We start from the raw sequence: 71766 nt of genomic DNA, 5'->3' as shown, positions 1-71766 counted from the left end.
GTCATCACTGAAGGCTGGTTTACAAGATTTATCCTTGAGGGTTAGCCATTTGGGGATGAGGTTGGGAACAGACTCCACCTTGACAGCCAATGCATTCATGCTTCCATTTGGGTGGCAGACTGAGGACAAGGAGATGATTTAAGTGCTTGATAACTTATTACAATTGTTAGTTCTTACCAGTGGTCATTAAGGGGAAGTTGCAGGCCAGGTAAAGATCAGCAAGCAGCCAATTGTTGTTTGGCTCCCAAAGCATCATGTCAAGTCTTGCTCTGATTGAGTCAGATGATATGTGCTGTAACAAAATAAAAACTGGTTATAAAATTGTTCCAAGTAGGTTAGTGTTTGGTTCGGGAGGTATACAATACCTCAAAGACTGTTTGTTTGACAGCAAAGGGAATAACAAGAGTTAGGTGGGTAGCATTTTCTTGAATTTTGAATGCTTGTGCAAGCTCAGGAGTAAGTGGCTGATAACCAATCAGAGTCTGGAAGTGTTTGCCCTGGCTTCCAAATTGAATTTGGATGTAAAATTGAGTCTGATCGCAAGTGCCTTGGATGGTGGGAAGAACTGGGGAGTGACAAGAAGTGTTAAATTCATGTTGCAAGTGTGATTTTCACCATCTTACTTACCAACATCTTGGAGAGATGTCATCAACTCAACTGGGTGAGCAAAAGGAGATGCTTCAGGATGGACCAAGAAACCAAAGACCAGTGTGAGGGTGTAGGAGGTAACCAGGGGCTCAGGATTCTGCCAAATAATATGAAGGTTATCACAATGATGGGGAAAGCAGCAGTTGATGTACTTACATTTTTGAAAACTTCCACAGCAGAAAAGGGAACAGTCAGAGAGAAGGTCTTTGTGTCACCAGGATGTCTGTGCTCCTGTACCATGAAGCCCCTGGCTTCACATTCTTCCAAAATAATTGTGCCAGTGGAGAATGTGATGTTCTTCAGCTCAACATCATTAAGAAAGGTGCCCACATGGATGTTGAATATCCTCTCCTCAGCATTTGTATCTGGATAAGAGGTAACAATTAACATGGCTATGATCCCTAATATTTTTTTACACATTCTAGGTATTTAAGGTTTGGGGCAGAAACTGAGACTTACAGTCAACAGTTTGGGGTTGTCTGGGCATAAGAGGTGTGGTGATGGGAAACAGAATTTTGTATCTGGTATCTTCTTGGGTTCTTTCACATCGCCATAGGACTTCAAGCATAGGTTCTACAGTGTAGGTCATGTGGTACTGGTAATCTGGGGCATGGCTCTGTAATTATATATAGTCATTTTTAAATTAATCATGTAGCTGGACATGAATGATACAAGAGGTGGGGTACACCGAACCTTGTTGTAGCCATCAGTGGAACCAACAGGGATCTCTAAAACGATGTGAAAGTCTGTTGCTGACAGAGTGTAACCACGTGTGGCCATTTGCCGGCGATCCAAGCGCTGACCATTGATGCCCATGTACATTTCTAGAATTTTGACTGTTCCATCCAGAAGCGGAGTGACACGACGAGGAACATGCCAAGAGATCATTTCTTCGGTGAAAAGGACACCACCTATATGAGGACAATATATATAATAAGCCAAATGACGGAATTCATGTGATTAAATTAACTCACCTGTAGGGCAAGCAGCCATCATGTTCATTACAGTCAAACCTTCAGGTGCCTTATGGTAGATGGCAACTTTGAGAACCTCCATTGGGACCCCAGCCACCTAAATCAGCATTGACAGTTATACTCTAGTTGAAGGCATGGGGAGGGGGTGAATAAATCATTTTTGACATTGCTTACATCCTCAGAATAGGTTTTTGCTGTATTGTAAGGGCTTCTCAAAACCATACGGTTAACAGTGGTCATTGCTTCACATCCTGCACGTTCAGCCTCACTCTTCATCAAAACGACTGCTTCTGGTGTGTAAAAGGTCATCTTCCAGATGCCAAACTCAGCACTGGGGACCTGGAAAGAAAGTTATTTTTAGTTTTAAAATTAAAAAAAGTAAGTCATTCCATTTGTTTCATATCCACTTACACTGGGGACAACATTCTTGGAGTACTCTTCAGCATTTTCTGGACGTGGTGGGGGCATAAAGTTTGATACCTAAAATTTCAAAGTCATTAATTTGCAGTTCTTGTATAACACTTGCTGACCCATAAAAGCCACGTACTTCCATGTAGTTTCTGTCACAAAGAATCTCTCTGAAAGCCCAGCGGTTGTAGCTGCATGTCTTAATTACATTATGGGTGACCAGATCAGATGGCTTGGTGCTGTACATTCGCAGTCTCAGGCCAACAGTGAAGGTTGAGTCATCCTGGACCCCCCCCCCCCAAATAAGAGTTAGTAGACCTTTTTTTTTTTCAAAGTAGGAATATTAACTAGAAAGAGGCATTCATACACAAGTGCTGCAGAGTTAAGACCAAGCCAATTTTAGTTAAAATAAATGATTGGCTCATAATTTAAAGAAATTACCCTAGCCCACTCCCACCAAAACTACACCAGGATTAGGGAAAACGGCCTACTTTAAAACTAAAGAATTTAGTCAAGGTAATTATATCTACCAAGAGGCACCATCAGTGCATTTTCTGCCACATTCTAGGAAAAGAAAAGCCTTAAAAACATACTTTGTTGTCCACATGGCAGCCCATCAGGGAGGTGTAGATTCTGGTGTTACCCCAGGGATCAGATTCCATGCTGTAGCCACACTGAGCAGCCAAGGCAGGTGTTAACACAATGTGTTGGGTGCCATCTACGGGGCAGAGGGAAATGCCATTTTTTCCCTCATTGCAAAATGCCAAGGCATTGAAGCAGCCAATTTGAGATTTAACACTACTTACTGATGGCCTCCACTTCTAGTTGGTTCCCTATAGCCAGGGCTTTATCCAGCGAAAGTCTCATTAGGTTACCGACACAGTCAGTCTTCAAGCCATCTGCAATTGAGAACACAGGGATTATTAAAACAAGAAACAAAACAAAAAAAAGAGAACTGATATGCATAAGGCAATAACATACTTGGCTGTGAACTCATCTTAGTATTTGGCTTTGCTTGACTGAGGGCTATCGCCACAGCCAGCAGGCTCCATATCAGTCTTCGAGGAAAAAAAATAAAATGTAGACAAGAAACCACTATATTGGTGCCAGCAATTAGGAAAAAGTTATACTTACAAATTCCCAGCATTCACCATATTGCAGTCAGTGTGAGTACAGCCACACTAAACACAACCGTCACAGGAACTGGGGCAGGAATTGGCACTAGAAGACCAGGATGCCCCAACCAACTCTGAACTGAAGAAGGGGCTGGCTGACTGCTTTCCAGAAGGCTCACCACATGTTTTATACCGTTCAGGTGTATGATGCACAGGTGCTCTGCATCAATAATTGGGTCATTAACACACACACACAAACACACACACATACATACACACACACACACACACACACACACGTGTGAAAACGCGCACTCGTTCACACTTCAGGAATCAAATGAATTTATTTCAAAAAATGATACCAATACTTAATCAAATTCAAATGCTACTGCTCTTGCATTATACACATTTGAGATACAAGTTGAAATAACTATCGTGTTTATAATTGATATCTTCTGCAATAATTTGATGCAGTAAGCAAAACAATCCAAAAATGCAGAGAACTCAACATTTAAAGTGGGTATTTAACAATGAATGTGTTTTTTAAAGCCCTGTTGTACATCAGAAAGGGTGCATTTTTGTTGTGCATCAATGGGTAACTCATAACAATAAAAAAACTGAATAAAACTAAATTAAAAAATGTAAAAAAAACATATATACACTGGTGATAGCCTCCATTAACACCTGATTTTGGTGTGTGAATTTCATAGTATTTAACTTATTGCCTGCCATTGGCAACGATAGAAGTCCAATTCATTTAAACTGGGAGGACTGGCTTTGAATTGTTATTTTTTATTGTCACTGATGAAGTGGTTCCTCCGCCCCAGCCAGTCAAAATGGATTGGACGTTTTGCCCCGTCAATGGCAGCCTATGATTGACCCAAATGATGAGTATTCTTTCCTGCACCATCAGGTGGCTTGGAAAATGCATTTACTTTTTAAAAATTCTTTGGTTCCTATTCCACCCGACTGCCTTTGACCCAGTTATCTAATTAATTTACTATTATAAATAAGAATAACTTGTAAATAATTCAATGCATATGCTTTCCTTAAATTGAAAGGGAAGCACATGCAGATATCCAAATTGATTGAGAATTGTTTGGGGAATACAATTTTATTTTATTTTCACATTCACTTACAAATCACAATACATTATAACACAAACACATCAAAAACATCTGGATTAAGCGATGCATTATGTGTAGTTCTACAATTTGTTGATATAATCTAATACAAATGAAGACTGTGTAACCTTCATTGAGGTTGAATGAGGTAATTGTACATTTATATACATAAAGCGTAAAGGATGGAAGCAAATGTTGGCAGAAGTCAATATGCTCTGTTTGTTTTGTCCCGTTGGTCCAGCAGTGTCCGGCGAAGGCCAACTTTGGCATCCTCAAAGGCTTGGTTGAGCTTTAAAGCTTGTTGGAAGTCCTTAACAGCATCTTCAAAAAACCCTGTAAGACATTCACAACAGTAGATGTAGTGGTTTTCAAACAAGGCGATACATTTATTGATTTAGAAAGCATTTAGAAAGAAAATAAACATTCCCAAACCCATAAGGCTTATAGGTTTAAACTATTTAAACAGCACCATCTAGTGTCCTCAAGAAGACACCACGGAACACGGAAGTAATCGCCATCTATACTAGTAGGCGACTGTTCTTACCCAATCTGTAATGTATTAGTCCTCTGTTGTAGAAAGCTACTTCAAATTTTTCGTCAATTTTAATCGCCATGGTGTAATCCTCAATCGCTTCGTCAAAATCCACCCGAAAATATTTAATTTGTCCACGGTTGTTGTAAGCAGTTGCCAAATGATTGGCTTGGTGTTCCCTGTGAAAACAAGATGACACCGTTTTAATCTAATTTTCTCAATTAACTTTGTAATCCAGACTATTTAGACAACAAGAAACAACCTGGAATTGGAACAGGACGAAATGAAGTGGGTATAATGTTCTTCTGCCTTTTGAAAATTCAGTTTTTTAAACTCAATGTTGGCATTTTGAAATATTTGAATACACTCGTCCGCCATTGTGGCGGAAGTGACGGCTTTGTTTACTCTTTTTTTAAACTAACTTTATTGACACCAGACAGAAAAGTCAGTTACTATTAATAATACCACTTGAAGCACAAACATTAATTAAACAGATCAAGTTGAACACGAGATAAATGCTTTATTACAGAAGCATCTTCATGGTTGTATTATATGATACAGTATTTACAAGGATCAAGATGTTATTTGTTTATTGGCAAATTGTAATGTCAAAACACAAATTATGAGCTGTGTTTATAACTCTATGGATGATGGATACCATTTTGTCTTCATTTCCAGCATCAATTTTCGAATTTTATTTTTTTAAATTTTGTTTATAATGACCCATTACGTTCAAACTGACCATATGTTGGACTGAAGCACATACTATAGTATATGTACTTGGAAAACATGAAAATATCCTTGTGAATTTCAATGCAACTCAGGAATTGACACTTCCAGGCAATGCCTTAAATGTCTCTTTATGATGTGGTATGCAGTTTACAAACAGAGAGACTTGACACAAAACGTTCAAGTTCATGGGCACCCATGGCAACCATCCATCACATAAAAGTCAATCTGTCTGTCATTTAGCCTTTTAATGACATTCCTGTACTTTCTCCTTCTTTTTATGTCGATGCTTCAGAATTTAATTAAATATTAACATTGTTTTCTAAAAGAAAGAAAACATTTACTTCACATGTTTTAGTCAAAATCCGCTTTTTGCACATAGAAACACTTTTTAGAAACTCCCACCCCCAAAGAGAGCAAAGGGAATTTTCTCAAAGGTACATAAGAGAGAAGTGAGTGTCAGGAAGGCAAACAAACGATTCCTAGAAATCGATTTACTGGAAACCAGTTCCCAAGAATTTTTTTTGTGTGTGAACGAGACAAATTTATGCTACTCACAGTTTTAGCCTATAACAAATGAATAATACAATTTCTTCCCAATATGAACATCTATAGTCCAACAAGTTTCAAGTCAACTAGTGTCATTGAACAACTGTATGTTATTTCAATGCAGCTTTTATACTGAAAATCGTTTTACTTTTAGAAACAAATCAAAGATGATGGTTGAATGAAGAAGATGCGAGTAGAAAAAAGTAACCACATTGCCATTGATAGAAACTTAAAGGTTGAAAAGACATTTTTTAAAATCTTTTTTTAAGGATTCAAGTATTCCGGAATTTGTCGCAGGGAATCTTTACGTATCTTTTCTACTTCACAGCGATGTGGCAGTCACATTCGTCTTCTTCCACCCACTGACACACCACCGCAGGCTTACCTTCCATGTGTGTGGTAACCATGAAAGCTGGAGAGAGATGGCAAACAAATATGAAGCAGCTGTCTAGTAAAAGTGGAGACATGCGTAGACTAGAGGTAAATGTTGACTTGCAAGGGTGCACACAGAAGACGCTCTGTGTCCCACTCACTACTCGGCAAAATAGCCAACTCGTCCCAGGGGTAACTTTTGGCCCTTGAGGGTGGAGACATGGTGGTAAAATCATATGGTGATGACAACATTCCTTCTTATCAAAATGAGTGTATCATCACTTATTGGGATTGATGATGGCGTGCTACAGAAAATAAAAACATTCCAGAATCTATGGCACATTGCATTGGAAAAACAATAGTAAATGTGGTATTTCAAATTTGAGACTTCATTAACCTTATACATTAAGATTAGGTCCACTTGTTTTGGATTGGATTGGATTGGATTGGATTGGATTGGATTGGATTGGATAACTTTGCTTAAACTTTGACTTTGTGCAACCTGTGATTATTTTAATAACATAGTATCTGAATTATAGTATCTGTCTCCAGCTTATTATTATTGGCACTAACTTTTGAGTCTTCGCTGTCATTTGTGAACTGATCGTTTTGAAACATGATAGCAACTGGATGTAACATGGACAAGTATCTATTGATCCCCCAATTTTCTATTTTTCTGTATTGGGGTGGATTAATTAATTGCAGATTTATCGGTGACTATTTTCACTGCAGGTTATGCAGTAGAAGGCGTTTCACTATCCATGACAAGTTTCCCAAAACAAGATAATTCAGGGGAAGGCTTGCTACTTTAAGTACTGATGATAGTTTTGTGAAACTTGTTCAACAAAAGAAAGAGAATGCCTAAAGATGCACTGCAACCGTATGCCAACATAATTCAATTTAGAAGAAGCTTCAGACAGTACAGACAGTTTTTAAAAAATATGTGCTTAGACTTGTAGCCTTTGAAAAACAGAATACAACAAAATAAAAGAGACTGCTAAGAAATCAATTGCTTTTATTGAGTATAAATCAACTGGAAGTTCCACCATCACTATTGTACATTTTTGTGCTGATGTGGCTTTAAGTTAGTTGGCACCTAGTGTATGATCAACACTGTTGTTGTGAGAGAAGGACAACACCGAATTATACAAACACAGAATTTTATTTTCCTTGTGTCATAGTGGCGAAAAACATCTGAAATGGGGACAAACATTTCTATCAGTGCCAGAATAATTTTAGCCAATTACAAGAATCCCAGATTGCTCATCCTTCCTAGTGAACTCATTAATGCCCATTATCACACGCACCAGTGCTCAAGTCTAACAGTGTTTATTTACATTGCAATGTAATAACAATGTGCAATATCTTAGAATGTGCAATATTTTAGAATTTACCCTGCCTGGACGTGACTTTTTATATTTTTATATTACTTATTTATGTTTTTACTTGGAAAACGCACTTTGTGGAGTAGCACCACCAATTTCGTTATTCGCAGCTGTGTATAATGACAATACAGGCTTTTGATTGATTGATTACGCGGGAATAACTAATTTTAAGAAATGGCTGTGCTCACAAGCTGTTTCATTATTTTGTTATTATACGTCACTCATACCAGGTGTTGTCTGTTCCTTCAAATTGCAATTTTGCCTTGAAATATCAGCTTAGTGTCATTTGCATTGCATTGTTTAAAAGAGAAATATATACATTTTTTTATTAAGAAAAAAGAAACTGTGAATAACAACTTGTCATTTGATCATCTTTAATATCTTAAAAAAATACAGTTTAAGCATAAAAGTTAATACAGTTAGAATGCAAAAATTTAACCACAGTGAACTATATTGTTCATGAACGTTTACTCAAAAATAGAACCCATAATATATACACAGTAAGCACAGGTGTGCAATTGAGGTCACAAAATGTATCGCTGATCTTTCTGTATTTCTGTAGAGATGCATGGAGGACACAGTTGTTTAAATGAGCAGACATCACTGTGGATGTGATTAGTGGCTCCCCTGTCCATGACTTCTCGTATACTGCATGCATGACATCGATCCAGCAGCTATGCATTGCAGCAGTCCATGTCTCCGACACCCACTGGCAGCCTGTGCAAATAAAGCAAATAAATGGAAAGCGTCACGCTGTGTGGTCCCAGACATGGTGTTTTACAGCCCGCCTACGTCATCCCAGTGTCAAACACTCACCCCTTTGTCAAGTGTCACACGTGCCGAAGTGCCTCCTCCAAGCGCTTAATTCTCCCTGAAATATCAGCTAGTGGCCTCAGAGTCAAGGAAAGTATGTTAACTGGAATAAAAAACTGTTCTATTACTTTGAGGTTAACATTTCACTGTAAGTGTGATTCAGATCCAAAAACAATCCCCTAATTTAGTCACTAATTTTCCTTTTTTTTTCTTCAAAAAGAGAATCTATTCATCAATGCCCCTCTTTTTTTGATTAATTCTAGATACATTTTAAAAACAAATAGAAAAATCCTAATCTAAGTGTAAAAAAATGCACCAATGCAATATTAATGGCTCAATTAAGTGAATATTTCTCTGGATGCCAATGATAAGGAGTACAGTTTTCTAGTACAGTATACTACGTCCTTTTTACGGTACTCAGATGTTTGGTCGCCGGACGTTTGGTCGCCGGACGTTTGACAACATGACAGAGTTTACTGTTGAAACCTGCTCTCAAAATTATATTCATGAGAGAGAGAGAGTTTAATATCTAAATATCTACTGTTGAAACCAGCTCTCAAAATTATATTCACCCGGGCGACCAAACGTCCGGCAACCACACGTACGCTTTTTACATCAGAAAGGATATGTTTGGCAGTCATCTTCTGCATGGCGGCCTGCGTCTGCTTCTGAAAAGCCAGTCTGACTTCACACTTGCAAGGATCCTCTGCCACCACTGGCTTCACTACTACATCACAGTGAAACACCATGTCACGACAACAGTTTAAAGTTAATTGCAGTTATTTCACTCTATGAATAAAAAAAAACATACATGTCCGGGAACATGTTTTCTCGTCCGCATTCAAGATATAACCAGTGCGGCACTTGCAATAAAAGGAACCATTGCTGTTGATGCAAATGTGCTCGCAGTCATTTCCAAGAGCGCAGGGGTCCAAACCTGAAGGTAATAAGCATTCAATTGCGAGCATACAAAGAAGACAGCATGTATTAGTATGTACTTAAAATACTGAGTAAACTACATCACCAACATTTAAGAAAAAGTTATGAAAGTTCATTGCGTAGTACAACAGTTTTTTCAATGGGAAAATAGAATTAAACAGAAGTGCTTACAACAGTACCTCTCGTTCAAACAATTGCACCACAATTGCAGAAAATGATTGGAAATATCTGACTCAGTGAAGATAAATGATTTAGAAAATGGGTGGGCCAGAAAGTTAATGAATAGGATTTGTCTGTGAAGCCTTTTTTTGATGATTTGATGGTATAATTTAATTTAACTTGGTTTATAAGGAACTATACCAACCTTGTAAGTTTAGCACAGACTCCCTTTTGAATACTATTTTTTTCTTTTTTTATTAAAGGCATTGTGAGATCAAGTGTTTTGAAAAAAAGAGGTGCTGCCTTCACAATATTAAAAAAAATACCTTAAATATAATGTCAGTTGTCAATCTTTAGCCAAAACACAAAGTTTAAGGCTGATTTGACCCTTAAACTTCTTTTTGTATTGATTGTGCGGTTGTAGTAATCAGGTTCTAGTGCCAACATCTGCAGTCCATATAGGGGTTGTGAATTTCTTTTTAAATTTCTTATGCTTTTGAAAAGATCCGAAGCGTGCAACTCCCCTATTAGACTGTAGGTGCCTCCTGCCATGCAACCAGAAACCAGGGTTAATGATGCAAGAAAATCTTGCAGGGTCATCTTTGTCCTACCGCACAAGTTTTCCCGAAACTTGGAGGTGAGCTTCTCAATAACACCATAGGTCTCCACGTAATAGACGTGGTCCTCCAGAGGCAAGCTGGCCATCAGCTTCAGAGACGCCATGTCTGCGCGGTCCACCCCGACGGCGTAGATCTCGATGCCCCGAGAGCGAGCTGTGGCGGAGACTTCCTCCACGTGGTCCTGAGGCCTGCCATCCGTCACGATGATGGCCACTTTAGCAATGTTCCGAGACTGAGGCCGTGCTCCGGATTCCTCGGTGAAGGCTTCCTCCACCGCCGTCTTGATGGCCAGGCCCGTCATGGTGCCGGAAGCCAGGGGCTCGATGCGAGAGATGGCCTTCTTCATGTCCAGCTTGTTGAAGTGTTCTTTAAGCAGGAACTCGATCTTGACTGTGCTGGCGTAGTTGACCACGGCTACTCTGGTGGCATCCGGGCCCACCGCCAACGTGTCCACCATGAGTGCCAGGAAAACCTTGGCCTTCTCAAAATCGCTGGGGCGAATGCTACGTGAGCTGTCGATAATGAAGACCAGGTCCAAGAGGCGGCTCCTGCACTGAGATTCTGGTAGCTCTGGTGATCAACATGACAGCAATAAGGCTCTCTTGGCATTAGACAGCCATTTTTAGCTCAGACAGTAGAATTGTTGGTGGAACAATGGAAACAGAATTAATTTTTTTAGCTTTGTGGCACATTTTCAAAAGGCAAGAGAAACATGCATTTGTTGGTTTAACATTGGTTGTATCCTTTTATCCTAAATGAAAAAGGATATCAGATAAGAAACAAAAAAAAACCAATGATACCGTAGCAAAATATGGATTTGGAGTCCTCCAACTTACTTATACATACAATATTTGGACATCTAATACAATTCAGTTATTAAAGACCATGTGTGTAAACTTGTAACAACATTTTACTGAATATTCAACAAAATTATAAAAGCTTCTCAGCATCTTTGCTTCCATTTTCCATGTATTGATATGACAAGGGATGCATAACTTTCTCAACAAAAGTCATTTGTTGTCTATTTTTATTACTTTTTTTGTGACCAGGCTTTAAATTATATGAAGGAAAATGTGAGCAAAAAAGTCATTTATAGTTTTGTTGCAAGTCCATGCAAGTTTAAAATATCAATTTATTCAATGGGGTCAGATGGTGATGTTTTTTCTTGGTATACTTGTATATTTTCCAAAGAAATAACATGTCATCATGCATATACTTTACCTGTACATGTCTTGTTTAAGGAGTAACGTTCCTCTGACTTCCGGTTTCTACCTTTTATGGCGACCAGTTACGATTGAGTCGAGCAACACGTGATGAAAAATGTGTCTGTTGAATTTGCCATTATTATTTTCCACTTATCTCCAGCGAAGTGCCGACTAGATTCCTCCAATTAGTAGTTATAATTTGTATTAAAGAGCCTAACTTAATATAATGCAGTTAAGAGTGCCTATGGAATAAAAAATCAAATTAACAGATGAACCACTTTATCTTTTTCAAGTTGTCACGTTTCAAAAAAAGAAGTAAAAACATGACTTCACTGGCCCACACTGACATAATTACAGTATGTACATATTACTGATTCAATATAATTACTAAACTGAAACGATTAAAAGGAATACGCTTTCATAATTAACCAAACCTGACTGGTAATAGTCTACCTGTCTTCACCGGATTGATGGTGGTGGTGGAGCCGCTTTGGGTACTGACCGACACTGGAGTGGTGGTCTCCACTGATGCCAAAGTGGTGGTCACTGGTGGCGTGGTGGTTGTTGTTGTTGTTGGTGGTGGCAGAGTCGGTGCCATAGTTGGCATCGTGGTTAGTCGCGGGGTGGGGGGGACTGTCGGAAGGTACGCCACAGGTGGAGTCGCCACTGTGGGGGCGGATTTTGTCGGACACGGGCCTTTTGAGTGGTAAGCGGCTTTGGGTTTATGGGGGTGGAGCACCACAGGTGGGGGAATGCCTTTGTAAATATGGGGCACCTGTGGTACCCGTTGCCCTTTAAATGTATGCTGATAAGGCCACATAGGGACCGAGGGTCTGTGGTAAGTCACTGGAGGAGATAGAGGAAAAGGTCGGTGCACTACCGGTGGAGGAATCCTTGGTGGCTGGTAGTGGTAGTGATACCCTCCTCTATATGTGTAGTCACTTCTGTGAACTACAGGGCCACCAAAGAGGAGATCATTAGTAGGTCAAAAGAGGGATTGTGTAAGGGCACGTGGTCTACACCAGGGGTCTATAAAACGGTCCTCAATGGCCACTGTGTGACTGATTCAGCTCAGAGAGTTTAACCAATGAGGTTTCTGCTGAAATAAGCAGCTGATGACACTTTTAAGACAACAGATTGGTGAGAAAGTGTCGCCATGTGTGCTTGGAATGGAATCTGGCACCCACTGTGGCCCTGTTTGGAAGTGTTTGGAGACCCCTGGTCTACACAAAAGCCACATTTCTACTGAATGGTACAGTTCAGGTCAGTTTGTCAAAGTTCAATTTGTATTCATAAAGTATCTTTATTTTAATTAGGGGTAGAAAACAGTGAGAAATGCATATTGTTCCCCATTTAACCAAAGTGGGTTGTTTAAAATTTGCATGAATTAAAAAAAATCCATTGAATTTTGTGACTTTTAAGGGGAGTCCAGTAAAAAATTGTAGCAAATTGAACTGAACTGTACATTGTGGTGTAAATGGAGCTTTGCTCACTTTCAGTTACATTTACAGTACAGTGCAAAAATATTACTCCACCATAAGCTTTGTATTTTTAATGAGAATTTCACAAATATACAGAGCTTACTTTGCTAATGGTGATGTAAGATTTTTGCTGACAAACGGAAAAAAAGTCAAGGATGATTCATAGTTTTGTTTTAATGTGTTTGTGTGCTAGCAGAGTTACTTGATCGTAATCAAACTTTGCTTTGAGGACCCTTAAATTATAGACCAATAAAAAGGAAAACACAATTTGGTAGAGTGCTATCACACAAAGAACCAAAAATATGAGGTAACAACTATTTTCTTTTAAGGACAAATATGTTGAATTAGTGAAAGTAGAACTGTACGTAGTTAGGTTGTTTGCAACAAGTCAATACGTTACATTGCTTGTCAAACACCAAACTGTCACATAAAAATACTTAAGCAATGTTGTCCAAATTTTCAAAATGAATGACACTTTTCATTGGACTGTGACAAAAAAATGGATTTTCATGCTGTATATATTTTCCATACACTGATATGATAATATTATAGTGATAAACATTATTTTTAAATGTGTCAGATTAATTTCTCAATTATCATTAACCTAAAAATCTTGGCATAAATCAGTCATATTCTTCAAAATGGCAAAATATAACCACCTTTTGCCCATGAATAATTATTATTATCAATTTATTAAAATGAAGACTGTATTATTTCCTCTATTTAGACAATGATAACAGAATCTGGGTCAATTTACTTTAAAGGAGGCTTTAACATACTTGCTGGGTTGAGGGTCCTTGCGGATGTTCGTCCATTGATTCTGCTCTGTCCGTAGCTCTGCGGGTTGAGCTGGTAGGTGGCCAACACGTTGCCTAGCATTAAGGGGGTTCCGCACACCAGACACCACAGCCAGTACTTGGTCCTCACCATCATTCTCCTCCTGTTTCACGACAGATGATCTCCTCTCCTCTCTGCGTCCCGAAGCTCCTCATATGAGGATACTCAAGGCCAACACGTCACAAATGTTGTGGTTGGGGGGCTGGGTCCCATAACCTCGTGGCCTTTGTGGGGGTGGGCACGTACGGTAGTCGAGCCAAGTTCCTAAAAGAGCTGATAATTCTGGGAAAGAGGGTCATGCAAACTTTTTACAATTGTCAAATACTTGCATGTACACTTACACACTTGTGCAAAAACCTTAGTAGTACCCCACTATCACGAATAGAGAAAACCCCATAGAGGTCACAGTAGTTCTATTAGCAGAGGGAAACTTTTATGATTATTTAAAATTAAACGAAATGTATTTAAAATATAATCACTGTGGTAGTTGTATGGGGTTAGACTTCAAAGCTGGGTAAAAAAAAGAGGCAAGTGAAGAATCATAGATGGTCGCAACTCTTTATTGAAGTCAAATATATTAAAGTTTGTAGTACAGTAATGAAATGGAAAAAAATAGGTCTGGTTAAGTCATAGGAGGGCATGCAACAACAAATCTTTCACGGCAGACGAGCTGATGTCAGGCTGGTGTAAAAGCAACTTTCTTCCTCCTCTCCCTCCTTGTACACAGCTGGAAAACTAGCTGGCAGCAGAGTGTGATGTAAACATCTGAGCTGGTGGTGGTGGAAGTGGCAGTGAACCACAGCAAAGCTAAATAAGGGACACAAAACAATGCTATTGCTGTGTTTCCAAAAAATGAAATGCAACCGTCTAAGTCTTAAAAGAGCATTAATTAAAGATATACAATAAGTGGATTGTCAGTCTACTTGAGAATGACGGCATTTGATTAAAACAATGAATGAATGAAAAAGGCTGGTGTCGCTCATTTGGATTTCTTCCATCATCTATGCACAAAATATATACAGTAGATAAGAGGCGCTGGGAGAAGGCTAGTGAGGGAATGTCGAAATGCATTTTGCAGTATGTGTTGTCCACAGTGGGGTTGGCTGATCCTTAAGATGGCATGTAAGGAGGTGGAGGGTCCTTGTCGGGCATGTTTACAGCCATCTCGTATGTAGGCAGGGCCGACTGCATAAGAGAGGGAAGAAGAAAGGCAATTAAAGGCACAGAGTAGAACAAGCCATAATTAGTTATTCCATTTCATATAGAAATTATTTTTTTCTTTCCCTAAATCATGGAAAAATAAGTATGACACCCAAGCCTCAAATCCAAAACGAATTATTGTGCACTGCCCCCTAATTAAGTGCAATTGTACTCATATGTTAGGAATGACCCCTGCTGGTGTTCCCAGCACATTACAAAGCACTTATAAGAAAAATAGATTTCTGAGGCATAATATCACATATTAAAACAAATATTGCCAATAAACTCAAAATATCAGTTTGAAGCAATTGTTGGACTGATCAACAAACCTGGGGCTGATTCTCAAATGAGAGGAAGACAGCGACATCTGGTTTGTTCCTATTGTTGATGTACTTGTAGCAGTTCCACACGCAGTTCATCAAGTATGCCTGGAGAAAATAAATAATACTACTCATAAACAAGTCGATATTTCAACAGTGGTCCTCATATTTTTTACTCAAAGTAACAGGTACCACCACAAACACATAAATATTTTTATAAACCACTACCAAATAATTAATTTTGACTTTTAAATGGAGGAAAATGGCATAAAATATTCACAGTATAACCTAAATGTAATTAACATACAAGTACTTAATTACCATACATACAAAAAAAAGGTACTCAAAATGTGATCTGACTTCCTTTCAAATGGCAAAAAAAAGAGTAAGGGTGTATTCACTCCTGCCTGGTAGGACTAAACCAATTTGCACACTTTTATATGTGATTGTGTATTTGTACAAACAGGTGATTTTACCTTAAGGACAATGAGGAAGGTGAAGAGGATTAGCACGAAGAAAAACAGAAATCGGGGGTCCAGAGACAACAGGTTATCCTTGTACGGGAAATCTGGCTGAGGAAACAGTGATAGAAATCTTATTAGTGTCTTATATGCTGAGCCACATCTGTCTTGTTATGGACTAACCAGTTGGTCCAGGTACTCCTGTATTCTGGGCAGATAGGTGAGAGAGCTGCAGGCCACTAAGCAGCTCAGAGCAAAGTCAAACATCTGGTAGCAGAAAAACGGGATGAGCAGTCCACTCCGGTGCTGGAGACAAAAAAAGGAAGAGCTGTTAGCAGAGACCCACATGAACTGCGGATTATTAGTTGCCATTGCTTTCTTTGCTTCACTGACTTTTGTGGATCAGGTCAATAAGGATTGTGAAGGTGGACTTTAATCATGGAGGTCAACCATGACATGACTATTTACCTCATATTCTTTCATCGAGAAAATGTATTTTCACAAGGACATAATTTGTCTTGGTTATTATTTCAGGGAAAATAGGAGGAGTCTACTGAGGGAGCTGAAGCAAAATACTCGCGCACACTATCGATATGCACACCAAGCCCTGCTAAAAGTACTTCCACAGAGTTCTATGTCCAAATGCAATTAAACCTGTGAGTCATATTGCCATCAGGCAGGCCTGTGAGATAAAGATGAATATCAATGAATCATTGTGGCTTGGAATTTCTCATGGAAATCCAGGTAATACACAAAACCACCTACTGTAATGGCTCCATACAGCATCACTGCACTAATAGTGACCATCAGCAGAGAAATGGCCAATCCGGCACCGGCATTACCTGTTTGAAAAATAAATAAATAAATCAAACAATATTTTGATACATGGGAAGGAGTGATACTCCCCCTTGAACCATTGTACCTAAATTGTATGTTACACTAGATAAAAATGTATGGACAATCAAACAAAAAGTGGAATAATGAATATGTACACAAGTTTTCATCATTTTTTTTCCTGCCTGTCTAAGAACATTGATGGTAAAGATAAATCAGGGAATCAAATTGGTTAACTCATATTTTATGTATATTATGTGTATAAAACTGCATTCATTATGTTGATGGTAGAGATTAATACAATAATAATGTAATAAAACTGTGGTTAAAATAAAGACCCAATGAAGAAGACACACAATTCTGAATAACAAGAAAAGAAAGAAAGAAAACTCCTTGTGTGAATCTTGAAAATAAGTCCTGAACTGGATGGAAAGACCAATTACTGTATTTGTTGATTTGTGGTGGAGGGGAAAAAAAGGCCACCGGGCAGCATTAAAGTCCACGAATGAAGGCTGTGAGAACTTAAAAGGACCACAAACATTACAACAGACCATTTTAGTAAAACAATGAAGCAGTGTTTTGTAAATGTCATGAGCTGTTTCACCAATCACAAGTCCAAATTCATCAAAACCACATACCTTGGTTTCATCTAAATTAATTCTTGGCGCTCCATTGGGAATGTTATTTTCAAAATATCAACAGATGACTCCATCTGTTGTAAACCTACCTGACATCCTGTCAGATGTTAAGTAATGGTCAATAACAGCATATTGTAAATTGACGGAGGGAACACTATCCGGATGGGTGGCAGCAACCGTTAGCAGGATTCCCATCAACAGGTTAATTACCTGTGGAGACAGAATACAATTCACCATAAATGTACATTTTATATTTTTGTTTCTCTGACACACAGCCCAACTAGCACAAGATGATGAGTCTGCTGCAGAAAATAAACTGCTTTCATATGCTCAGATGAATCACCGCAGTATTCCATCATTGCAAAATGAACAAAAGTATCTTATAAGGTATTAAGAAGGAAAGATCAGTTATGCAAGAACAGCATATAGATCATTTTGAAGCAGTAATAGTCTCTCATAGAATAAAGACCCGAGTCCCATTGGGAAAATTTAACTTTTAGCCTTTTGTGCTTATCAAAATAAAATTTTAGTGACATGACTACGTACACGCACCGTGATCGATTGGTTGGTAGAGTTTTTCCCGTTTGTCATTTTTGAAATTTTAAACCACTGCTTACTGGAGACTTCAGATCTCCACTGAAATAGTTGAGTTGATTGTATTCTTGTGTGATTGTTTTTATTTTATGTCAACATCACGTGGTCTGTATATGGAGGCAGCCAATGTAAACATATTTTTTTTAGTCATCATCTATTAAATAATCCCAAAGTCTGTCTAATGTGTTTTTCACGTTACATTTCACACCAACATTTTTGACTGCGTTGTTGGAAAGAGTAAAAATATTTGTTAAGAGATAACCTATTTTGCTAACGTTAGCATTCGTGGCTAACATGACATTCACCCAGCGTTTGAAATTCAAGGCCATTTTCGGAGCGATTCCAAAACATCAAGCGTGATCGAGACGACAAATAGACAGTTGATGAATATGACATTAATATAATATTCAAGCGATCACTTTCAACATGCGCTGTCAATCGATCGATCCATATCGATTTTGTTTGATTACCTACCATGTACCATGTTCCGAGGATAATAGTTCCCGTCCGGACATGGCAACATACACAACATCTGGTGCTGTACAGTTGATCTCGACTGAGTTTAAAGTGCTGCATTCCCCAACCACTCACGGCAGAGTCTCCTAATTTATATAAAAATAATCTCCTGAAAATGCAGCGTTTGAAACGTCTTGCTCGATCAGCAGCACTGGCGATGTTCTCTGGATGACAACAACCACCCGGAAGTGGAAGAAAAATACAGCAAGCCAGAAAGGTCTAATAGCATTGTAATAAATACATTTAAAAAGAATAAAAATGATTATCTATTTTTTTGTGGTTCTTGGTTTTATTTTTTTTAAAAGCATTTACTATACTAATAGCCCTCCTCATGTTGTTGGAAAACTAATGCATATCCCATGTTCCTTAAAAAATAAACAAACAAACAAAAACATTAATTCATGTTTCATTTTGGTTTTAGTTTACACTAGGCCTATCCTATAAAACCATAAAATTTTTGAATGATTAATGTGATTTTAAAAATGCTAATTAATGTATTTATTTAGGGTTTTTGAAAAATGAGTTAGAGGAACAAAATAGTGCTATATAAAACCACAACCACAATATGCTCAAATACAAATTAAATAACTACTAATAGTAAGATCAAAGGCAATAGAGACTATAACTTGAATACACCCAAACGACGAAATACCGTATTTGTATTATCACAGACAGTAAAAACGTCAAAGAGAGGGGAATCCAACATTTCCGAGTGACACCGGAATGCAACACTTGCACTCAGATGGAGCATGAATGAGAAGCTCAGCTTGTTTATTTAGCCTGACCATGCTACCATGCTTACATTCGGATAGACGCTATGTTTGCTGATCGGATACCAATGAAGGCGCAAGGTTTGGTGAATAAAAATAAATGTATATAAATGTCCGGTGATCGCATTTTTCAACGATATACCTAAATCAGCTAAATTGGCGGCTAATGGGCCTTGAATCAGCGGTGTTTGGGTGAGCCACGACCCGCGGATTAAGGTGACACGACAGTGCATACGCCTTCGATCATCGTGCAGCTTTTAGACGCGTCTTCCGAAATACGTTGGACTGGGGGCTAACTATGTCACACACGGGACCACCACCCCGTTGGCGAAATTGCCCCAGAAGAGGACAACCAGTGGCAGGTGAGATAGCCGAGCTCCAATTACATTTAGTAGTTTCATTTACAGTGCATATTTCTTGTTACTTGCAGCCATGCATGAACACTTTATTTTTTATTGGCTTTAGGTTGCATCAATATGCAGGGAGAATACTGTAGATTTAGTTCCCAAAGTACTTGAACAACCTGCATGTGTCATTGCATGTTAGCATCACAACATGCTAGCGTTAGCGTGTGTTGCGTTTAATAAACATTGGAGATTTGGAGAGTACATGAAGAACTGCAAAATCAAAAAGGTTTGGACCAACGGGTGCTAATTCATAGTGTTTTTGGTTTTGTTGTGTTCTGCTATGACCGCTTTTCAAAAATAAGAACAGTTGCCATGAGTACGTCGCAGTGTCGTCCATCTGTCACGTGTCAAAACAAACCAAGTCTGCGCGTGCGCATTTTATGGATGAGTTTTCTAAATAGGCGAATAACACAATTTATTTTTAAGATCAAATGTTTTACACTAAGCTCCATCTATGAGGTGTAACAGTTTTGAAAGGTTGACACAATGTTTTAATAATAAACGAATAATTCCTCTCCTGAAAGTCAGGTGAGAGTCTGGATGCACTCTGAATTCTCTCATCTCTTTTTTTGAACCATTCTATCCTCATTAGGGTCATGGGGGGTGCTGGAGCCAATCCCAGCTGTCTCCGGGCCAGAGGTGGAGGACACCCTGAATCGGTGACTAGCCGATTGCAGGGCACAAGTAGAAGGACAACATGCACATTCAGGGGTAATTTAGTGTCCAATCAGCCTACCGTGCATGTTTTTGGAATGTGGGAGGAAACCGGAGTACCCGGAGGAAACCCACGCAGGCCCGGGGATAACATGCAAACTCCACACAGATGGACCGACCTGGCCTTGAACCCAAGTCCCCACAGCTGTGAGGCCGAAATAGTTGCAGGGCACGCGTTAGGCAAACAACCTTTTCATATTCAGAATTATGGACAATTGGTCATTAATTTAATCTAAAAGGTTTTTTTGAACTTGTATGCCTGCCAAAAACTTGCAAACTTAACATTTTGTGAACATTTTCCTACCATTTTGTTTCCACTTTCTCTAGGTAAATTCTTGCCAATGAAAACCATGCTGGGTCCCAGATACGATGACCAAGTTGCAGAGGAAAACCGATTTTATCCAAACATGCTCTCCAACTACTTGAAGAGTTTAAATGTAAACTTTGCTTTAAATCACTACTTGTCTGCTTCATTCAAAACTAATCATCAATCTTTTTTTAACCCTCTTTAGGTAAAAATGGGTTTGCTTGTGGATTTGACGAACACGACACGCTTTTACGACCGCAACGACATTGAAAAGGAAGGAATCAAATATGTTAAGCTACAGTGTAAAGGGTATGTAACAGTCATTCATTCACGTAACGCTTTGAATTGGTTGTCAATCAATCGTAGGGCACCCAAAACGTGCTTGCTTCATTTCTCAAATTCTCTAAATTGTTCATTACAGTAATTTCACACAATTCTTACTATCCTCCCATTTCCTTAGCCATGGAGAATGCCCTTCCAAGGAGACAACTGCTATGTTCATCCGACTGTGTGAACACTTCATAGAGAAGAATTCTACAGACCTAATAGGTGAGATTCCAATATCTTTAGTTCTTTAGTTTGACTTAAGGGAACAGTTTAATTTGATATATTATTCACCATTTTAGATACATATATATTTAATCAGTAGGGCCACTTAAAAGTGGCTATAGGGGATTCAAAATTATTTTAAATAACGGTAGCCTTTTCCAAATGTTTAATCACCACCATATTTTTTAATAACAATATGCTTGGTAGTAGGAAATATTATCTCCCACGTGGTGATACTGGGTTGCTACCATTAAATGCATGACACCTGCAACATATTATGACCGAGGTGTTGCGTAGAGGTTTTGTTTTTATAAGTGAAAGAAAGAGATTGCCAGTAAGAGTGGGTGCAGGGGTAAACAAGACATTGTTGGGAGTGGCAACGCAGTGCCGAAACACCTTCATGGATCTTAAAGGGAGGAGGTGTATTGAGATAACGGAATCAAAAAGCTGTGAAACTTGCGCTTTTAGTCTTCTAACAGATGGGGGCTCTCTTTCTCCGGTTTAAAGTCCCATTCAGTGATTTTGTTTATAGGGTGCATTGGTGGGCTGAATTCAATACTCTACTGCACTCACATTGTAGGATCACTGTGCTAGTTGTAGTCTTATTTTTAATTGGTAATTATTTATTTCTAATTCATCATTATTCATTGTAAATGATGGGACCTCTTTTTAGTTGACTGCTGTTTTTCTGGTGTCTTAAAGGTGTCCACTGTACGCATGGGTTCAATCGAACAGGCTTTTTGATATGTGCTTACCTGGTGGAGAAGATGGATTGGAGGTAAGGCTCTTTGTAGCTTATCAAATTTATAGTGATGATATAGGTTTCCCCTACTAGATTTATTGTCTTTAAAAGTACCTCACAAATCTGAAATGCTTCAGTTCGTGCTGCAACATTCAAGTATCAAATTAACGGAAATGGCACAGCAGCATACATATTTTTGCACAACAAATGATCTATTAGTACATTTAAGTGGTTGAGAGAGGAATGAAAGAGAGGAGAGAAAATATTTGAACTGAAACTGATGCTGTTCTCAGTATGCATGTATGCCTTTTATAAAAAGTTATTAATAATGACTTTTTTTATTGCTTTTGTCGATGTCTTATTCTTTCCCACTGTTGTACTAGCCCAGGGTGTGTTCACCTATCTCGTAATTTATTCAATTTAAAAACTCAACCCCATACAGTTGTTATAAAGCATTTATGTTACCATACAGTAAAAATTTAAAGTTTGAACCAGGCTTTAAACAGGTTCATTTTGATGGCGAAATCAGGCGATTTAGAATGGAGGTGAGATGATACTAGTACCTTCATACATTTTCTTGCGTTAGAAATTGAACCAAATATTGTTTTGCAATTCAATTCCTCTAGCAGATCTTAATCAGTTCTTGTCCCAATTGTTACGAAATGTCGGATGGGATCAACACATCATTTCAACCACCGATCGACAAAGGCACAGAAAGCTTAACAGTTAACAGAGCTTATCACTCTCATGCCAGAGATGTTTAATGCGTCACAGTGACTGATCTTGGTGGGTGGGTTTGGGGATTGGGGCTTTACATAGAGGTGGGGCAGATTGTCTGAGAAGACAAGAATGCCTGGAAGGTCCTGTAGACATGGAGGCTGATTACACCCTCCCACCACCCACTACTTCCTGTGTAATGAATATTCCCAAAGCATTAAGCTCATCCTGTGTGTTGCAAGATAATATGACAAAACGATGAACTCCTTGCATGCTGATAGCTCCCCTACTCTTTTGTATTCTCCAAATTTATCGCAATTAGTAGTAATTGCATAGTCATTCTTCAAATTGACTGATACTAAATGTCTCATCTCATCTCATTTTCTGAACCGCTTTATTCTCATTAGGGTCGCGGGGGGTGCTGGAGCCAATCCTAGCTGCGTCCTTCGGACAACCATGCACACTCACACCCATACCTAGGGGTAATTTAGAGTGTCCAATCAGCCTACCATGCATGTTTTTGAAATGTGGGAGGAAATCGGAGTACCCGGAGAAAACCCACGCTGGCACGGGGAGAACATACAAACTCCACACTAGTGGGCTCAGTTAATAAAGACCAGGATCAGGACCCCAAGGCCTTTGAGGTCCAGTTTGGAAACCTGTCGTTATTTTTCTGGGTTGTTACATTTATACATCTCGTCTAGTTGTGTCAATCATGACAACATTTTTATTTAATTTCAAAATCTAAAATAGCAAATTGTGCAGAATATGGTCAGCGTGCAAGTTTGAAATGAAAATCTCACCTGGATTTACCCTTATCAGTGTTGAAGCAGCCGTTGCAGCTTTAATAATAATTATAGTCATAAAACAAAAAAAAGAAACAAAGAGAGCTGGTTGTTCGGAAATGGACTATACGAGGCTACATGGGCCGTAAGTTAGCTGTTGTTTGTCTTATACCCACGCCGATTTGAATCGTAGAGCATCGGAAATGAGGATCGCGTCTCGATCGTGTTGCTTGTAAAAAAAGAGAGAAAAAAACTAAAAGGCGATCAGGGTGGCCTTTTCCTTTGCCAAATTTCAAGGACGGCGGATCGGACAAATATTTAGATTAGGTCCAGTTTGGAAACCCCTCGTTATTTTTCTGGGTTGTTACATTTATACATCTCTTCTAGTTGTGTCAATCATGACAACATTTTTATTTAATTTCAAAATCTAAAATAGCAAATTGTGCAGAATATGGTCAGCGTGCAAGTTTGAAATGATAATCCCACCTGGATTTACCCTTATCAGTGTCGAAGCAGCCGTTGCAGCTTTTGCCCAGGCCCGGGCCCCTGGAATCTATAAGGGTGACTACCTCAAAGAGCTTTTCCGTCGCTATGGGGACGAGGAGGACGCACCGGCACCCCCAACGCTGCCCGAGTGGTGTTTTGATGACGACGACAGGGAAGTGGATGATGATGGAAATGCAGTTGGTCAGGAGTCCGGGCCTAGCTCGTCCGGGTCAGCACCTGGCAAACGAAAGAAGGAGAAGTTCAAACTGGTAGGACGTGTGTGTGTGTGTATAAATCAATGGACACTGCATTACAGTAGATGCTTTTTTCGTTTTATTGGTTCAACACAATAACCCACGCTTTTCATTCTAAAAAAACCAAAACAAGCACTGATTCGTCTTGGGTTGCTTACGATCACATTTCTTTATCAACATTAACAACATTCTCTCTTGCACTCCACTGTAAGTAGTAATAAGATAAAAACACTTACACACAATATTTTGAAAGGAAATGGTCAATCCTTAAGTGCTTTGACAACCAGTGCTAAGACAAATCCAATTGCTTCAAGTACACACTTGTGCAACAGCATCCGATTTTGGAGGGAGCAAACTGGCGGGCGGAGGTGCAGTTTGCACTCTGGCTTACTCCGGCGTCATTAAGGAGTGGAGTTTCTTGGACATAGTTGAATTGCCTTCTTAATGTTAGTGGAATTGTTTGGTGGCCAAGTAACTCTGAGAAGTAAAATCTCCACATCTGCTTTGATAACTTGTGTTGTGTTTAGTAATGTGGAAAATCCAGCCCCATTGGAAACATTAGATTTTTTTTTAAATACTTTTGCTAAGAGTCTAATTTACAAAACATCCAAAATATGCTTGCATGCAAAAACAACAACAATCTGATATCCTGATATTATTTACTGTATTGGACAAAAAACAATTATATCTGTTAAATTAACCATTTAACAGATACAATCTTAGGTTTTTCAGTTAGCAGAAAAGTCTCATCTGCTTTTGCACCTGCGAAACTGTAGTAGATCAGGCCCTTAGTACTTAAACGAACAGTTATTGGACATTTCATGATAATTTGACAAACCTGACTCTTGAATTCAATTAAAAATTGCTTTGCTAGATCACCATTTCTTGATGTGTAAACCATTTTAGAAAACTGGAATTTATTAATTGACCTTCTTATACAATTTACATATTTATATGCCCTCATTAACATTCAACGGCCCGCAATTATGGGACAGTTTTTTAGTACATTAAAATTTGAATATGCCGATCTTAACATGCACATCTTAGAAATCTGATCATTCACTCACAGTATGCAATATCTTTGTGAGAAATTACACAGACGTGATTTATAAATGGATTTAATCTGAAAAGGGCATCAAACACTTCCCCTGCAGCTATGGTATTACACATTGAAAGTATAAAGCATGCACTTAAATCTACCTCATGAATTGCATGGAAAAGTGGAACCATTTCACAGTTATAAAAAAATGATCACATGGTATAGAGAGACAGTGACTCACATGATGGTGATAACATGTTTCTTGTTAGGAAAAAAATGCCCAAACTGTCTTAACTGAGATTTAACCTCCATTCCAACCACAAGATATGTACACTTGAATGATATTTTGAAGCTAGCATTTTTTTTGCCAATGCAGCGAGAGGTGGCATCTCAAAGCAGAGAAGCAGGTTTATTAGGTTGAATTAATACATAATTCATGTGGGGATGTGATGTGGAGAGGTAGGATTAAAAAATATATCTTTTCCAGACGCTTGTCAACACAGCTAAGAACAACTGTTCAGAAAACACTTTTAGCGGTGTGAAAAGTACCTCACATATTTTTGTGTAGGAGGGAGTGTTTTTTTTCTTATTCCAACACCGATGTTTTTTTTCTTCCAATTCTTCCTCCCAGGGGGCTGTATTCCTCGAAGGTGTCACGGTTAAAGGCATCACACAGGTCACCACACAGCCCAAACTGGGGGAGATTCAAAGAATGTGTCAAGAGATGGCCGAGTGGAACAAGTAAGTACAGTACGTTCTTTTGTTCTCCTCCTGCCCCACTGGGAAAAGGTGTGTGCATTCATTTGCATATGTGGGTGTATTGTGAGAGGCAGATTTCTCTGAAGTCACCCTTTTTTTTCTTGTTCCCCCGATCCTGACACTTTGAAACAGGCGAGATAGTCAGGAATAGATTTTCGTATGAAAAATAAACTGCAGCTGCAGCTTTTTAATGAAATAGCTTCGAGTCAGCTCTGTCTGAACAGCAGGAACAGTCAACACAAGCTCCATTTTCTAATCTCTCCTATTTTTACCTGGATGTGTTGCCGCATGATATCAAACTACTGTTCAAATGTACCGTATTTTCACGACTATAAGGCGCACCGCATTATAAGGCGCACCCTCAATGAATTACACTTATTTTTTTTTCCATATAAAAAGTACACTGGATTATAAGGCGCCCTGTCAATTTTGGAGAAAATTTAAGACTTTTAAGTGCGCCTTATAGTTGTGAAAATACGGTAGTTACAAATCTACCGTATCAGTATATTTTCCTTTCCCTGTTCATCATTATTAATCTGATCATCTTTACTGCATGCTGAAGAGGTATGTAATTAACAAGTTAAATTCCCTTGAATAATTTTTGGCATACATTGTACCTGTCAATTGCAACATTTCACTTGTACTTGAGTCGTTTTGTAAATTCGGGATGGTAATTTTACTGTATTACATTGAGCTACATTCTGTTAGTTATGGTTTTATATAAATTGGTTATTGCTTGTTATGTTTGTCTTTAGGTTTGTCTCTTGGTGACCAATCAAACTGAGCAAAGCAGTTACACGACTGTTGTTACAAATACGTACAAGCAAATTCATTGCCTCACATGAAGCATGGGCCAAATCAGCACATATTATATATTTAGGTTGTAGCTACAACATGATATAATAATTGCAGTCAACAAAGTATTTGCTTTTTGGCCACAGATCTGGTTTTCCTGGGGCTCAGCCTGTATCAATGGATCGACAAAACCTTAGCTTCCTGGAGAAGCATCCCTACAAAGTCAGTTGGAAAGCTGATGGAACACGGTGAGTCTTGATAACGCTGAATTTGAAACTACTTCACTTGAAAATATCACAGTTTCTTTTTGCGCAAATCCTTCTTGACAATGCGAAAGCAATATTTCCTTTCCTTGAGAATAGGTAATTTGACACGCAGCAGCCCGAGAGTAGTTCGGCAACATTGATCATTTCAAGAAGCACTTTTTAAAGTATTTACCACGGAGATGATGTTGCAAAATATCTTTTCGGCATCAGAAACTTCCACACTATAGGCTTATCTCCCTTTCTAAAACCTCTTATAGTTTTGGTTTATACTCAAAGAAAACAAATCAACAAAAAACACTGTTGTCTTTTGTTTACTGAAATATTCTTTAGATATGGTAATTTAGCTGTGTTGAGTGAAGATGGTGTTGATGTGATTTCTGCTTAATTACGGTCCTTTAGAAAGCTAACTACCCTGGGATGGTTGTTGTAGCACCTTAGAGAAAATGGTGATTTGGATCTTGCCGCAGGTCCAAACAATTGCCTGGTAATCTACCAGGAAGATGTACAGCCAATAATTAGTTGTTTTCTGTCTCATAAATTAGTGGAATGGCTTTTGCCCCAATGTTATGTAACTCTTGCTATTCCAGAAGAACTTATTGTTTTGTTTTGTTTTGGTTTTCACAATTAGAATTGTCTGTTTCACACACCCTGTCCACAGTGCAGTCTGCTTGTGAATTTTTAATGACCTCACTCAATCTCACTATTGGCTTTAACTTTCAACTAGAGAAACAGAAAACTGACACATTTGAGCTTCGGATGTCAGTAAAAGAAATCGTCTGAAGATTTTCAGCTGTCTCCTCAAAATATGCTCTGCTCTTTGCCTGTGACCTGATTTCCCTCCGGCACTTTCAAAGACTTTAGAAAAACACAAGAATAACTCCATTAATGCGAAAGCCACTTTAAAGCCTGAATGGAATACAAGTCATTACTCAGCAGTCACATAAATAGTGATGTAAAAGGTCTGCACATATAGTATCTTGGGCATAAAGCATCTCTACACAAAAAGTCGAGGGGCACTGGTTACATAAATATACACACATATAATACTAGTGTATTTGTATATAAGTGTATAAGTGTGGCACTTCTTGAAATGACAATATTCACCCAGTTTTTCCAACTTTTTTTAAATTTTGGAAGCATCTCCTTTTCCATCAACCCAAAGATGTTTTCTCTGTTATAGTTCCTTGAGTGGAGCCATTTCCTGAGAATTTATATGCTGTATATAACACTGCTATGAGGTGACATTGTTTACGCGGCATCCCAACTTCCCATCCCTAAGTGGACAAGTTAGCCCCATCTATTGAAAAACCATTCGAACCACTTTGTGGAAAACAAACATAAAAGAGTAGCTATGCACATTGATTCACTGGTAATGATGAGCAAAGCTTTTAGATCTTAGGTCTCCCTCGGTGCTCATCTGTCAGTTGTGGCACTGGACTTTACCAGAGGGGATGACACAATGGTAGTCTGTGCCTCATTATATAAGTGGACAACGTGCTGTTGAATTGGGGCTCAAGCTAACGGGTAAGAATGGAAAAGGGAGGAACAGAAGTGATTAAACAGAGTTTAATTGCAGCCGTTTGAACATTTCCATGGTTGGACGCGTAGTTCGCTGTCATCTGTTGTCATATCTTTGTAGGTTGACTGATGGGAATAAGGTGAATGTGTAATAAAGCGGACCACCGGGAGTTAGAAGACATTAATGGTTTCTCGTCGCTGTCTTCTGAATATGGCAGGGTTAACTGAGGCTAACTAGCCCAATTAGCCAACAGAGGAAGACCTTCTTCTCACTGCTGCATACCTGTTTGTGGTTTTATTTGATACTGCACATTCCTTCTTTAAAACTTTCAGATAGAGTAGATAGGTCCATTATGGCAAGTGTGCATCCAAAGACGTACCTGCTGTTGTGAGTAATGATTTATCAGAAGGTTTCCAATATTTGGTTCTCAACCCTCTTGCTGAACACAGTCTGCAGCGTTTTATAGTCTTTTAGATGTTTTGATCATGTTTCTACTCCCACCTCAAGCACCTCTTTAAAAGAGCAGCTATATCTGGCCAGTGCTTCCAAGACACTATTTTTTCCTTTACCCTCCTACATTTTTTTCTTCATCTCTGCTGTTTCCAGCAGAGTTGGACAGTCGGTGAGTCTTACCTCGCTATGTGAGCCTTTTTAACTGAACATGTTGTTTGTATAGCCTTTCCTACAACCCTTATTTGATCAGTTTTTCTGCAAATATTTGACTAAGAAGCCCCTCTAGCTTCTAACATGCTATTTATTTGTGGGATTTTTGCAATTAGAATTAGGAGTTGAATTTCTAATTAAAATGAGCTTTTTAATTGCGTTTAAGGACAAATTTAGATCCCTTTAGGGCCTGTCTACCCCTATTTCAGTGTGTATCCAAACAACTAAATTAATATTTGATTATTTGTCCATTTATGAAATTTCCGGTAAGTATGTGTGGCTGAAGAAAGACTTTACAGAAATCATCCATTTGTATTTTAAACCAGTGGACATGCAACAACTTTAAATACGTTTTCTTTTTTTTTTTTTTTACAATAATAACAGTAAATGAAGGGTTACTCGAGTCTCTTTTGTGCTGAAAAGGGGTAAACTAGGAAACTTATATGCAGTGATTCATCCATCTTAAATTAATAAAAAGTTTTTAATTTAGAGTTGATCATTTCCTTCATAAGAAAAAGAATAATCCCTATCGCTATGCTAGTACTATAAATTGCATTGCAAAAACATTATGTGTCGAGCTTTTAATTAAAAAAATGTCTCTTCAGCCGGAAAATAAGACGTATTCAACTAAAGAGAATTATTTCAGTCGGATATAAAAGTTTATTTTGAGACCATTTTTACCCTTGTTCCATTGGATAACTAATGTTCATCAATAAAGATGTCTTCTACATAAGTTAAACATGATTAAATAATATTTTATTGTAGCATTTGATCCCTTGGAGTTTGTCAAATTCAGACAGTGGTATCTGCCATCTTTATCATTGGGGTAGATGCCATTTAAAATCAATTTTTGTAGGTCACTGTTTTCCAAAATTAAGTATATTGTAACATTCTCTATTCTCTTGAGAAATAAATACCTTGAATGTTTCCTTCTAATTTCCACGCCACAAATCCCCTTAAATGTTGAAGGAGCAAAGTAATTAGACTCTATTTTGGAGGGCATTGGTAGTCGAAAAATATTCCTTCATTGTTACTTTTTAGTTAATCCTCGTATATTTACCACGTAGGATTTCCTTTTGTTAAAGAGCAGCAGACAGATTTGGAATGCGAATGGGGTTTGTAAGAGGTGTGAAATGGAACCACCTTACTGTTTAACAATAATGAAACAGGTTTAGTCTAATCAGTTCTACTGTGACAGTTCATTCTCACAACAGCTTAGTTGCACTTCTTAATTCTTAATTCCATTTTGAGTGAATTACTGGAGGTAACAACTGGAATAGGAAGTAATTTTAAGTAATTAGTCCTGGTTACACTATAGGAATTACTATGTTTAGGTATTGGAAGATTCATTTTGTTACTAATAAATTGGCAGATACTCTGCAATATAATTTAAAGATGTGAAACTCTAGTGATTTTCCAGAAAATAACTGCATAATTATCAGATGGGTGGTATTGTATTTGATGATTGGTACATCCATCTACAGTATGTATTCGCCATCATGGCAGGGTACAGGTCGGTAGGCGACTTTTGTAATAAAAAAAATAAATTCAAATTATGATGCCTTATCCTCTGCAAATGCAAGTGTCACTGGTGTTACTCAAAAGATCAAATTTCCCTGAAAAATGTGCTTCTTGTGCCGCATCCTCATCTGCAAACAGCATGTTTCTAATACATATCATACAAAAGATTTGTGACTCTTCAATACAATACAGCCAAGTACTATTATTCCACTCTCCTCCCAACAGGTACATGATGGTGATCAATGGAAAAAATGAAGTATTCATGATTGACAGAGACAATACAATCTTCCATGTAGCTAATTTAGAGTTTCCTTTACGGAAGGATCCACGCAACCACCTATCAAACACTCTTTTGGATGGGGTAAGTTTTCTTTCTCATTATATTTTCAGACCTCGTCATTTTTAATCCACGTAGTTTTATTTCCCCTTCAGAAAATCCTAAAAGTTTCCTGTGTGGACTGGCACACAGAATCACTACCCTTCATAAGCGTCCTATCCTATCCTTTTGCTCAGTCTTGCAGATAATTGATGTGGGTTTCCAAAACCCCAGGCCAAAGTTGTTACAGTCTGACAGTTGAGCCTCTCACATACACTACTGACATGAAAATCATCTTGACATAAAAATCAACCTCCCATGTCCTAGAGAAATAGCTAATGGAAGATTTGACAGTTTTTCTTCCATTGATTCCTTTTTCCGTTGCGCTTCGTGTTGCGTTGTAATGCTTGGAAATGAGTTCTCTGAGGCTGAAACTGTATCAATGCCAAGTTTTCTTGGAAACTGTTTAGTACTGATTGCGGCAAATGACAGCATGACAAATCAAGCAATTAGTTTTTGTTATATAATTATTAAGAATTCTGCTGAGCCTGCGTAAATCTTTAATAGAGTATGACTCTACAAAGTTATGTTGGAAACATACTAGGGTGTCAGACTCGGGTTGGTTCGCGGGCCGCATTAACGTCAACTCGATTTTATGTGGGCCAGACCATTTTAGATATAATATTTAGTTTTTTTTATAAATGGATTAAAAGAACTGGATTAAAAGCCCTAAATATTCAATTTTTTATCGATCTAAAACAATGTTTATTTGAGCTTTTTTTTCCTTAGTAAGGGAAAATCATTTATTTAATCATTTGTTTTTCATTTCAAAAGGAAACCAATTTTTTCTTTAATTATGTTCCATATTAAAGTGGAAAACAAAATATTTTTATATATTTTTAGATTTTACAAAATGATTTTTGAACTAAAAACACAAGGAAAAAATGGATTAAAAATTGCAATTATTGATTTAAAAGGGGGAAAATCAGGAAATATAAAATACATCTATAATCTTCATTTTAATTTGATCCTAAAACAGAAAGTCGGCACTCATGATTTACTTTTTCGGGCCACACAAAATGATGCGGCGGGCCAGATTTGGCCCCTGGGCCGCCACTTTGACACGTGTGCTCTAGATAAATGACATCTTTTGCAATATATAAACTGACATATTATCAATGGCAATTTTCAACATAATGATTGTCTTCACCGGGGAGCTTTTTTTCAGAGGGAAAAACAAGGGGAAACTGATTACAGCCATCTCATCTGGCTCTTGATGCCAGTTTTTTGTCTGACATTAATTCAAGTCACTTAGACAAAAACATTGCTGCTGGGTGTCCATTGAAAATGCTGAAATTTGGTTGTGCTTCTTTCTTTAATGCAACTAATAAGCTTAAAAACATGGTTTTTAGTCTATAGCCTTTTGGTCATTGTCTAATGCTGCAAAGTCAAACCAATTCCAAATGATTGATGAAACAGTTTGCTTTAACACGGAGGAAGGGAAAAATGTTTTTGTGTTTGTTTTTTTGGCCTTTCTGGAAACTTGCATGCTTGGAAGTCTTTGAAACACTTTTAAACCCAACTTTGAATAAGCAACCACTACCAAATTATCAACAACCAAATTGTAGTCTCATTTAAAATAAATATGCACAATTGTGTACACTGTGTAGACATACACAAATAATGATTTTCTTGTTCAAATTCCTTCATTTCTGTTGTGTCCCTGATGCCTAAGTGTGGTTATGAGTTGGCCTTTCTATCTGAACTTTTTTACTCTTGTGTATTTCCATCTGTTTATGCTTCTGGCTCTTTATTTCCAGACATTTTTCCTTTATTTTTGTGAAGTTTAAGCCTGCAGTGTTGACTGATAGGTTTCATCTTCAGCCTACAGACAATGGTCTTTGTTTACTCTGGTTATTTTATATTTTCTTTTAGTTTCACCTACCTCACACCAATTTCATAACTAAATGTCAACTCAATGGCAGCTTCTCTTGGTCACACTGATGTACTCACCGAATGCTGTCTGCCGGGTGATGGTTCACTGCACCAGATGCTTAGTGATGGCTCCATCTTGCATTTGCATGATTTCTCACTTTGCAGCCTCACCCACAAATCATGACTGCCATTCTTTCACCTCTCTGCTGCCAATCAGTTACCGGATGAGGCATACAGTCCCCTTACCCAGAACAGATGGATATTAGAATTATTTTTTTTATATTTGAATGGTGTGATTATAGAAGCAGACTTCAAAACACGGACAACAATTTTCCTTTGCCTAGAGTAAAGAGAAATATACACTGTTGTGAACATGAGCTGATTGCAAAGACATCACAAATGTATCAAGGTATTTTTGCAAAATGCAGACTGCCAGTGTATGAAAGCTTGGTCCCAATTGCAGGTAAAAAAAGGCTTAAAATAAGACATTTGATTAGTCTGCAGAGTAATCATGAGAAAAAAAACAATGAGGCAGTATCATATTTTTTGGTTCAGGATGTTTGCTTTTTTAATTATATTTTCTTTTATAAAGATAATTGTGTCAGACCACACACATAAGAGAATGGTGGAATTGTAATACCGATAGATCATTTTATCATTACTAAGGTATTGGGATTTTATCTTTCATTTGGCAACAATTTTATCAACATTTTTATTCTGAGAACCTGAATTTAAAATATACATATTTTAAGTCTAACGTCTACACACATAATTCAATCTAAACATCATTATATAATTTGTCTATAAAAAGGGGGGGGCGAGAAAATGTTTTTAAAAAGACTTAATTTTTCCTTTTTTAGACTGCTGTGTCTTGTAATTTTTTTACGCACAGAAATATATGTCTGAGTTAAAACCGCAAACAAAAACAAATTGTCAGGCGTGCTAGCCAGAATTTGGTGTTCGTTTAACTTTAAACTTAGGAACTTAAGCAACAAAGTTTGAACAGTTAATATTTTATGAGCACAGAACAAGTCCTATATAGGGCTGCAAATCCAGCAGGTTCATCTTTGGCCATATGACACTGTACAGTTGCGTAACCGTTTTAAACAACAGTTTTTCCTCAGTGTTGTCCGGCATTGCTTCACCTCAATCTCAACTTGGGTGCCCTGCATAATTGATACTTTGTGCATTTCCGCCTCACATCCCTCTTTCAACTGAACCACACGAACACAATTCCTTGTTCCATATTTCGCTTATTGCCACAGGCCTCTCTTAACACACATGCTCACGAGAGAACATCCACCTCACGGTGCCCCATGAGGTCTCTGGTACACAGATGGTGTTTTAAATGTGTATATCAAGTGTGTGCATGTAATATGTTTTCAGCAATGAGCTTTTCTATACAGTTCTATTCATCGCTGGATTCCTTTTGTCTTTGTCTCCACAGGAGATGATCATTGACAAGGTGAATGGTCAGCCTGTCCCCCGTTACCTTATATACGATATCATCAAATTCAATGTGAGTAGTTTTATGAGAAATTGCCATCTTTCAAATCAATCAATGCAAGCTTTTAGCACCATGGAAGATATGTTTATTGGTTTATGAACAAAGATCTGGTGTAACCAACCAAATTGTAATTCTCGGTATGTCATTTCATTGGGAATATAGAATTTCTTGTCATTTTTTGTAAATAACACGGATATTGGGGGACCTGTGGGCCGTAATGCCCCGAATGTGCATTGACAACAAAGATTTAAGGTCATTTTCAAACAAAAAAATGAGGTGATCATCTTGATTTCTTAGCAGTTTGCAGCAAAAGTGATTATTTGAATAAGCACTGCATTATTCAACAAAGCCTCACTCTGCCTGCTGGATCACAACTCCTCACCCTCCCATTACCACACGATAAAACCTGTTGAACTATTGCCAACTTTAAATCAACGTTCTGGCTTAATCACTTAAATGTTTTTAATTCATTTATTGTATACTTCCACAGTCCACCATTAATTGAAACCTACAACCATGCATCCATCTGTTCCCTGGCACCATACTTGGTTAATAATATTCACTCTTGAACTATAGTGGAGGATATTACAAGGCTATTAACACGCCTCCGTAACTCTAAATGAATTCATCCACCAGACTGATCTGTATTCTGCAAACTCCAATCAGGCAGGTGCACAAACAAACAAGTTGTGCTCCCTTCATTGTAGAAACCTGTTATACTTTAAAGTAACAGAAACTGGAGAAGATAGCTTTAATGGTTATTCTCGCTCGCTGCCTCCATCTCTTCATCGATCACGTCAGCAAGTGGCTCAAGGAAAGCAGAGCGCTGATGGGCATGTCTTTTGTAAGATGTTTGGCAGTGGTTAGTCACTCCACATGACTCCCCCAAGCTGGCGCTAGAGCGCTGTTATATTGATCAGAGTTGGCCATTATTAGCCTTCTTCATTATATGTGGTGGGTTGCCCCTTGGCGTTGGGGCCCCATCCACTGAGTGTAGCAGAAGGAACATGATACCACCTGCTAGGTTCAAGGCCTATTGTAAAACCCAAGTCCTTTGCAAAGTCAGGGCAACCAGAGCCCTGGGATTCTTTTGATTACAACATAATGGTGAGTGCGTGTCGTTGCACTACCAAAGAGTCATTTTTTTTATTTCAGCAGATTTAAATGGAAAGAAATGTTGTTTAGTCTTGCCAGAATGTATCCATGATGTTGCATACCCTATTGTAATTGGGATATTTCAGTTGTCATGTATAGAACAATTTCTATGCAATTCTTCAAATTTACATGGTAGGATATTGCCTATTTCCATTGCATTGTACACAGAAGAAAAACTATGACCCAATCAAAAATAGTAGTGCTGCTACTAAAATTTTCTCTCTCTACACCTTACAATTCCAAAAATATATAAGCATATTCATCATTTGTATGTTAGCATTAAATAGTCTCCTGTGAAGAATGTCCATTCAACATACAATATTCATGAATTGGAAATGAACTCTATTTAAAGTACACGTGCTGAAAATAATGGCCCTTTTTTGTATTCACTGCTACAATCATTGCAGAGTAGAAGCTTAAAGAAAATTGGCATTGAAACTATTGCTTTGTGTTGCTGAACCATTTTAGTCAACTCTATGACAATTGTCATATTAAAATTCTTGACAAGTTTGAGCACACATTTCATCACCATTGCTAAAGGCCATTCAGCTCAAAATATAACTAAAAATTAAAGGAACTTTGAACTGTTTTTCACCAAACCACTGAATGAATTGTTCTCAGCTTATTCTCAGGTTCTTATTTGTTGCAACAGCCTCTCTCAGAAAAGGGATTGTATTCCAGAAGCACTCATTGTTTCAGATTTAATGTGAGTTACATATCCATTTTACACACACACACATAAATAATTTGAAAATTTAGAATCAAATCACTTGTCTTATTAAAGATACACACCCTCAAACTAATACTTGCAGCTCCGTTGGCTTTTACTGCAGCTCTCAGCACAGCAGTCTATTTGGGTAGGCGTCTCGTGTGCTACATCTTGATGTGTCAATGTTTGCCCACTATTGTTGACCAAACCTGTCAATATGCATGAGCATCTACTATGCATATCCCTCTTCGGATCAGTTTATAAATATTTGGAACCAGGTCTAGAGTTTGACTGAGTGACTTAAAGTTCTTAATTTCTCGCTGGCAAACCGACACTATCTCATAAACTTGATACATGAAGAAAATGTGAGACTCGGCACATGTATCAAACCTGCCGAAGATAAATTCCTGAAGTTCCTTGAACTTGAATATCAGCCTATTGTTAGCCTTTCTGGACAATTTTCATATTGTTTTATCAACAATTTTAGATTGATGTTGTGTTCGCCATAACATGACTTGTCCACTTGAGGATGATTTTCCCTGCAATATCTTATGTCATTGATTGATTGATTTATTTCATTTTTCTGACTGATAATCTTGAATAAGGAGATCAGTCTTATACTGTTGTAGCTCACTGCAAAACATATTTGATAGTGTGAGCCAGATTTTTATTGGTCTTTAAAAAGAAAGAAAAAAAAAGGAAACTTTGTCCATTGGCTTTAGGGCTTTGTCCTTTTTTTGTGAGATTGCAAATATCAATAATTCAAAGCAATCTTTATTCTTTTCATTCTTTGAAGAACAGTCGTCTGCGTTTTTGTGTTGCTAAGGCGTGGAGAGCAAACGCCTTGAATCATCCACACTTACATCCTGCCCTGTTTCTATGACACCGTTGAAAGATGGTGCTGAATGTGTGACATGATACCAGCGCTTTCGTTTTTCTTGACATTTAACGGAGAAGAAAAATGTCCTTAATTTCATGAATTAAGTGTTGGTGTTGAAATAGGTATTAGTCAAAAGCATCAAGGCAGTGATCTTTCAAATCATGTCTGGTTCAAGCCTTCTGTTATTATTTAACATGTTGCTTTCACAACATTTTTCACATTAAACACGAGAAAAGCTTCCCAGACAACCCATCAAGTTCTGACATCTAATTCCAAATAAATTTTGGGCTGCCCACCTCAGCTTGCACAGTCAACGGTGTGGCATTCCTCCTCCTCTTTACAATGATTACTTCAAAACCTCTTGAGTACTGACCTTTTCTGCAGGTACTAAGCAGAATACTAATGCTACCAAAGACTCTACAGTCTTGTTTGCTGTGTCCTTACAGAGGTGGGCTGCTACTAAGCCCTTGTAAACAGTCCAGTGCAGCTTTATTTCAATAGAGACTTCTAAATTGCAACCCATTTACAATTGAGTACAATTTGAAATGTGACCCCTTGATCAATAGACATGTGACATGATGTGGGGGGGGGGGGGGGGGGGGGCTGAGAGAGACAATGAGGAGGATCCAACTTCTGAGGCAAAATGTAAATAAAGGAGGGGTTTAAATTCAACATTTGAGGGAAAGACTGCAAAGCATGACATCACTGAAGTGTAGGATGTCTTCACTGAGATGTGGCAGCATTTATATATTTGAATTTTGCATGAAGCGTATGAAAGAAGGAACAGCCGATGTAATACAGTGGACGTGGCTATTCCTAGATTGGCAGCTGCATATTAAAACAACTCTAAATTATTTACAGTGGCAGGGCAGATGCACATATAAATGGAATCATAATGATATGGTCGAAAGAACAGTACATACACATGCAACAAAGCATATTATAGGAAGCAGCAGACACAAGTTTTAAGGCCTTATTTTCTCAATCAATATAGATGCGTTCTGAAACAGCAATAATTTATTTGTTTTTTGACCTAATTCCCTTTGATTTAAAAATAATCTTGTTTCTAAAAAGGAATACATATATATTTATTATGCTACTGTTTTCTCCAACAGAATAGTGCTTCCTGCTTTTATTGAACAGAATAGAACTGCCAGTTAAGAGTAATTGTCTTTTTATTCTTTTTCATCTTCGAGATATTAACAGTTGCTCCACTTGCCAAGTCGTGCCTTGTCCATAATCCCCTCAGAATCCATATAAAAAAAGATCAATACATCATGCAATATTAAACCATCTGTAATCCCATCTATACAGGTTCTATATTGTATATAGGGAAATTGAACTCCTGATCTCAAATCCATTCTTCTAACATATTTGCACTACAGTGCAAGATGTTTCGGATAGTAGTCTATAATCTTTGTTAGACTTTTAGAGTACGTTTCTCAATTTCTCACTTCGCTTTTCTTTAACAAGTGTTGGAATAATGATTCAAACCTTTTAAATCATTATTAGTAATATTTAATTAAAAAAGGAAAAACATCTTTCAACAAACTCTGCGGCGAACTTGCAAGGAGATACAATGTGGCGTCGTCTTAGCCCCCAGTGCATTCTGAATTGCAGTAACTGAATCATTGTATTTAATCGCGACACTCGAAAAACATGGTTATGTAATCAGTACAATAACACCCTCGCTGGTTAGAAAAACAAGTGTGAGGAATGCTTTCAAGGTAAACAAAGCAAAGCCGTATTTTCGATTATCGCCATCTTCTGCTGGAGTCCCGTCAAAACAGTCCCGTTGTGTTCTGCCGAAAAGCGTGTGTGAAAACAATGTGTCCTCGAGCTGTGGGGCCTTGAGGAGACGATGTGGAGGAAAAGTGTCCATGGTTCATGACTTGATTTATAGCTTTACTACTTATTGAAAAATGCTTACAACACATATAGAATATTCCATAATAATTCTAACATTCCCTCCTTTTACTATATGTTTGTTATTCATTTTATGACAATTTCAAAATAACAGGGATATCACCGTTGGCTGTTTTAATTTTACCCGCTTAGGCTCTACTCGTTCGGCAGGTCTGAAAAACAGAAAATAAGATCATTTTCGTCCAATCCATCCTCGTAATTACCATGCTCCTGAAATTCACTGTTAGTGTCAGCACGTCTCAGTAGGGGATATAATTCATGCAATTTGGAATTTGTAGGGGCAATCGCAGTGGTTATAAGTCGGCTTATCAAAGATCTTAAGCAGGGAATAATACAACACCCACACAATGTCAAAATCGTAGCAAAAAGGGCTACGGAAACTGCAACGGATTGAGCCAAATTCCGATATTCTCCAAACATATCCCGCCACCAGCGCTGCCAGACGGATTCACTGACTCCAGAATGCTTCTTCATATTGCGGTTGAGGGTCTGCAGGCCATCAATGGCGTCGGTGAGGGACCCCTCGGGTGACGTGTTGTTCGGTATGTAAGTGCAACACTCATCTCCGAACATTGCACACACGCCCCCTTTCTCCGCGAGCAGCATATCCACTGCTATGCTATTCTGGAACGTCATTAGGCTGGTGGCTGCTAGTTGTTCCTTTATCGCCACAAATCCCTGTTCAGTATAATTTCCAAGTTTTTGGACATTGTAATGCAGGTAATTTATCCAATCAACATTTTTGTTTGGAGTAATTAAAAGAAAAATATACTCCCAACCTGCTGCGATCTGATTAGCCAACTTATACTCATCCTCGTGGATGCCAATCGCATCAATGTATCACCCTCTCTCCATGCGACGCCGTCGCGAGGGGCCCGCCATCATACCGGATTTCTGTGCAGCCAATTGTATCTCCTCTACTGTAGATGGAAAAACAGACACTGGTAATAGCAGTGAGACCAAGGCACAAAGTCCTGCTGTCATTTTGGCAGGAGTCGTATAATTTGTTTTGACCCCACCACCACCATAGGTCAGAACGTGGAATCAGGGGTGTAGTCTGTTTTAGGACGTGGGCACACCACGTCACATTTATCGCTCCCAGTGCCGGTCCGTGCCCTGTGAGGACTAAGCAGGTAAAATGATTAAACGCGACATGTGTTGAAAAGTTAGGCTTGTCCTTTGCTGCCGTTGTAACTGGGTAGACATTATTCCATTTCATACATTTTGGGCTTACATCTTTTGTCAATATCAATTCTTTGAAAAACGATACAGTATGTACAGATATTACAGTCTGGCAAAATTCGATTCAATCCAAGATCAATATATGAGTACAGTTCAATGAGCCTTTATGCCACAATAATTGGTATAAATTATTGTAATAAATATTGGTATAATTCTAATTATAAATTATTTCCTCTTTTGTGTAACACTTCTAAACAGAACTTGTAGTATGAGACCTTTATATAACACTAAAAATTTTGCATTATCTCCTTTACACAATCAGGGGTAATTTGCGCGGGTACTACTCTTAAGAGAGGTCGGCCCCCCCATACATGTTATACAGGTTTGATACAGGTTTGATTTATAATAGCTGCATTTTCCATCAATAATAACCAATTATTTCTTACCGCCTCCCGTTTGGGAACTCCCCGTTGCAGAAATGAATTCTCTGGTCATCTCAGATTTTAATTTTACTATGGCGGATCCGGGTGTTTCCATCTCCGACGACCTTCTTACCCATGGACTTAGGAAAAACGTCAGACAAAGATTCACAAGTTAATTTGTCAGTCTGAATTATGATTTGTAATGCCCCACCGTATGGGTTAATTTTATCGAAGGCCTGATGTTTTTTTTCCGCACACGTGTGTCATCCAAGCTTGCCAATCTAGACCAGTTTCTGCAACAAGGTTTCCCCAATCTGTTTTAGGACTGTTATGTACCACACATATTCCATGTGTATCCTTTGAAATGGATACGTAGCTTTTGTAGCTTGACATAAGGGGGAATCGCCCGTGTTTTTGCCATATATCTGCATATATATAACCTCCCCCTTTTTTGAGGCATGAAATTTACCATGACTCAAAATGGCAGCCCCCCCAGATAAGTCTTTTGTTTTTGTTTAGTCCCCCAGGTTCCCAAAATTTCCCATTACAGAAATTAAAAATTTCATTTGGCGAAATTCTTTTCTTTTTTGTTTCTGTCCTACTCTGCCACCGCCGTCCTCGAAAGGCTTATCAGCGATTTCAGAAATATTCCACCTTGATATTAGAATATTGATATATCTTGGTGGCTAGCCAATTGAAACACAAAAGACAGACACTCATCCACGCTGGCACTCATAATCAAGGAATTTGCTTTGAGTGCTCCCCCAATCATCCACAATTTTGGTTTGTTGGAGTAAAACTGGAGTACCCAGAGAAAACCTACGAATTCTTGAGGACACCAGGAATACTCCACACTCCGGAAGGTCTGGATCCACTCCGCATTAGTAGATCCTCGAACCGCAAGATTGCTGCCTGAAGAAACTAGATAATTAATGTATTAGTTTCACATGCCACATATCTAAAAATAGAAATTTGTTCAATTGCCACCGCCCCTTATCCCAGTCAGTTAGCATGTGGACTGCCCTGCGAGTGGCTGTGATTAACCATCTATTCGCCAATAATGTAATAACGGAAAAGTTGTGACACATTGAAACACACACACACCCCCTTTTTGTATTTTAACCGTTTGTAAAAACTTTATCTCACCCCCTTTCAATGTTATCGAATTTTGCCCATTCTAGTCAACCCATCTACTCAAAGCATTTCTCCAAGGTTGATATTTTATAATTTGGAGATGTTATTTTTAAAACATAGACATTATTTCATCACTCGTTTCACACTATGAAAGGCCCCACCTGAATTTGTTGTAGATAATCCCCTTTATCTAAGCTTGTTATTGCCAATCGTTATCACCGTAACATTCAGGTGTATTAACCCCATAATTGCAATGCTTAATTTGTATGCCCCTAAAGCAATAGACAGTAATAACGTCCCAATAGTCATCAATATGACCTACAGCAAAGCATACGCCCCCTTCAGGTCAAACAAGGAAAGTCTTTTGTGCACCTAAAGACGCTCCATGTTTCTTCTAGGGAAACTATGCCTATCCTTAACCAATTATCTTATCTACCCCAGCCAGGTTCAATTTACCTAACAATTTGGACGAATGCCATGAAATTTCTCATTTCCGCATTGTTAATTTCATGTCTGATTTCTTTAACAACCAAATAACCCTTAATACCTAAGACATAAATTGCACCCCATATTATGTTTACTTAAGATAAGAGCCATTTCTTATAGCTCCCTGTTACCACAAGAAAAATCTACAATAATTAAACTAGAGAAATCCACCTTTTACTAGGCATTTCCTAATTACAATTTTCTTAATAAAGGACCCACAAATTGTAACCAATATGCCATAATATTGTAAAAAAATCCATTCATTTTTCTTTAACCCAGCCAATCACCTATATTAAAGTAAAAAGAAAATAATAATAACAGTATTATTCCTAATTCCAAAGCTTTTCCCAAATCAATCTTTGCCAAACAGAATTTCTATCACCTCGAAAGACATTTCTGATTAAATCCCAAAAATAAATGCGAAGATAATCGCGGAACTCTGCATCCCTTGCAGACCATGTTTTGTTCTTATTCTGAAATGTTTAAATGGAAGCGCGCCCTTACCCGCTGACTGTGACCTTCACGCTGCAGAAGCAGCAGCCTTATCTTTTGTTTACAAATTCCAAAGTGCTCTCTTTTCTTTGTGTCCCCCTTCTGTGCCTCCTGTGAGCAATTATTTTTTAGAGAAGACTAAATTACAATATGCTGCAAGCACAACTATATCATAGCAAAACCCATTTCTGCCCTCAAGTTTGCTTCAGCACCCCCAAGGCCAATTATTGTAATATTCAGCCGCACCAAAACAGAGCGCTCCCCCCGCAATCAAAGCATTATTCGGCAAGTTTAGAGTTTGACCAAAACGCAGTTTTGGCAACCCCGCTAAACATTTAATTTGCTGTTTTGTATTTCTGTTAACCAAAATATTCCCGCTAGCAGACGGGAACGAAACCAGGATAAGCCACAATAAGCCATTTCATTCCAGTACATTGACAGTACATTTAGTTACTATTAACAAGTATGCCTAGCAGCATCACACAAAAATTTTAATTGCATCCCATTCACGAACAGTGTGATTTCAGGTTTAATTGTATCAAGTGCCAATATCTCCGCTAAATTTAGTTCCACTTCCCTCTGCTCAAATCCATTTCTCGTTTTGAGCAGGCCCCCCGACTAGTCATGCCGATTTGCCTTCACTTTTAGAGGCCCTGTTATTTGGGCAATCGCGGGATATATGACCTATTTTCCCACAGATCCAACAGGTTTTCTCTCTGTTACCTCGATTTCTGTTGAACTTCCCTGCGTATTTTTTTTCATTATCCCTGTTAAAAGGTTTACGTTCACACCCCTTATTTTGGTCAAAAATCCCGTCCTCGTTTGAGGGTGCCCCCCCCTTTCTTTTCCCTTTCTTTTTTAAAACCTCTTCAGCCTGGACCGCCTGATTTACGTATTGTTCAAGCGTGCCCGCAGGCCTGTCTATCATCCAAATTTGCTGCGTTTCCACCCCATTCAGGTGATAAAATCTAATGTCCCCTTTTCTGTGGAATAACACAGCCTCTGTGTTTCCAGTCCCACCGTTATCAACCGATTTAACGCATCCATCACTCCGTTCCCTTGCCATCATAAACCAATAATAGGTATCATTATACCCCTCCTGCTCCATTTTGTTAAGGTTTCCCCCATGCTTAGCACGTATTTTATCCTGCAGTATCAATATCTTATGCATATTAAGCTGGCCAGCAAATCCATATTTATTTATCCATAAGTTTAGGTGTTTAACCCTTGTAGCGCTTTGATTTTCAACAAATTTCCAATCTTTACACGGCAGACGCATCTTTGGATCGTCAATAGCCGTTTTACTGTTTCCACTACCCATTTTTGGAGCGGATTTGTGTGCCCCCGTAGTACCTGTTTTTTTTTTTTTGTACACGGCAGACGTTTATAGACCACACCGTGTCTACCTGCTAGTGACTAGTATCCACAGGGTTTTTTAAAATCGCTATCCCCAGGATGCGAGCCTTACTTCTCAAAATAAGGCCTTCGCGTGTGATGCCCTTCACGCACTCGGAACCCGTCAACAATATGCAGCCATCACACGCGGACTCGGCAGAAATGTCGAAAGATGCTTACCAAGAGGATAGTCGTCAACCGATTAGAAAACAGGCGCTGCTGAGAAATAGTCCGGCCTGGAAAAGGGATTCTCGCCGTGCACGGTCACTCCAGATATTAAACTGCAGCGTCTGAGCCTTATCGGTTTGTTGACCCCGGCTACTCGAAGGACCAAATGTTGGAATAATGATTCAAACCTTTTAAATCATTATTAGTAATATTTAATTAAAAAAGGAAAAACATCTTTCAACAAACTCTGCGGCGAACTTGCAAGGAGATACAATGTGGCGTCGTCTTAGCCCCCAGTGCATTCTGAATTGCAGTAACTGAATCATTGTATTTAATCGCGACACTCGAAAAACATGGTTATGTAATCAGTACAATAACACCCTCGCTGGTTAGAAAAACAAGTGTGAGGAATGCTTTCAAGGTAAACAAAGCAAAGCCGTATTTTCGATTATCGCCATCTTCTGCTGGAGTCCCGTCAAAACAGTCCCGTTGTGTTCTGCCGAAAAGCGTGTGTGAAAACAATGTGTCCTCGAGCTGTGGGGCCTTGAGGAGACGATGTGGAGGAAAAGTGTCCATGGTTCATGACTTGATTTATAGCTTTACTACTTATTGAAAAATGCTTACAACACATATAGAATATTCCATAATAATTCTAACAACAAGGTACTGAATGTCAAAATTCACAACAGGTATTTGACCCATGAGATACCCAATACAAAATATCCAAAGATGTGAACTTCTGCCTGTCTGTTGCAACCTAAGTTCAGTGACCCCCAGCCTCTCGGATAACATTTTGCTTGAAGGATCACAATTGGGACGCACCATGATCGGTATTACAGCAATGAATAGGATAGTATAAATTTAAATTCATAATCAGCCACAAAATGTAATGGATGTTTCCTTAATGTGACACCTATTGTAATATTTTCCATTTTTGTGCTTTTTAGGGAACAGTAACCATTGGACATGCATTTCAAAGTTTATAGAAGGTCAAAGCAAGTGCACCTGTAAAATGGTTAACATGCATATAATGATCATAGTAAAATTTTATATGCAAAACAAATGTTCTTCACCTTTTTTATTATTTGACTCCTGTTTCATCCTCCGTGTAGAAGAAAAAAAGAGAGGAACAAGACAACCAGTCACTAAATAATGCCTTAAATGCCCCTATCTGCTTAGCAATTCGAAAGGCAGAGATGGCTCAAGTTGCAGGGTTCCTCAGGGTGCTTTGCCATGTGTAGTCATTACTGCAAGGGATGTGTTGTCATAGAAACTAATCAAATTGGATTTCACTGGTGTTTGTTTACAGATTTAACTAATGTCAAGTTAACCCTTAAAAGAATTTCCCTACAATATACCAAAAACTAATTTATTTTTGTTGTTGATCTGATATCACACTTGTGTGATGTTCCTAATGTTAATTGATGTGGCCTTCAGTTTTTAATGCAGGATTTTGGTAGGTTTTTTAATTTTTGTTTAATAAGCTTTGTCTTGTGTTTCAGGGACAACCTGTGGGGCAATGTGATTTCAATATCCGGTTGTTATGCATAGAAAAAGAGATAATTTCTCCACGAATGGAAAAGATGAAGACTGGACAAATTGACAAAACAAAGGAGCCCTTCAGCGTTCGAAATAAGCCGTTCTTCGACATTACAGCATCACGCAAGGTAAATTATTTTTGGCTCTCTTAACTGGCTACAACCAGATATTCAGAACTTGGTCCTGCTCATCCACATACAATTGCAGTACATGTGTGGGATATATAATCATTCGGATAATACCCATCAATAGTAAGTGAATTAATAATGTTCAGTAAATATTGTAAGTTACTGCTTGGAATTTAGATTTTGTATTTATTTTATGATGCTTAACAGGATAAAAAGCCTCCTACATATATTTGCTAAAAGCAGCAAGTAATATAATAATTTATAATAATAATAAAAGTATTTTTATTTAAATGGCACAGCAGTGGAATATTCTAAGGCTACTAACATTGATTTTAATGTATAGAAAGTTAATGAAATTTATCAAATAACTGAATTATAATTTAGTTTTTTGTTTTCTAGTCCAAATTTGACCTAGGATAATAATATTTGTCATGACAGTGGTACCACATGAAAAATTGGCCGACTGTAGAGGGCAACTTATGTTGGAAGAAATCTATTGGTTTTATTCACCTTGGTGAAAAAAAGCTAAATAGGAAGTAAACACATCCGCAAACTAAATGGTGGTCCAGGCAGAGTGTGTAGTGTGTTTGCCCTTGCCAAAAGTGACCATATTGCTCTTTGATCACACAGTTGTATAAATAATGTGAAGGGATTACCCTCGGGGGTTGTTCCTAAGAGGATAATATCTAAAACCCATCAGGCTCCACAAGAGGTGTATCGGTTGTGTTTGATGGCAGGATAAAATTGCTGTTGGCCTTTTGGCCTGAAAGAGGAAAGAGGGCTCTAAGCCTCTTAGCACTCAACTTTCTTGGTAAAAACTTTATGATGCTTTTCAAGCGTTTGGGCAAGAACCTGTAAAGAAATAGTACAGTCTCTACACTATTATGAGCAGCACTGCTTTTGATAAGAGAACCATTTTAATTGTTGCAGATGTCAACATTATTATTGTTATTATTTGATTTCTTTTGCTCTGTGTTTTCTCAATATAAGATCAGTCAAAATTTTGAAAGCAAGCAAAGAAACAATAATAAAAACACAGAATATGTTAATGGTACAAAATAAACTTTTTTAGTAAAGCGCCCCACACAGAAAGTTGTTTATAGTGCTGTTTTATCTAACTGGTATCCTGATGGGATAAACTTCAGTCTCTAACTGGTATTCTGATGGGATAAACTTCAGTCTTGTACATCACCTGAACGTGTCAATAATAATGACAAATATCAAGCACTAGTGTTACGTTATTGTCCAAATAAGGTTTGTGTGTCTAAATCATGAGTGAACACTTGGTTTATAAGAATGAAAGACAAGGCGAGGCAGTAATTTGTATTAAGATCCAGATTTTACATTGAAATAACTGGTCCTTCCAATGTTGCTTCTGCCTTCACCTGCCAATTTTGCCATATCAGATCTTTGGAAGCATATTTCTTTTGATGTTGGGCACAAGCAGACTATTGGTTCTGGCTGGTTTGAGATTTTACAAGTATTTTGTCTGTGTTGAGACTGATTTTTAAACTTTTGATCATATAAACTTGTAACAATAAATGTTATCTCTATTATGGTCTAGAAGTCATTTACTTCTATGCCTTTAGGATGTTGCTCAAAATATTAAAGTCACTGGAGTTTCATTATTCTATTGTTCGGTTGTTTTTCCATTGACCATCTGGTCCCCATGCAGTCATTCGTCTGGTATATGGGATGTTAATGCATGGGAACTAGTGTTTGGCCCTCATTCATAGTAGCACAATCCTCCACTTTATTATATGTCGATGGGAGATTCTTGTTGGAGGCAATCACAGGCTGGAGTTGTGTGCTGGCCTTTGTCTGTGGCTAGGTTGGTGTGTTTCATGGTTGACACTATGACATTAAAGTCCCAATTTCCCTTCCAAATAACCTGCTTTATTCTTTCGGCTTCCTCCCCTGAACCAATTATCTTTTGGACCTGTTTGGCATACAGGATTTCTACATTTGCACATCCATGACATGTTTTAGGACTTTGAATAGAATTGGCTGAAGAAAAAAACAGACCAGTACCCACTGGAGAAGGAGACCCTCCGTAAAATGACCAGGCTAGGTTGTTATTTTTTTGGAGGGTATTTTTCTGCCATTATTTGGGCCACTTTTATACCAAGAGAAAAGTTCCTCTGAGGTCTCTGAAATGAAGGCCCGCCAAAATGTTGAGGTAATTTTTGTATAGAGATTCTGAAGTGTATTTGCCTTTGTTTTGGGGTAGACGATTTTCTATCTAAAGAGTACGATCAATGAATGTTGAAAAGATCATTAAGAAGAAAGTTAATCTTTTAGATTTACGTGTCACAAAAAATGGCACGTCAGTCAAATAGAGACTGAAATAAAAGACAAAAAAATGTGATTCAACTAGGTACTCATTGAAAAATTTTTTTTTTGTTATTTTTATCGTCCTGAGAATTTGTAAAAAAAAAAAAACTTTAATGCAATTTATAGTCTCATTGCCCCTGTTGTTTGTTACCATTAAATGTAAAATACTCACACCATCTGGTCTGGATGTACTGCTGCCTTGGCAAAGATTTTTATTGTCCCAAGGTTATTATCTAGCTCGAAACCCATCTGTTGCAAGTAAGGTATTTCAATAGGATTTTTTTTACATTAAATACTCTTCATTCTTTTGTAATTTAGAGATCTCGCTGATAAATTGAAGTTATAGAAAAATAATATGTTGTCTTACTCTTTTTTTTTAAATGTCACTATTTTAAATTCGCAATCACAAGTAATATAATTTTGCCCCTAAAATTTTATAAATGAATGATTGCTTTAGTGTCACAGAATTCTAATTCAGAGATTCATCATGATATTATCTACTCAAATAAATCATTAACAAAAGACTGATGGTTTTTATTGTTTTTATGATGACAATAATTGACATTAGAAACGTCCCCATTTAAATTGTGACTGTAATTTGTAGAAGACTATCTTCTGCTTCATTACATCCAATAAGTGACTGGTTACCTGGACAACAGCAAAATGGGATTAAAGCAATGCTTTGCAGTCTGATAGGTAACTTTTCTGTCATTTGATCTGATTGAAAACAGAAAAGCCCGAGATGCATTAATCACTGTCAAATCAGATGGCATTGTAATGCTGTAGTGCGTATTTAGTATATTTCGAGGCAAATGGTAGATAGTTCTTACAAATATAAGAAAAAAACAAACTAACAGGTAATCAGGTCATATATTAGAGTGATATGTATTTGCTTTAAACACATTCACTTTCTCCCACTACATTCACCTACTATTGTATTGTTACATGAGTCCATTTTTTCTGTCCAAGGTTGTAATTTGTAATGACAAGCGACAAGATATTGATTACCTCTCTCTGCCATGTCTCTGCGTGCTATCTGTCAGCAGCTTCTTTGTAACTCACTGACCTCGCACCTCTGCCGTCAAGCCTTTTTAGGAGATGAAAAGCAAAACCAAGGTCTTATTGTCCTATAACAAGCAGTCCTTTTCACTTAAATCCAATATCTGCATCCACAAACTCAAGAGCATTATACATCAAATGAAGCGGGAACAAACATAATATTTTGCATGCACTAGGGGAAAAAGTATATATTCTATCTCATCTCTGCTGCATTGGACAAATACTCATTTTGGATGTATTATTTCCACTGTGCATGTTGCTATTTTGCTTTTCCCCAAGTAATAAGAAAAAAGAGCGACAGTACCTTTCCACATTGGTAAACCATATCACCCGTTTGGCAACCCCACATATGCACTGTGATGTAGGCTTTTTATTTAATAGACAACTATACTCTGAAATCCAGGGGTATTCACAATAAGCTTGTGAGGAGCCTCTAGCAACAACACTCCAGTAGCCTGTTTGGAATATCAATCCATCCTCTCTGCCTTTGATTCACCCCACCCCTTGCCCCCACGCGCAAGCCTCCCCCGAGCAGAAGATGAACAGACAAGGGCACAAGGACCTGAGGAATGGAAAATGCATGGTCTCCATCAAGGTCTGTGCTTATAGGGCAGAGAAAATGAGCATTAGGCCTTGTTGTAAGCAGCTGCATTTCACTCTTTGTGTAAAGAGGGAAAGGCATGTTTCATGGAATGGTCCTACTTTGATTGGCTAATAAAAATGTCTGAGAGGATAGACTAGCACTGAAGGTTAATGGTGTACAAAATACACAATCAATCAGCTGTCCTGTTATACCTCATCCATACATATTCATTGTGTCCTTTAAGTGAGACCAAACATATGTGGACTGACATAAATCATAGAGAAAATAATGTCATTCTCTTCGTGTCGCCTTTACATTTGATTGATTGAATGCCCTTTTGGTGTATGGGTTGCTGGTATTCTATTAAGATTGTATTCTTTTGCTTTTGCCAAAAAAGGACTAAACTAAACCTAAACTAGCTGCTTCATTTTTCATTGGTTCTTATCCTGAGTTCGATCAAATTCCATGGATTTTGTGTGAAAATCTAAGGGGTTTGGCAAGGTTTACACACACACACAGAGCCACATTTGGTGTTTTAATCTGCACCAGAAAAAGTGGTGTTTGAGACCAGGATTTGTTCATTTTGTGCACAGGTGCTCAGAGTGAACACCACAGCAACTTTCATGCGCTATATCTGTTTGCGCCTGTTTTAGTTCATGCAGACATTTTGTAAATGAACCCCAGTGACTCAGTTGGTCCAGGCTTTACGCTCTAAAGTGTGTGATGAAACCTTGTTTTTTTTAAACGTGGCTTTGTTTTGTCTTACCCCTACCCACACAGTAGTCATATAGAGCGCACTGCTTCGTTTCGTTCCCTAAGAGCTTTAACCTGAAAGCAGTTCCACTGCTCCCTCTCCACTTAATTACTTCAAGGTACTTCCTTTCAGAGGCTGGGTGTTTGAGTGGAATTCTTATTTCTGCTCTGCTGTCCATCCAAGTTCACCGTGTTGAGTGAACGTAGTGGGTGGGTTGGTGGTTGTGCTTAGCTGTCAAGAGAAGTGAAATGGAACTCCTGGATCTTACCGCCCACTTGCCGTTCTCACAATAAGACACTATTCTTTTTAGTCTGGCTTTCAGCCTTCTCCGTGTCAGCGTGATTGTAAAGTGTGTTGTCAAGTTTCCGACTTATTTATAGTATCTCTCGAGAGCACTGATTTTGCTTTATTTTCATGCAGAAACAGCAGAACATTGTTAACTGTATGTGGCAAGGGGCGCCTTCTGTTCCTCAAATATCAATCAAAGATAATTTCCCGACTGCCCTCGTGACACTATATCAGCATCAGCTGTATCTAAAAATATCTTTAAAGTGTATCATTTTTTTTGCATCATATTTCACACATTGCCTTCTGTACATCCCTTTTAAAATATGACCATCATTAGAGAACCTCGCCCTCTTTGATAAGAAACAAGGTAATTTGTCACAATTGCGTTAGATTCAAATGCGGCTACATTATGCCGTGATTTGTGATGCTTGTGACTGATGTTATTAGGTTGTCTGGCTTCAGAGAGAGAATGGATGAGGATCTGTCTTCTCCTGGATCATAAGTGTCTTACTTTATCAGATGAAAGCAGCTAGTCACGTGCTTTCTTCTCAATGACCGTATGCTTCCTGATTGAAATGTCAGTGCTGCACAAGAGTGGAGGGATGGTGATTAATTTATGTTAATTTTATGTCGTTTTGTCTTGATTACTTGGTTCCTTATTCAGTTACTGAGTCCTTGTGTGCAAAGAAAGCAATCTTTTTGAAAGAAGATACATCAGGTTGGTGTGTTTTGGGCTGTTAAAAGAATGCAAACAGGTTTTTTCCCCACATTGGGGTCATGTTTATAACATTCTAGATAATATTAGATAGAAATAGGTGTCTCCTTTTTTGCCAATTCAATATAAAATATACGTGCGAAGATAACTTAACTGTATAACATTATCAACATAATAATCTAAAGTCATTGGAGGGGATCGACAATCTCTTACTATAAAGACACCAATGTCAAAAAAAATGTGGCGACAGTGAATCACATTATCAATAAACGCATAGATCATTAAACACGGTCTATGTATGGTACATTTGAGTTAGACTGACAGAAATACACTTTAGTTGACTGTGGGCAATGGCTCGCAAACAAAAAAATAACACTTTCAGACAAGGTCAGTCCAGGCTAAACAAACACCTTGTAACAATTTATATTATTTACACAATAAAAAAACTAATCTTCAAACATTTTTATGGTACTCTGCAGCATATTGTATGAGAATATTTTTAGACAAAAAACCCAATTTGAATCCGTGGTGGCTTTTAAGAAAGTTGTATAAAAAGCAACGTCAGATTCTGATATAATGATAACTTTAAGTAAATATATTATTCTACAGTCAAACTCTAAATTGTATTTGAAAAGTTTTCAGGGCATTTTCCTCGTTGCCCAAATTTATGGCACTCAATAGCTGAATTTCTAACGAGCACCCCATTGAAATAGACTAACATTTTTACTCTTTAATAGTCTCTATTTTTGTAGATTCATTGTTGTGAATCCTGTGTATATTGCTTGCCATTTAAAGAGCCTTTTTCAGATGCTACCTTATGCGGGCGGCTGTGTGTGATCATAAATTACATTGGCTATTTTGTTTCCCATTACAGCCAGGAATTTTCCAAGGAAGATGATACTGTTTTAGATTGATTTTCTATCCCACTTACAGCAGCATCGGGCTGCTTCTCTTGCCACTGTAGGTCCTTGTTTAAGATTCAAAATTCATCTTTAACATTTACCACACCCAGTGTCATAATCAATTTTGTGTATTTTTTCTTTTTACACAAAATAAAATGTACACGTGAAATGCATTCCCACCATGCATCAGGTGGCAATTATTTGCTATGTTTTTTTATTTTATTTACAATGACAAATTCGTTGTTTTCTCAGAACATTGGTGGCAGTCTTTATGTTAACCTTTGTGACTGTTACCTACTAGTTTCTTTACAAGTCTGTTATTTCCCATTAGCTATAGAATAAAAGCTTTAAGTCTGTGCGTGGTGTGTATTAACCGTGTCTGACTTCATTGTTTCATGTTTTTTATTCTTTTACATTTCAGCTTCTGGAAGGGAGTTTTACATCCCAGGTCAGCCACGAAGTTGATGGCCTCATCTTCCAACCATGTGGGGTAAGTGTGGCCCACTTGAAAGTATGCAATTTGAAATTAATTTGCCTGCCGCTGTCTATGATGTTGATCGCTGACAATAGCAGTGAATGAGTTAGAGTTGCCTTTTTATACCTCCTGTTGATCCGATGTTAGTTGTACTATCAGTTGTTAAATAGAAATAATTCAATAAATGTAACACTTAGTTCCCACACAATTTCACAGTAACACAGGCCCACTTGTCAATGAACTTGTTACAAGAAAAAAAATCAATTGTTTTACACATACTTGATTTTCGATAATATAATGTTGAAATTCACCTCTTGTGTCTTTGTATCATACAGTACTATGACAGACATAAATCATGATAAATTTAAGATCCCTGCCCTTGTCCATGTCATATGTTAGTACAACAACAGAACAGGGATTTAATTTAAATGCTAAATATTTAATATAATGCTAGTTGTGGGAGAATCAGCAGTATTGTAAGGTTGTTTCTTGGAATAGGCAATTTTCTGCTTTGTCAAATTCTCATACAACACCTGTTTATGCACCTGTTTCTGAATATGTAGCACATTCCTGGACTTGATACAGTAAAACTACATTCTTTTTAAAAATTATATTCAAAAGCATTACCACGATTTAGTATGTTTTAGGGAAGAATTTTATTTTTGCAATTTTTCCTTGGCTTGTGCGTATTTTGGCAAGTCATTATGGCCCACTGCCCATTGCCATCTCTCAAACATACAGTAAAGTACAGATGGCTTGCTTATCCATGCATGGATAAGAATAAAATAACAGAATACTTCTTGAAGTTGATGGCTTTTAGATTAAGTGGCAATTTATCACAATTTTCAGTCACTTAATAAATGCTCTCATTCAGATGGATGTCATTTTTTACCTTTTACTTTAAGGTGGTTTATTGATCGGCTTGGAGGCCGATCCTTCTGCTTCTATAAATACACATTTATTTGTAACAAGCATTTCACAGTAGGAGCCACAATGTTGGACTGTTGGGAAGCTCTTAATGTCAACCCCCCCAGAGTGAATGTTTTATACTCACCATGGAAACACATACTCCCTCTGGAGTTCCATTGTGTTTAGAGAATTCGGAAGATTATAAAATATTGCAATCCTTACAGACACTTTTTCACGACTGTCCTCCACTGCTAAATTATGTCACTTTTGCTCTGTTATAGCAACTACTGGTATATAATATATAATAAACTTGCAAAAACAATAATGGATAGTTTTGATCACTCTCACAGTGTGAATTTTAAGGATGCTATTAATCATAGTTTCTTAAATACATTAGTTATTATTTTGGGACATTTTTTTAATATGACCAACAGAGTTATTTCTACTTTTTGAAAGATAATTTGAAAATTGCTTATAGGCATCCAAGTTATATTTATGGCTTCCACCCAAAGTACTATATATTTCAGTCCTAAATTTCCTCAATGTTTCAAATACTAATGACGTTAAGTTTTTGATTTATAAAGGGTCATTGAATAGTTTTAATGCATTGTTATTCGTTCTTAATGTTTCCTCAAAGGTATATTGTTTTAATGTTTTCTTCTTGACAATTCAATTTTTGTTTTTATATATAAACCATGGAATTGTTCACTCATTCATTCATTATCCGTTTGATTTATTTGCACGAGGGTTGCTGGAGCCCTTCCCAGCTATTTATGGCTTGTAGGCAGAGTCCGTCCTTGACTGTTTACGGTCCCTACCACAACATTTTACGGTTAAAAAAAAAAGAAGGATAAAGTAGCAAGCCCTTCACAGCACTCCAGTCACTTTCAAACTCCTTGGGCTTTGTTGCTTTTCACACCAGATGTAATGTTAATCTTTTTGTGTGAATGAGATTAAGCCTCAGCGTTAATCTCAGCAAGGTCTCACTGCTGTGAATGTCCATTAATATTAGCACAAAGGTTTTTACTGCAGCCGTGGCGCGAGTCTTATCAGAGACACCACAGAGACTCATTGGAATATGTACTCTTTGTGGAGTGATCTGTGGCAACATTTGGATTCTATAGTCGGACCTTTAGCACAGATGGCAACTATAAAAATGGAAGATTGCCTCTCTGCTCTCACTGCTTGAAATTACAACTTTTTTTATGTTGGATTTTGGGTTAAATATATATTCCTTCTCTTATGTCATAAACTTTTTAAAAGAATCATATTGTGCACTACCCCAAAATGCCATGTGTGATAACTTAAACACAAGATGAGGAGCATTAGAATTCTTACTCTGCTCAAATGCTTTAAATATGAATCATCGAATATGGGATTATGTAAAGCACATTCATGTTTTAAGATTATGTCACAGTTGTTCTAGATGTTTCCTTTTTTTATATATATATTTTTTTTCTCCCTTTCCTGCGGCAAAAGTGGAAATCACAGGACCCTCTCTCTTTCTGCACAAATATCAATTGTAAAGGATCAAATACAGCCAAGCTATTTCAGGACTTAAAAGGGGGCAACAAATCTCTGATCTGCAGCCGTTCAATAGCTTGTCACCCTCTATGTTTGCTGCACTCTCCAGCTTCGAGTATACAATCTCCCTCCCCCAATGTTATTTATTTCCCTACGGTAACTCCAAGGAAGGGTTACAATTTAGTTCCCACCGACAGTATTGGATTTGCACTAGTAAATGTCTTTTTTTTTATATAACTCACAGTTGTGTAACTAAAATTTAGCCTGTTTTCATGGTAACCTTTTCTAGTTAAAATGGTCCCATTTATACCAGCATCATGCTTATCCAAGTGTTTTTTTTTTGTTTCGTAATGAAATAGGAATTCAGATTTATGCCAATACCAAATAACGTGTTAACAGAAACCGAACAACGAATTAGCATAACAGTAACGACTCAAGGGAAAAATGTTTTATTAGTGTAAGTACTTTGACTGCGTGGAAAGTGATTTAATATAAATATATTGGAGTTGAGATGAATCACCATTTAAGACGTAAACAGCTTTTTATATGTGGACTTGGCATCTTTGCTGCTTCTAACCTACTTACTGCTGCCATGTCTTGTTGCTGTCAATTTTGTCTTCAGTAAGTGAAAAGAACTCTCACTTGCATGAAAATCATGCCTTGACCTGCCGTCATTCAATTGCATTGATATTCCCTAGGACTTTATATTGGTAGCTCCACTAAAACAGCTGTCAAATCTGTTATCATGCATTTGTTTCCCTCATACGTAGCTGTCAAAGACTTTTGGTTCTTATAGGGAAACCCAATCGGCATGCTTTTGTGGTAAAGATGCTATTCTAATTTATCACCCATGTGCAGATGTCTGTTTCTATTTTGAGTTAGTATTTAGTTACGCACTTGGGAATTGTGTTTCTATAAAATCGTTTTAGATTCATTCATGGTTTGCAAAAAAACACTTTCTTTATAAAAGGTACCTTTTAATTTCAGTATTTTTACACAAGAGAAAAGAGATTACAGATAAAGAGGATAAATGAAGAAGATAAAGAAAAGTGACAGTGCAAGTAGAAGATGAAAGTAAACTTCATTTATGTAGTTTTACTCAACAAGAAAAATTGAGCATCCTACCCCAATTGTTTTTTACTGACAAAAACTAAAAGTCTGATGATAATTGTCTTTTTTTTTCACTTGTGGTTTTCAAATTTTTACTCTAATTATACTTAGCTATATATATATCATTCATTCTGTTGTGGTTACCATTTTTATGGTTAACTCATGAATAGGGAACAATTGTATTCCCAGATTATCTACATAGATGAAAATGATGATAATCTTATACTCGGCCCTTAAAAAAATCCTTAACCAGTTCTATATAAATTGGGGTGAAAATAGTATTGAAAAAAATAAAATGACATGAATAAGTGAGCATGCTTTTTTGAAGGAGCTACAGATGAGTGTTTTCTTTTATTTTCATCCAGAATGTATGATTGCAAAGCCCTACTATCATCCACAACATTGACCTAAAAACGATTGATTGCTGCAGTTTTAAAACTAAATGTTCCCCACATTATTTAACACATTAACCATTTTGAAAATACCATGAAAAATAATAACACAAATGTTTTTGTTCCACAACTCATTGGACCGAGATATTAAGGAATTGACCTATCAAATATAACAAACTGTTTTCATTCATTTTCTAAGCCAGTGGTTTCCAACTTTTATTGACCCCAGAAACACAATAATTGAACACAAAGCTGATACTCATAAGAAGCCTTATTCTGTTCTATGAATAGCAACAGATGGGTACACAGATTTATTGCTCCTTCTGCAATTTAATAAAGGACCTGTATAAATTGTTGTGCCTGTCACTAATTGCAGGGCTAGATTAGGAGAAAATAAATAGAGGGCTGCAGACAGATTTCTATTTTATAAATATTACTTTTCGGGGTGGAAAGATGAATCCAATTTCTCCTGTCTCCTGGTGATATCTCATGGAGCGCTCTTCTGTCAAGGCACATTTCTTGAGAATAAATGATTTAAGCAACAAAACCGCAATGCCATAAATCTTAATTTATCATTGATCAGTGCTGAATAAGGTTTGAAGCTCAAGTCATAAAATTTTAATCAACCATATTTTAAAATACTGCTATGAAAACATGCTGAATATGTAATCCATCGGATTGGGCTATAAAACATTGGTTTTTACAAAGAATGTGTATACTCTTTTCTTTCTACACTATATTAATCCAAGCACATTTCCATTCTTTTTGTATCGGTCACCAGAGATACAAGCCTGGGAGATGTGATGACATCCTGAAATGGAAGCCCCCCAATCTTAATTCAGTGGATTTTCGCTTGAAGATCACAAAAGTCGGAGGAGAAGGGTATGTAAAACAGTATATCTCTCAAACTGGTGTATGTATTTGTACTGTTGGTACACTGTTCTCGCTGTGTCATTCACCGTCAAAAAGATGCTTTACACCAACAAGAAATGAAACTGACATTAAGCTTAGGTTATTTCTCAATGCCTCCCTTCTTTTTCATTGCCAAGGAGAGCAATTCCTCTTATGGAAAAGCTGCAACAGTTTGCAAAGCTCCTTCCTTTTACCATATCCCCACAGAAGATTTGCTCTCAGAAGCTTTAAGTGCAAAGAGCACTGCTACCCTCCATGTTTTCTCCCATTTTGCGGTCATCATCCTCGGCAACATGAATTATTCAGATGCAGAGGTGCTTAACTTTGTGTCCCCGACCACCGTTATAGACTGGTGTAAAAAGCAATCATTCCCTTGCAGGTAGTTGGAGATTTTCTATGTTTGTTGTGTGCATGAGTAAAAAGGTTATAGATTGGAAGCGAATATTTTTGGAAGTGGAAAAGAAAGATAATAAATCTAATTAACAAAGAATATGCACGGTGCAACAAAAGATGACTGATGTATGCCTGGTGATTTCTTGCACGCTGTAGTCGATTTAACATCATAGAAATTTGCAGTGTTTACAAATAATCAAGGGCCTCTTTGACGATGGGGAATAATTCTGCTTTGTAGTTCCATTTTTGATAACGGCTAAAATATTTAGAATTCAAGGGATATGTGTAATATAATGTAAATTATATAAGTTGTTTGCGTACAATAAGGTCTGTTTAGCTAATTGCAATTTCAAATTTTGCTTAATTACCAGAAATGCGTTTTATTAAAATGTTGATCTTTGCTTACTTAACATGTTCTGTTTACTTAAAATGTGGAGATTTTGGAGGTAACCTTTTCAACAAGTTTTTTTGTGACAACGTAACAAAACAAGTCAAATATTCGTTCATTTTCCATCATTTTTGCTTGCTTTCGTAGCCATTAGACAATAAGAATTAGATGGTGAATCCCACGTAGAAATTAAAATGAACCCTGTGCTATGGCTGCCATCTTTATGTGCCATTGAGGCAGCATCAAGGAGGACAGTTGATTATTTCTTTCTGCATGGTGTATTTGTCCATCACTGTCCTGCCGTTTAAGTGAGGAAATCCTATCACTTCCCCCCCCAAAAGCCCATGGCTTTTCATTTGTGGCCATTTTGGCCAGCATTGAACTTTTCCCATTTTTGTTGGACATGCTGTACCTTTGTCTGTACATGATAATTACCAAATGCTGGAATCCCATTATGTTGAATAGTGCGCTGAAAATCCATCTGTGACCAGCTACACTAACACGAATAATAGCTCACAGGGCTATACTTTTTTCCTCTCGTGTCTGGTCACTGTGCTCTGTGCTTGGATGTGACACATCGTGTAAAGGCTGTGTGCGAGTGCCCTTAAACAGACACATCACAGCAGACTTGGTCACGCAGCCTCCTCCTCTGAGGACCAGGTGACCCTGATGACTGAGCCCCGGCATCATTCCCCGTCAACAGATTGGCAGGATCACAGTCACTCTTTCTGTATCAAAGTCGCATCTTGTGCTCTGTGGGTGGGAGAACACAGAGCGCCATTGTTTTTGCTATTTGAAAGAGTCGTGATACTTCCCCCCCCCCCGATAGACGAATTCATTGGCAGACGCCATCATCAGACCTCACACCATCTTGGATTTTCAAGTCCCTCCTCAGTTCCCATCTGAGCAAAACAGAGAGATAGGCAGACAGATGAGGAGGTAACAGCCCACACAATCAATCCTTCAGCACGTCTTTGCCTTGCAGGTCTGTCTCTAAAATACAGGCACAAAGGCACTGTCATTATTATATGCTGGAAGGAATAGAGAAGTGAAAGAGAAAATGTAAAGTAGCAGCTATTCAAAATGGAATGCAGCAGTGCCAAAAGTACTGCATGGGCGTTTTAAATGGGGGATAAATTGATTCCGTGGTGTGCAATGTTTTCAAAAGAATGGAAAATGGCTTCCTTTAACTGGCCTTTGAGAGGCTTGTTTCTCCTTTCATGATTGTGGAGGGACTTGAGTGTCCATAAACGATCTCCGTCCACACTTTTGTTACGGGTCCACCTACCATCCTTAACCCTTGTCAGATACTTTTAATTGGGTTTTATCAAATAGTCATGCTTGAGCTGGTTTGTTAAAAGCTCTTTAAAGGTTTATGGGCTTGCCTCTGAAATAATTTGTTTTCCAGCAAGGTTGTTACTGAATGAAATTTAGAGCAATTACTTTAAACTATATCTTTTGCTACGCGTTTATTTCGAGCCCATTTTGGTCACGCGACATGCTGAAACTAATCTAAAACCTTTGAATATTTACTGTCTGAAATCTTTGGCATATCTATAGACTAAAACTTGACTAATATGTTTATAAATAATGTATTATGCCAAAAACATCAACTGACATCTTAACTTTACATTTCAGTCTTTTTTTTCGAAGGTTGCAAATTGTATTATATTTTATCTGGACTTTTCGGCAAAGTTATTTCATTTCACTGAGGCACAACTAAATCAGCAGTCCTTATTTTTCTATTTTTCCTCCTAACACATTTGTTAGTCAGTCGTATTAATAGAACAATGACGCGAAAGGATAGATGCATGTTTCCATTACTGGAGCATGGCAATTTAGCTCTTTTTCACTCCTTCCTTCCTCTCTGTCTCTCTGTTTGGTGTTATTATATGGCATGGGGCGAAGGGGTGGGGTGACAGTCTCCCATTTCTTCTCTATCTCTGAATTAAATTTACTAGAGCTGCACTATAGTTTGAGATTTCAATGAGTAACAATAACCCCTTTGTTCCCACTCTGTGGTTTGTTAACAAAAATAAAACAGAAGCTCGCTCATGAAATTTCATTCTTAATTGGGCTTGAATGTTCTTAGGTTGGGGGTGTTTGGGAGGGCAACTGAAGCAGTGTGTGATTAAGACATCTGTTGGATTTCATCTCAGGGACGAGACAGAAATACTGCACTGACACCATCATCGTGCACTTACATACGCTCAGATACAAATAAAACTCATGATGGTTTGAATGAATCGTTCCAACAGCTCATGGTCTCACTTGGAACGTTCTGATTACCATGTTATTTTCCATTCTCTACATTTGTGTCCAATTTATCTCGCTCCCGCCTTTGATTGTGTTCATAATTCGTTTTCTATGCACCTCGAGCTGTGTACTCAGACAGAAGGGCTCACGGGGGTGCAATATCATATTTCTGTCATTCTGTTACGAGCTGAAAAATGGATGCATTGTGACAATATCTTCATGCTATTATTACCACTCAAGATACTTGTGTGGTGGATTTTTGGGACACTGTTAAGCATGTTCCTTTTTCTCTTTGCAGGTTGCTGCCGCAGACTGTCGGCTTTCTGTATGTCGGTAATTGTGACAGGCCCTTTGCACAGATGAAGGTGAGAGAATCTGCTTTATATAAATTCCACAGCTTCCAAAAATAAAGGCGACATACAGGATGGCAAACATGGGTATTTTGTCAGTTGTCAAAGCAATGACTCGGCTCTTTCACATTAGCTGCAAAAAAATAAAAATAAAAATCAGGCATTAATTTGCGTTATAGATGACACCAGTCGTCTATTTCAATTAATTTATTTGGCCGCATTTTAATGCATAATTAGTTTTTATTTTAATGGAATTCCATTTTATGTAGCCCACAGCCCTCTCAATATTCCCACTTGCCATCCACTAATGAATGCCATCTTGTACTATTCTTTTTTTTCTTATTAAAGCAGTCTTTTGGTATTTTTAGACATGCTCGTCATCTAAATCCTGGCAAGTTGTCGTAAATGAAATTGGTGACATTTCTTCACAATCTATTTTAATATAATGTCCTGTGACACGCACTGAAGTCAAGAACATACCACGACACTATTAAACTTTTTTCCCCCATTTATTGACACTTTCAGAACAATAAATAACCCGTATGAACCTCTGACTCAAAGAGGAATCTTATCTGCAAAATAGATAGCAAAGCCCTCCAACTTTGCTAAATGCACCTTTTTCAAAAGATGGAGCACATTTATTTGCAGTGCTCGAACTGGAAACAATGTTGTTATTGTCCAGTTATGTACAGTGCGATTCATTCAAACTGTGACATATGTCCTTTGACCTACTGTTACAGTGGCACAGTCATTTCCTCTACATTTGAACTAGCATTGACCTGTGCTCAAAGGGGATATAAGATGCTGCGGTTGTGTTGGAAACCGCATGACCAAAATCTTAAGTAAACTTCAAGTAACATTTCAGTTACTAAATGTATTTGGTGCTCGGTAATCGATGTGAAAGCCTAAAATAGTCAAAGTTATGGTTCAGAGATGCATTCGAAAAGTGATTATCCAACTGTCTGCTTCTATCACTGTGATTTCAACGAGGGAGCCCTCAGCAGTCTGTTTTAAAAAAAAAGCCACTGTGCCAAATGATTATTTGCTTTCATGCTCCCTGTTGTTTTCAAACAAGTCACATGACTCATTCTTATTCAATAGAAGTAGCAAATGCTTTTTCCCTCCAAACGTCAGTTCCAAAACACTTTTATGCACACAAGGACATTCAAGTTTTACATGTTGAACATGAGTTGTTTGTTGCCAATTCAATTTCTAGCAAAAACAGCACATGTGATACAAGAAAAGTCTAAGTTTCCATTTTAGGTCACAGCACACTATTAAAGAGGATCTTATGCTACATAGACAGTGTTAGTTATTTGCATCCATAATTATCACTTTTCCAACCCCACAGACTGTTGCTGAAAGCATTTTAGTGTATTGTTTTCTTTTTAACTTGATTATAATTCATTTAGGGAAAATTTCATTTTAAACAGACACTCTGGAAAGTATACTTCATATATAGAGACATCTTTAAGATTGTGAGATGTATAAGTGCATAAAATATTGCAACAAATGCCTTATCTCTCAAGGACAGCTGGACTTTTCTATATTTAGTAAATGCTCCCAGCAAAGACAGGAGAAAATACAGTTTATGATTAACTGTTTGGAGCTGACTTACTGTCACCTCGGTTGTCTTTTTGATATATGTTGCCTCGAACATGCTAATGAAACTCTAGAAAGGGGGGTGAATTAGTCTTGCTAATTATTCGTACTCATTTTCCTACTTCAGATCTGCTCCATTTCCTGATACACAGCCTATAAAAATCTTGGCATGAAATGGAAATGTGAAGCTCATAATTTGAAAGTTGGCAGACCGATTTAAACACTGGAAATTAGGATAAAAGCATCTCATCATTGTCCTGGTTCCTTTTGATGGTGCTCCGAAACTCTGAGAGTTTGAACTTGCTCAGCAAGATTCACTTGTAAACTACCAAAAAAATGCCAATCATGTATTTTTTTTTAATTGGGTAATTCCTCACTGGCTGGGTCATTCATTTTTAGGTGCATGAGCAAATTAGTAATGAGGATTTTGATCAACAGGCTGACTTAAATTAATGCTGTTGCAGTCAGGTGTGTTTACGTGCATTGTAAGTAGGGCAATACGTCACATGAGGTGACCCAGTTTGAAATCGAGTTGGAGACAACTGTAGGGGCTAAACCATTTTGTGTCATTTAAAATTGAAGATTGCGGATATCTAAGTGCATTGTTTTCACATTGTATTTTATTATTTTCGAGAGTATGATAATATTTATCGGACTGAGATGTTGTTTGCCTGACTTTGTTGTTCAGTTTTTATCCTTAATACTAATATTTTTATGTCGTATTTTGACTGAAACACTTCAAATCGCCTTGCATCCATCTAACCTTGAATTGTATATAGAGTCGTCCAATTTCTACTGTTTAGGTTTGTTGCAACCCAAGGTTAAAGTGAGGTTGCTGTGTACAGCAGTTGTCATACTGAATGTAAGTCCACAAGAAAATGATTGAGTACACCATTTGCGACCTCTGTGCGGAATAGTCCTCACTTGGAAGTGTTCACTGCACTAGGTAGAGATTGCACATTTGAAACGTTAAAATCCAAAATCACTAATGTAACAGTCCCCTGGATATCTGTATCTATCGATTCAGATGAAGCCATTGGCAAGATCATTTAAGAGGGCTTAATCTATCCAAATCCATCTAAACTTGATGAAGCGCAAGTAATATAGCATTGAGCTTCTTGCCTTGGCTGGAGTTAACTGGAATGGAATCTTTGAATGTAGAGTGCAAAGATGAAGCTAAAATATAATTACACTATAATACAGCTTGGCATCTGGAAACTGACCTCGGTTAAGGTTGAATAGGCCACAAAATGAAAATAATAAGATGTAAGCACGCTTTTGGTAAATTATATTTAGCACATGAGAACCAATATGCAAAACTCACCTTTGCGATTTAGATAATTAGGATTTTTCTAATAGCAATTAGAGTAATGTTACATCTTTTGTTCATGGTAGAAGAAAAAATAAATAAATTATACTTTCCAGTACACTTTTGTACTTAACATTGCCCTGTCGACAGAAACTACTCAATTCAGGGGGCCAAAGAAGCGCAGGAAATTGTTATTATGAGTCTTATGCCCCAAAAGTATTATAAATCTAGCCCGTCTCAAGCACACTAGGGATATTTACTGAATAAAGCAATGATCCATATTTGGTGTCTCAAGCCAATGTTCTAAATGAACTATGTATGCCTCATTTTGAAGTAGTATCACCAATCAATAATTTTTCTGTCATTTTCACAAACATACATTAGAATTTAATGGAACATTAACATGTTAAACGAGTAAAAAGCAATCTCCAATTAATGTCAATAACCCTTACTCTGAACTGTGATAATTCTATAAATAGTAAACCCTAGTGCTGAACGCCCCTCTGAAATATGTTGTCTCTTTTGATTCTGCAGTAGCGCAACATTACGCTACCCCAACATCATCAATTAGATCTTGTTAATGTGTTTGTTGTAGTACCATTTTTGCAATTAAGATCATGAACAGAAAGGCGTGACTTTCAATGGAGCGTGAACTCAATTCAACAACTTAATTCCATTTCTCCCATTTAGGATAATTGTTATATTCATTTTAGAGCTATTTTCCTGATGACAACATTCCTGACAGGATATGCGTCTGATAGTTTTGTGGCGTATAGGTCGGTGAAGTATTCAGGGGGACTGTGCTCCTTTCACACTGCGAGCGAGTGACATGCCAATGAGTTCATCCACATTGAGAGGCAGACAGATAGAGACAAGGTTGCAATGTGACAGGCAGTTGTTATCCTATGAAGCTGTCAGGGTCTTGCTCAAAGGTGAATGAACCTTTTTTTAAGGATGCAGAATTTAGACCCTTCATTCTTAAGAATTTCAGCAAAAAAAAATGACAGACAGATACGGACATGGACATTAGCAGGTATTAAGGAAGCTTTTTGTGCAGGAAAATTTCCAGATGAAGGCAAATTTTACCCGCTTTTTTTCCCTCCCTTTTTGGAAAGGCACAAGGCATTAACGCAGTGATGTGATTAGACTCGAATGCAAGTCAAAATAACTCTAGGTCTCATCTATCTTGAATATAAACCGTGTAAAGTATAGTGTTTTTGATCAGCAGTAGTGCGGCAGTAGATCCAAAATTATTCGCCTGCCAATCCATCCAAATTCTAGTAGCACACACCATAATGAGACAGATTTGGACAGATTAAGCACCAGTTGTCGGGAAAAAAGTGGCAGCCAACAAGTCGACCTACACCAGCAGGAAGAAACTCAGCCTGTAGCCTGACTGTACTGCCCTTCACTTGTCTGCCATCATGCTGGGCAGAGCTCTCAGAAAGTCTCGTCCCCCTCTCTGCCCTGTATTTTGTTCGAATTTTCTTTCTTAGAGGGTGTTTTTGTCCTTGCTGCTGTTGCAAAGTGTTCATTTATATGGCCTTTTTAGATACAGTGCCTGTACATGTAAAAATGTATTGGCATTTTTTCTCATATGGCATTAGTTTTTATGGATAATGTATCAACTTTATTTATTAAGATAATCCAACAAATGAATATAAACCCAGAGTAAATGAAAAATCATTTTAAAATGGTAGGTTTTGCAGAAGGGTGAAATATATATGATAAATAAATACAGTATATACATATAGTATGGGAGTTTGGTTATTTACCTGCTCAATGTGTAATTGATATGACTGCTGTTAGGAATTAGCATTTTCTAAATAAATTTGATTTATTTATTCTGTTGCAAAAAAATGAGAACTTCATGAATTTTAGGGAAAAAAATCATTAAATTGGTGTGATGAATTCTGGATTATAAAACGTATGTTTCCTCCAATGGCAAAATTTAATTTGGTTTGGATTTCCCTGAGTAAAAGTGGAGCTAAACACCATGTTAAGTGATTAAAACCAAATACATAAATGAAAAATGACAGAAATGTACACTGCATTTACAAATGCATTTGTTGGTATACACGCGCTACAGTACAGTACAATACTATGTTGCACTTATTATGGTGTGATAATATCACACCAATTCTCCAGTTTAGCACATATAGTATTGCTGGGGGTTTTAACTGCACAAGTCTGAATCACATTATCAAAGAAACTTAATTAAACCGCCTGAGCTAAAAGTCACTCATTCCTAGATCTAAATTTCTGAACAGCAAGCTGAATTTCGACCGACCTAATAAGGTAAAAGACCCACTAATGAAGTTGATCCTTAATGTAAAATAAATTAACTTTAAAGAGGGCGACCAACAAAATATAAAATATACATGTAAAAAAGGCAGAGATGTAAAGCTGCCATGTTTGTTGCCAATGTTCAGAGTTTATTGTATTGTAATATAGTACTCTAAGACTAATAAATCTCAGACAACACATCACTAGCAATTGCTTTAGCTCCTTAGTTGTGCATGTAAATGTACTTGCCAATATGTCCTTCACCCACTATTAAGGCTTGTTAATTTGCATGTCTCAACTGCACATGATAGAACTTGGCACTGCGGCTTGTGTTCTCCATCAATCTCCCTCACACTCTTTCTAGCTTCCTGTGTGATATTTGTGGCGCCCCCGCTGTCAGCCCAGATGCCCCACACACACCAGGAACGATCAGGTCCTTGTGTAGGATTCTACAATCCTGCCAAACTCTATATCGTTCTTGGCAGTTTTTCCTTGCCTGACCTTTGTTGAATGTCACTGTGAACTTGGACATCATGCCGTTCAGCTGTCTTTGCTGTTGAGTTAAGGAATTACACCAGTGCCGTTCCCTTGGTCTACGATGGTGATCCTAAGTTATCATGACAAAGCCTAAGTTGCTGCTGTAGAAATGTGCCATGAAAATATTTTCACACTGCAATTTTAAAGCCTGAATAGCTACGCCTTGCACGGATTTCAAACTGATTGTTTTCAGATAAAACATGCGGACACAATTCAGTGAGGGATATATCAACTCTAAGCGCCACATCCTGGAGAACTCATCTGTTGTTTGTTATATCATCCCACTGCATTAAGTTGGAGCGCAACTGATAAGTCTGTTTCGCTTCATTAAGCCATAAAGATTGTCTTGTAAAAACTAAACTAAATCCCAGAATGGAAGACACTGCCCACATTACAATAGCTTCAATTTTGCTGGGATTTTTTAAGATGATTTGATCAAGGAAACCCGATAGATGTATCATAAACTAAAATGTTGAAGCTCCTTAACTTGAGCAATGAAAATGATCATTGTATAAATGAATGATGGAATATTTTTTGTTAGTCTAAGGTTTTGCTAAAGTAGCATTTTGTCTCATAAATTCAGTAGTAGGTGTCCCTGGCATCGTTTTAGTGTTGAGTTCTGCTTAACTGGTCGGGCAGAATCAGTTCGCCTTCACACAAATGCATCGTGTAGCCAGGCAACTGACTGGATGTTGTTTTATGCGTCGGAGTTTTTGAACTTCGTGAAGGTGGCCTACTCCATCATCACAGTTGGGTTTGTGACAATGTTATTTCCTTTTGCAACCTCGAAGATTGCAAACCAAAGTGATTCAGTTGGGATATTCGAAAGTGTGGTCGATGATAGTAATTTGAGGTCCACAAAATGTAGTTTCCTGACAGGAATTCTTGTTATCGTTCAGCCTTTTCATTCTATTCTATTTGTATTCTGTTATTAGTCAGTAATTTCTCATATACTGAAATGGTCTCCCCTCCAATTGAGGTCATTTGCTTAACAAATAACCCAGCTTGTGAAAAAATAAGCTAAAATATCCACATTTTGATATAGAATTTCAAGAAAAAAAACCAAAAACCAGCGGTTCCACTCTGAAAACTAATTCAAAATCACTAAACTAGAGAGGGTATAATTCTGAATAAAACAAAATTATAGTAGGAAATAAATTTATACCTCGGTGCATCGCACTTTTGAAGAAATAAAGGGTACTACTCACTGTTTCTGTTTAGAATAGTGATAACCCATATGTGCACTCTGTTTTTCCAAAGTTGAATAGCGGCCGCCTGTGCCAATATAATCTATAATGGTAATGGATATTTAATGTCTTTTTAACACCATTGTCATTGCAGTTAGTGAATTACATTTATTACATTCAAATGATGCCTTGTGCTCAAAGCCAGATGGAACTCACTCTCTTGCAGAAGGCAATAATTGGCTAATAAGAGTAATGGGCAATCATAGGAACCGTATTCTGAAATGGTCTGCCCTGCCCCGTGGAAATGAAAAGCTGTGGTGTGTTGTGTCATATGTGCAGGCCACGAAAGAGCTCAAAATGTATGACAACAAGATCATCGAGTGCACCTTCGCCAACAACACCTGGGTGTTCATGAGGCAGAGGATAGACAAGAGCTTCCCAAACTCCTATGACACTGCCATGGGTGAGTACCAGTTCAATGCTTATTGAGCAAGCAGCTCTTTAAAAAATATAGATTAAAAAAATAAAATAAAAACTAAGTGGGCATTCCTAAAAGTAAAGCACAAAAAAACCCTTTCATTAAGTTTGGGCTATTCATTCTAGCATTGAGACTTTCATATTGGACAAATGTTTGCATGATACAATGCTTAGTATCTATTGACAGCTGAATTGAACTGTTTTGATTTTTATTTGAATGTTTTTCAAAGGCGTCCAGCATTGAAAATATATGAAAAGATTTTGGTTGAATGCAGAAACATTGCTTTTTCTCACCAGACTCAAATTATTAACCTTTGTAATTTACGTACACCAGCGTCTACTGACACAGTAAGTCTAAACTATTGAGCTTTATGTCTTCATGATGTACTCATGTGGCTCTGCAGGCAGAAGCAACGTTTATCTGAAGACTAAACTGATATGACTGCAGTTATGCCCACATCATGTTATCACGGGCAGGCCAATAGAGTAGCTACTTATATCTATGGCTACATTTGCTATCGTTATCTGGATTTTGGCAGATTTTTTTCCCCATGCACAATGCTAGATTCTTTAAAAAAATCATTTTAACTCTAAATCCATTTTTTTTCTTTATTGAGATTATATAAAGTTTGTGTATTGGATTTGTAGAAATAATGTGCTTAAGTGGTATACTCGATCTAACAATCATCTTTCTGACACATGCCTTACTTTCAAACCTGTTTGCATTTCTTCCTTCCTTAACAAACAAAGATTCATCCCCCAATTTTCTACTGTTCTGATCGCAAAGTGATACAACACCTGAACTAATAAGGAAGCCATTGTTTCCATTCCATTGATACCAACCCAAATTATACAGACAAGCTGGCTGAGAACATCCGTGAAAGTGAATGTGTTATTAATAGCGCCAAGAGAGCTTCAGCAAGTATATCCTGCATCCTTTTCTTGACAGTTGTGCCTCCCATTCTTGTCTTTACCCAGCGGTATGTAAAAGCATCCAGGAACCAGTCACCAAGAAAATCTTGTTGGAGTATGTGGACCGTTGTCCTCAAGCAGTCCAAGCCCGCAAACATCACACGGACTCTGAGCTAATGCCCCCTCCCCCTCCGAAGAGACCTAACCGGTCAATCCAATAGATTCAAGCGAACTCAGCTGGACCATTTTGGAATTTTCTACAGACATTCATATTTGAAGGCTTTCATATCCACTTACCCACCTGTCCACATCATTAGGTTTGATTTTCTTTGTTATTTTCTTGCTAGTTTTAATTGCATGTGTTCTTAAGACAGAAAAAACAACAACTACATTACCCTGATTTTGACCCTGGGCCATTAGAGTCGGTCAGTTGGCTTTTTGTATTGGGGGAGAAAACGCCACCATTTTCAGGAAAGCTTCATTTTCGTTTAATTGGTTTTTAATTTACCCGCCATTAAAAAAAACAGTGTCTTGATGCCACTTTGCTTTTGAAACTTGCAGGGTTTTGATTTTTAGGATGAAAAGGAAAGAACATAAAACAGATCTGGCTTGGATGTGAGCACTCCAAGTTGTCCAAATGATGCCCATCTGTAGCTTTAAAGGCGGCACAGATGGGCGGGGATGTAACACTGATGACACGCTCCACAAACCGAAAGGAAAAGTTTAAAAAATCAAGCTGTTGTAAAGTCCTACTTTGAGTTGGGTTATACATTTGGCCACTGTTGACTTCTGTATTACACATTCTAGCAGTTTTTTTAAACATTTTTATTTCCTAAATTTTGTCTTTGCAATGCTTCATCAATTGGACGAGTGTAATTACATTTTCTTCATTACAAGGTTATTTTTTTGCCCATTTTATTTTTCTCTGTCTTTGTAGATTTTTTTTAAGTTTTATTCTAGACATAGTCGTAGCACAAGACTTCGGAATGATGTATATAGTGTATCTTTTGTGAGTGTGGTTGGTCTTGACGGATTTGAATGAAAATACTTGAACGTTGCTCAACTGTTTCAAAATTGTTATTCTTTTCTTTGACTTAGGTGAAGGAGAGTTTTGTACGACATTTTCCATAATGCTTTGTGAGCAGAGAGTAAATTGCTGCTGTTGCACCACAAAGGACTTTTCTCTCATTGACTTTTGTCAACATTTGAAAGGTACATAATGCATATTTTGTTATGTGATTTGGAGAAACACACAAATGCTTTAAAATGTCATTATTACTGGGGGAGATGAAGAATTTTGGACAATCTGATGCAGTAATTAAGGTTTGTATTTTGAATTTCTATAATTGATAATGTGGAATGAAGAACTTGTTGACAATTCCTTATTCCTTCTTCCCTTCCTCATTCAAATCCTCAAAGCGGCGACTGTTCTGCTAGGAAGAGATTTGTCCCTGTTGATTGTTGGAGTGTGTCCAGTGAGCTGATTTACTTGTCAGCTCTCATGATGTATTTCAGCTCCGTTTGAACAAGAAATGTGGTAGGAGCTACCGGATGAATCCATATTCCAAAAATAATGTATAGTTCAGAGTGAAGAAAATGGTTTAACTCGGAACAATAGAATTGCAAAAAAAATAGGTCTGAAATCTGTTATTTTGTAGGAGGCAGAATGTGAGTTTATTTTGAGACAAAGGTGACACTGCTAGCTTAGTCACGCACTATGGAGGATTGAGTGAATTTAAGTCAGTGGAGTGCAGCATATAGGAGGCTGAAACAAATCAAGTGTGTTTTAAGGTCCTGCCTTGGAGTGCCAGAGGCGACTTCTCGTAATAGCAGAGATGGATGACGTGCACTTCCGAGGTGCTCCGGCTGCATTCAGAAACCTTTTTGCCGTCGTGATGCATCACTGCGCTCTTGCATTTTTTTTCTGACACAATATGTGCTGCACTTAACCATTCAACACCCAACATCAATGTGAAAAAGGAAATATGCCTC

The 71766-nt window shown here is 37.7% G+C and overlaps 4 protein-coding genes and 1 long non-coding RNA gene across 8 annotated transcripts in view; 2 read left to right on the top strand and 3 right to left on the bottom strand.

Annotated features, from left to right (window-relative positions):
• Window positions 1-3320, bottom strand: part of zpax1 (zona pellucida protein AX 1) — a 4565-nt gene extending 1245 nt beyond the window's left edge. The window contains exons 1-15 of one of the 2 annotated variants that reach the window (XM_077587798.1): window positions 3165-3320; window positions 3012-3088; window positions 2837-2929; window positions 2624-2748; window positions 2170-2313; window positions 2034-2102; window positions 1797-1961; window positions 1623-1719; window positions 1342-1559; window positions 1108-1264; window positions 805-1013; window positions 628-745; window positions 366-565; window positions 178-292; window positions 1-119 (exon numbers count right to left, since the gene is read on the bottom strand). The exon at window positions 1-119 is cut by the window's left edge and continues 51 nt beyond it. In XM_077587798.1, coding sequence (XP_077443924.1) covers window positions 1-119; window positions 178-292; window positions 366-565; window positions 628-745; window positions 805-1013; window positions 1108-1264; window positions 1342-1559; window positions 1623-1719; window positions 1797-1961; window positions 2034-2102; window positions 2170-2313; window positions 2624-2748; window positions 2837-2929; window positions 3012-3088; window positions 3165-3184 — 1926 coding nt within the window. In that variant the 5' untranslated portion in view covers window positions 3185-3320. The remainder of the gene's footprint in view (window positions 120-177; window positions 293-365; window positions 566-627; window positions 746-804; window positions 1014-1107; window positions 1265-1341; window positions 1560-1622; window positions 1720-1796; window positions 1962-2033; window positions 2103-2169; window positions 2314-2623; window positions 2749-2836; window positions 2930-3011; window positions 3089-3164) is intronic. The other variant, XM_077587799.1, reaches the window with a different exon arrangement.
• Window positions 3321-4375: 1055 nt separating this feature from the next.
• On the bottom strand, window positions 4376-5181 carry ttc32 (tetratricopeptide repeat domain 32). The gene is made up of 3 exons (XM_077587445.1): window positions 5064-5181; window positions 4814-4980; window positions 4376-4602 (listed from the first exon to the last, which is right to left on the bottom strand). Exons 1-3 carry the CDS (start codon window positions 5177-5179, stop codon window positions 4475-4477), a joined length of 411 nt encoding a protein of 136 aa, XP_077443571.1. The 5' UTR covers window positions 5180-5181; the 3' UTR covers window positions 4376-4474.
• On the top strand, window positions 4768-8590 carry LOC144064717 (uncharacterized). The gene is made up of 3 exons (XR_013296871.1): window positions 4768-5089; window positions 6408-6559; window positions 8399-8590. It is a non-coding gene; the product is annotated as an uncharacterized LOC144064717 (long non-coding RNA).
• A 5844-nt stretch (window positions 8591-14434) lies between these two features.
• On the bottom strand, window positions 14435-18646 carry laptm4a (lysosomal protein transmembrane 4 alpha). Its single transcript, XM_077586710.1, has 7 exons — window positions 18412-18646; window positions 17433-17553; window positions 16637-16713; window positions 16055-16177; window positions 15887-15982; window positions 15420-15518; window positions 14435-15075 (listed from the first exon to the last, which is right to left on the bottom strand). The coding sequence occupies exons 1-7, from the start codon at window positions 18511-18513 to the stop codon at window positions 15001-15003; spliced, it is 693 nt and encodes a 230-aa protein (XP_077442836.1). The 5' UTR covers window positions 18514-18646; the 3' UTR covers window positions 14435-15000.
• Window positions 18647-19171: 525 nt separating this feature from the next.
• rngtt (RNA guanylyltransferase and 5'-phosphatase) lies at window positions 19172-70948 on the top strand. Of its 3 annotated transcripts, none has more exons than XM_077586706.1 (17): window positions 19172-19304; window positions 19375-19585; window positions 20672-20781; window positions 20857-20960; window positions 21112-21200; window positions 21903-21978; window positions 23950-24199; window positions 25855-25964; window positions 26924-27025; window positions 30972-31107; window positions 34445-34516; window positions 45956-46120; window positions 53177-53245; window positions 57947-58047; window positions 61413-61479; window positions 68725-68848; window positions 69841-70948. In XM_077586706.1, exons 2-17 carry the CDS (start codon window positions 19522-19524, stop codon window positions 69993-69995), a joined length of 1794 nt encoding a protein of 597 aa, XP_077442832.1. In that variant the 5' UTR covers window positions 19172-19304; window positions 19375-19521; the 3' UTR covers window positions 69996-70948. The 3 variants fall into 3 exon arrangements, 2 of the variants coding, with proteins under 2 accessions (XP_077442832.1, XP_077442831.1); XR_013296762.1 differs by having other exon boundaries at window positions 19178-19585; window positions 69841-70091; window positions 70873-70948; XM_077586705.1 differs by having other exon boundaries at window positions 19178-19585.
• The last annotated feature ends 818 nt before the right edge of the window (window positions 70949-71766 follow it).

Source organism: Stigmatopora argus, chromosome 19, assembly GCF_051989625.1.
Source record: "Stigmatopora argus isolate UIUO_Sarg chromosome 19, RoL_Sarg_1.0, whole genome shotgun sequence".
Lineage (NCBI taxonomy): Eukaryota > Metazoa > Chordata > Actinopteri > Syngnathiformes > Syngnathidae > Stigmatopora > Stigmatopora argus.
Note: the sequence above shows the minus strand (reverse complement) of the source record. Positions and strands in the feature narration are given on the sequence as shown.

Coding starts and splice junctions, on each gene's coding strand:
- ttc32 (XM_077587445.1), bottom strand. CDS start 5,179: ATGGCGGACGAGTGTATTCAAATATTTCAAAATGCCAACATTGAGTTT. Junction 4,981..5,063: donor TCGTCCTGTTCCAATTCCAG/GTTGTTTCTTGT, acceptor TTGTTTTCACAG/GGAACACCAAGCCAATCATT. Junction 4,603..4,813: donor ACTAATACATTACAGATTGG/GTAAGAACAGTC, acceptor AATGTCTTACAG/GGTTTTTTGAAGATGCTGTT.
- laptm4a (XM_077586710.1), bottom strand. CDS start 18,513: ATGCAGCACTTTAAACTCAGTCGAGATCAACTGTACAGCACCAGATGT. Junction 16,714..17,432: donor AACATCTGACAGGATGTCAG/GTAGGTTTACAA, acceptor TTTTTCAAACAG/GTAATGCCGGTGCCGGATTG. Junction 15,983..16,054: donor AGGAGTACCTGGACCAACTG/GTTAGTCCATAA, acceptor CTGTTTCCTCAG/CCAGATTTCCCGTACAAGGA.
- rngtt (XM_077586706.1), top strand. CDS start 19,522: ATGTCACACACGGGACCACCACCCCGTTGGCGAAATTGCCCCAGAAGA. Junction 24,200..25,854: donor AGAAGGAGAAGTTCAAACTG/GTAGGACGTGTG, acceptor TCTTCCTCCCAG/GGGGCTGTATTCCTCGAAGG. Junction 53,246..57,946: donor TCATCTTCCAACCATGTGGG/GTAAGTGTGGCC, acceptor ATCGGTCACCAG/AGATACAAGCCTGGGAGATG.